At 38.2% G+C, this 65,084-nt stretch overlaps 2 protein-coding genes across 7 annotated transcripts; one reads left to right on the top strand and one right to left on the bottom strand.

Annotated features, from left to right (window-relative positions):
- Positions 1-7,602: 7,602 nt before the first annotated feature.
- LOC146304461 (uncharacterized) lies at positions 7,603-18,277 on the bottom strand. Of its 5 annotated transcripts, none has more exons than XR_014769269.1 (6): positions 17,663-18,275; positions 14,857-15,572; positions 14,627-14,743; positions 14,432-14,517; positions 14,226-14,319; positions 12,800-12,948 (listed from the first exon to the last, which is right to left on the bottom strand). XR_014769269.1 is itself a non-coding variant. In XM_084713553.1 (2 exons), exons 1-2 carry the CDS (start codon positions 17,718-17,720, stop codon positions 8,055-8,057), a joined length of 1,122 nt encoding a protein of 373 aa, XP_084569679.1. In that variant the 5' UTR covers positions 17,721-18,277; the 3' UTR covers positions 7,603-8,054. The 5 variants fall into 5 exon arrangements, 1 of the variants encoding a protein (XP_084569679.1); XR_014769268.1 differs by having other exon boundaries at positions 14,623-14,743; positions 14,857-15,774; positions 17,663-18,274; XR_014769267.1 differs by having other exon boundaries at positions 14,857-15,774; positions 17,663-18,273.
- Positions 18,278-31,535: 13,258 nt separating this feature from the next.
- LOC146304462 (uncharacterized) lies at positions 31,536-59,277 on the top strand. Of its 2 annotated transcripts, none has more exons than XM_084713550.1 (2): positions 31,536-32,131; positions 37,347-38,976. In XM_084713550.1, exons 1-2 carry the CDS (start codon positions 32,071-32,073, stop codon positions 38,702-38,704), a joined length of 1,419 nt encoding a protein of 472 aa, XP_084569676.1. In that variant the 5' UTR covers positions 31,536-32,070; the 3' UTR covers positions 38,705-38,976. The 2 variants fall into 2 exon arrangements, with proteins under 2 accessions (XP_084569676.1, XP_084569677.1); XM_084713551.1 differs by lacking the exons at positions 31,536-32,131; positions 37,347-38,976 and adding exons at positions 53,310-53,876; positions 58,093-59,277.
- Positions 59,278-65,084: the final 5,807 nt, after the last annotated feature.

The raw sequence follows: 65,084 nt of genomic DNA on the forward strand, positions 1-65,084 counted from the left end.
CGCAAACATACATGCAGAACAAGCATATTTAGCTCTCAAACTATCAAAGTAATGACAGAAGGAATACTAACAGTGAGACAAGCAGTCTTCCCAGTGCAAAAGACTTTGATTTTGTGCAAGGAATTAAGAAGAAAATGCTTAATATGCTGTGCTTTTATTCTACAGGTGTTTCTTCTCGATAAACCCAGAAAAAGGAACCAAAGAAGAGAATAAAAACTCCAAGCGTCGTCTAAACGTGAACCCACGAGTCCTCACCCTAATGCAGGAACTCTCCAATCGCGAGTGGCGTTAAGCCTAAGTATGGACTCTTTCTGTGGACTCTGGCTGTTTGTTTGAGAAGAGGTAGTGTTTTCACTTTGTTAAATCCACAATGTGTTTTATGGTAAACCCTACTTTTTCTGGTAGAGGGTCCACCACCTGCTTGTTTCATGATGTTCTTTCTTTGCAGGAATGTTATTATTGCAAAAAAAAAAAAAAAAACTTAACAAACGTGCATTCTTGATGTGAGGGGGCTCACCTCTCCACAGATCTGACCTGTAACTTGGCCTGTTGGCATCACCTGATTGTCTCCATGGAGATAGATAAGTTTTATGCCATACTGTGGAACAATCCAGACGGGGACAGTGTGGGTTGTAGTGCACCTGGCACTTAAACTTTGTGACAAAAATTTCTAAATCTAATCTAATCTTCTGGAGTATTTCAACTTGGATTCAGTCATAGTTAAAATAACCATTACATGTAGCTTCTTTGCATGTTGTATACATACAATGTGGGTGACAACGAGATTTATGTGATGTAAAAGTAGAGAAAATGTCTGATTTGAAAAGACAGTGATTAAAAGGACAGGTGACAGTCTCCGTATTCCTCAGGTGCTTCCCAAGATGAGCAGTATATTGTTTTAGGCTGACAGCATCTTCAAAGTCACACAGCAAGCATTTTACTTTAAAGCCAACAAGTCCAATACTCTGTTCTATGAGCCCATGATCTCTCAAGTGGACCTGCAAGGATTTTTTTGATCTGAAATACTGTGCACAGTCTTTGTATACACAGGGTAGTGGACAGTTTCTTCCGTAATGTCTGTGGCTACTTTGGTAATGTTCAATGATTCTCTTACGATTTCCACAAAAAAAGTACAAAGTTTACAAGTCCACTTCATTCAACATAAAAAACAAAGGGTAGAAGAAAAAGGCACAGTTGTCATCATTGTAGACCAGAGTCTTATACAAAAAGGCACAGGCTTAAAATACTGTTTAAGAAACCACAAAAAATAAAATTAAAATAAATCATATCAAGTGTTTGCACTAAAAACAACTGCCATAACGTTACATACATGACGTACACTATCACTTGTCTTTTTCCTTTTAGTTATTATTTTTCTATTTTTATTTTGTCATTTCAAAACAAAAAACGGATGGCCGCGACGTACACGGACCCTGTCCGACATTTTAATTTTTTTCCACACCTGTTTACATTAGTCTTTATTCTCCACAGGAGTGTCGATTAGTGAAGTGTCCTTTGAACATATCCACCAGCAATAAAGTGTAAATATTGAAGTTAATAGTGCAGGTATGTGTGTGTGTTGCCCTTGGCTGAGGTGCGCACACTCATTTCCACAATCACCAAACACCTTTCATTTATGTTTAAAAGTCGTGCACGCCCGTGTTTGTCTTTGAAGTTAATCTCACTAATAAGTACAACAGTACTATTATTATAATTATAAAGCCCAATAAATCTCAGCAGACCTGCAAACAGGATCACAGCTGTCTGATCGTCTTTATCAGATGAGTCAGCATGACAGCTGGAGCAGCTGTAGTGTTTATGTCTGCGTGTTTGTTATGATCCAGAACAATTATGATCTATAACATATAAAATATACAAGACACTATATTTGACCGCACAAGTCCGGCCCAACCTGAGAGAAAAAGGTCTGTGTGCTTCTATCAGAGCTGGTTGGATATATCTGTGCGTAATTTTGCGCACTTCATACTTAAGAAACTCTCTCTGATTATTTCGTAGCAGGTCAGACGAGCGAAGATGGGAGGAGAAGAAGAAGGAGCACAGACAGATGTGTATCTGCTCCTCCACCTGGCTCAGGTGGGCCAGAGGAACCGGGAAGCTTCACAGCTGGACTGGATCCGTTCGCCTCCCCTCTCTACTGCACCATCTCTCTCCTCGCTCCTCAGCCAGCAGAGTTAATAATGATGATGATGATAATAATTAATTATGAAATATAACATACTGTAAACTATTTCAGTGTGAAGCTGTTTTGGAGACGTCCTGCTGTCTCCATATATCGAGTTTTCACTTCTCGTACCAGGAGATCTGTCTCCTCACTTTAAAAATCTTTTCTCTTTGTTTCCTCCTGGTAAATCTGTCGTCATGCTGCCTCCACTTGTGCTGCTGGCGCACCTGCCTCTCAAAGGTGATGAGAGCTGACTTTCTGATTGGTTTATTGCATGTTCGGCCTAAACTCGCCTGTGAATTAATGAGGGCACATGGGCACATCTGATAGGTGTATCCCGCTTTGTGCTGGTGGCGCAAAGGGCGGGGCAGGGCAAAATATCACTCCCGCCCCTGGCACAAGACAGCAAAGTTGGATTTGGACACACCTTGAATAAATTAAATCCATTGCGCCTTGCGCTTGCCACTTGCGCTTTAGATCAGCGTAAGATAGGGCCCTCAGTGTTCAAACAGACAAATGTCTCAACAGCTTCTTCTGTCTTTATCCAAGTCAACTCTGATGAGGACAGAATAAGTTGTCAAAATGTTTGTTTGTCCACTAAAAGCTGCAAGTTATGATTGTACACCAACATTTCTCTTTCTATTCTCAACACAAAGCAAAGTGTTCTTTTTTATATTCAACTTTTCATTCCAAACTGTGAGGTACAGCTGTCCTCTGTAAGGATTATACACATCAGTGTAACCTGAAGTAGAAATGAACATTTACAGACATTGCAGGGAAGTATTGTCATGATTACTGTATAATTGTAAGTATATTTATATGTAGATCACTGCAAAAAATAAATCATGTACATCTGATGATCAACTTTTTAAAAATATTTATATGATGCATCTTTTTGAGTAACATTTTACTTTTACCTCTTACAGACACTTGAATCACACCACACGAGCAGTATGGAGCCATCTTCTGAGTTTTCTGTGTTCTTTTTTTAAAATTTAAAAACTGCTCACCTTTCACTTCAAATGTACTGGATTTGGCTGCGCAGCTGTTTTCCGCTGAAGCTCCGGTAGTGTATAGTGCACTGAAGTCTACGCCCGTCCTCGCATCAGCACAGAGGTGAGTGGGTATAGAGCGACATTTTGTTTCAGGGTGTACTGTGGCTTTGGGGCACCGTCTGACGGTCGCGACGACGCGGAGCCTCTCCGCCCGGGACGGGTCCAGTGGCCAGCCCCCCGAGTGGCACGGGGGTGCGAGGGCCTGTTCAACGCTGCTTGCAGCTTTAATTCAAATTGTACTCAGTACTTAACTATGATTTTAAAAGTAACTAAGTAGATTACATGCCATAATGAATACTTAAGTACAAGTAAAAGTACAGACTTGAAAATCTACTCATCAAAGTACAAGTACCCCAAAAAGCTACTTAATTACAGTAATTTGAGTATTTATAATTAATTACTTCCAACCCTGGTTTTGGTGATACCCTGCCCTTCTTTGTATATTTTCTGTTTGTATTTGTAATTTATTGCTGTGTCATACCATGTGTTCCCTTAATTGATTCTGAGTTCAAGTCAAAACGTCTGCATGGATGACTGTTTGAGCAGATTTGTTGTGAGCTTTGAGTTGTAGAATTGTGAATCCATATAGTTTGGTGAAGTGAGCTGTGAGATATTTTTCCTTTGTTTTATTTCAGAACCACACTCAATCTCTGTTGTAATCTCCTGCACTGGAAATTAAAGTATCCTCTCAGACCTGATTCTCTGGCCGGAATAATTTTGTCCATAGTTGTCCTACCCAAACCAGTGTGTTCCTGAGGTCCCCAACCTCACACCAGTGTCATTATTGTCAGCGTTGTTTTTTTTTAGATTCATCTTTGTACAAAACTGTATGTATATAATTGCAATAAAGAAAACAGGTTTATCTAATTATCATCTTTTGTTAACTGCAAATTCAATTTAACATTGAATAATAAACAATGGACTGAATAAATAACTCTATATATAATCTATATAATAAAACTATATATGTTATATTAGCAGAAAAATATAAAAAAATGGAACATACTTTGCAATACAGAAATAAAGAATCCATATAATCTAGAACAAATAAAACTTTTGGTTGATTCCTTGATGATATATATACAGGTTAGTGAGTACTTGTGGTCAAGTATTGACACTCCAGAGGGCCTGGAAGGAAACTCAGATTCTGGGTATGAAACTTGTCTGATGTCCACTGGGATCAGAGAACTTGTCCCTGATGCTCCAAACGCAGCAGCTGGGGATGATAAGTCGGTTTCCCTGCACTAAAGAGCCATGTAGCCAAAAAATAAAATGCCTATAAGCTGCGTAACAGTACTCCCTGTTGTCAACCCCAGGCCCCCTCAGCATTTTCCTACAGTTACCACAAGTACACCATGATACCCTGGTACTCCAGTAAAAAGTGGGGCACCATGTCTGAGCTGATGCATCATCAGGGCATCAAACAGTCCTGCTGCCTCCTCAGGAGCTGAGTGGTGAGCTGCCTGTGCTCCTCCAGGGTCTTCAACAAGTCTCTGAAGAAATAATACACAGGAAAAATACATTCAAGGTTAATGAGATGTTTGATATTATCTTGGTAATATGCTAACATCACTGCACTTTATGATGTACAGGCTGCTCAGAGTTGCTAAGAGTAACATGTACTGCATGATGCAGTTCTTCTGCAGTATTTATTATCATGCAGTAATGTCCCAGGTAATGATGACTCATGTTACTCTGAGATTACATGTTATTCTCAGACTACTCATCAAATGACAAACCAAATGACCTTTTAAATCAGAGAAGGGGATCAACATCAAATTATGCCTCCCATTTGTCGAAATACTGTCATCATCCAGCGACTCAACATCCAACTTAAAGAAACAGGTATAAGGACAAACCACTGTTTGCTGAAATACACAGAAATACACTAAGCTAAAGTTAAGGTTTGTTAGCTTGCCAACACGTCAATAACCTGTCAATAACCTGTCAATACTACTACTTGTGCTACTACTGTACTGTAAACTACTAGTGGAAAACATTTTGCTGATGCTGACTTGTGTCATGCCAAAAAGTGATAATGTTAGTCTACCAAAAATTGTATCACCCAGTTTATATACATCTAATATAACAGCTGCATTTCTCTGGATCAAACAGTAACAACGTGCAATAAACATAATGTCATATCTTGTTGTATATGTGTTATAATTTAATCTGTAGTGTTTAAACCACAGAACTGTACAGTAACATCTGGAGTCATCATCAATAAAGTTTTTATATCAGTCAGCACTTCACACACTCACTCCCCCTACCTCCTCTCTGCAGGTCGTCTCTCCTCCCTTGCTGTTGTGATCAATAGGCACTCTTTATTTAAAAGTACACAAATTGGACTTGGAGTAAAAAAAAAAGTGTGGCTGGACACATAGGACTTGGATCATGGGCAGGAATAGCTGGACCAGGGAGAAAAGTGGATGGAAGAGTAGCTGACAAGAAGGTTGTGGGTTCAAATCCCATGTTTGTAACAGTACAGTATCACAATAGAGTTCTTCAAATGCAGCTTAAGACCTTGCTACCACCAAAGTGAAAGCCATATATCAAAAACAGCCAAAAACACTGCATCCCCTCTGGGCCTGAGCTCATCTGAGAAGGACTGCGGGAAAGTGTGCTGTTGTCTGAGAACACATTTCAGATTGGAAATCATGGATGTTGTTTTGTACGGAATAAATTTACATTTGTGTGGCCCAACTTTTTTGGAATTGGGGTAGTAAAATCAATGCTATACATTAATGTATACGAGACTTAATGTTCCTTTATTGTTTGTTTCTTTCAAAAGATAAATAATAGTAATTAAAGTATTACAGATTCTGATTAGTAAGTTCTTAGAAAGAGTTTACAATGGATTAACATTTTTATTAATCATTTTAATAGATTCTGTATTAAAATTATTAATATAGAAAATTAATCATTTAAAATATATATATTTACACATTTATGTCTGTGTGAGCTTTTAAAAACATTTCATTAAAACAAATAAAAATGTTTAACCAGTTTCCAGTAAAAACATTCAAAAATGGTATAAATATGAAACATATTCTAAAACAAGATAGAAGAAGGCATATGAAATCAGTAAAATGCTGAAATCAGTAAAAATTACACTTGATTTTAGAAAATACCTGAAATAAGTCGAAATGTTCATTATTCACTAGTAGAGTTTTGAAAAAATAAAACTTAAAAGACTGTTTCATAAACAAAAATGGCCTGGATGGGGGCTGTTAGTCCTCTCCAACAGCCGCTGATTCAACTCCTTGCTGCATATCATCCCCTCTCTCTTCACACCCCTTTCCTGTCATGTCTTTAGCTGTCACTGTGATTAAAGGCAAAATATATATATATATAAAAAAATGGCCTGGTTGCAAAGAGATGTTTTGCAGAGAAGCCTATTTGCTAAATATAAGCCTCAACTTATGACTTACAAATGACTAAACAGCTGATCATTTAAGTAAAATATTTACTAGAGCTGAAATTAGGCTTTGAGACAAGTACACAACTAAAGAGACACGAAGACTCAGACTGTGATGGACATGAAAGCCTCCTGGTCAATCATAAAGACAGACATATGAGCAAGTGATCCATGGGGTTACAAGATAAAGCTGCAGCCACAAGTTTGAATCAATTATATATTTGTGAGTGGTAGAGAGCAACACAATTTTACATTTATCTTTGTGATATTTTACAGATGAGCACACATTAACTGTTGCTGCTGGCTGAAGAGAGTCTGGAGAAGTCTCCATATGTCTTAATGTTTGGACCCCCAAAACAGACCTCAGGTAAACCTCCTCAAACTGGACATGCATAAATAAATTTCATTACCTGATGCAAATAGACCTGATAGTAACATGTTAAAAATGCATTCTGAAGTTCAGGGGAAGTTCAGCAGTCAAGTCTTTTTTGTTTCCACAGGTCTTTTCTTGCTGAGCTGGCCCAGAAGGATACATCTTTGCAGTCACAACCAAATATAAAACATACACAAAATTCCTAGGATGAAGATACCCAGTTGAAGAATGATTACAGCAACCAACAACTCTGTCAACATACATATGGCATCTGAGTATTATAATGAAAACAGGCTTGGAAAATCTATGCTTTAAAGGCTGTCAGGTGTCAAATTTTGTGATGTCAAAATTTGTCTTAAGACTTCTGATTTGACCGAAATAACACAAATACCGTAAAATCAGTTTAAGATTTAGCTGTTCATGTGTTCACACATATTGAGAGATCAATTCAAGATCAGGAGACTCTATTAAATTAAAAACCAATTGTGTTATTTGGGGGCAAGTCAAGAAATTTCATTTATAAATCACATTTTAAAACAACAAACCATAGACTAGACCATAGTGCTGTACGGTAGGGTTGGGCGATTGGACATATGTATCCATCACTGATTGCTTTTTTTGGCTGATTTTGTCATTTTGTTTTGCTAATGTAATAGTCTGCAGAGCGACAGCCTCTGCTCTGCAGACAGGGACACACACACGATGATTTTGCCAATCACTGATGGATGGGCTGACAATGATCATTTGGAAAATTTTAACATATCACCCAACTGTACTGTATAGGTGACATGAATAAATACATGAAATACCAACTAATACAGAAAATGTCAGGAAACAACAAGATAATGTAGACAGAAACAGAAACAGCATAAAAATAACCCTGATGTTTCATCTTCAACGGAAAAAATTGAGCACTATTTATGTCTGAATCACAGTTTTGAATTGATCAGTGTGTACCAAAGTCTTACCCTCAGTACTTGTATCCTGTTGGAAGACACTGACTCCACAAACACAAACACCGCAGCTTTATTTATTTCTGCTGCTCTCACCAGTACACTTGTGTTTTTTGACATTAGCGAGCCGAGTAAATTTTTTATCACAAACACCGCAACCAAATGGTTTTTCCCCCGTGTGGACACTCAGGTGCCTTCTCAGATGTCCATGTTGTGCAAATCTTTTACCACAAACTGAACAACTGAATGGTTTCTCCCCAGTATGTATTCTCATGTGTTTTGCCAAAGTGCTACTGTCACTGAAACTTGATTTACAAACTGTGCATGTGAAAGGTTTTTCTCCTGTGTGAACTCTTAAGTGTGAGGTCAAAGTTGAGCTCTGTGCAAATCCTCTACCACAGAAGGAGCAACTGAAGGGTTTCTCTCCTGTGTGGATTCTCATGTGCTCCACAACATGTCCTCTCTGTTGAAAAGTTTTTTTACAAACTGAGCAGCTGAAACATTTTCCTTCTGAATGAAGTCTCATATGAGTCATCAAGGAGTTCTTTCGGGAACATCTTTTACCACAAACTGAGCAACTAAATGGTTTCACTCCCATTTGTATGCCATTGTGTTTCTGCAGAAGCCCCTTGTGGCCAAAGCTTGTAGCACATTCAGATGAGCTAACTGATGAATGTGTGTTACATTCTATATTATTTTCAGGTACTTCATTGTTTTGCAGAGAAGTTAAATCTGATTTAGGTTCCTTGGTCTCTTCCCAATCAAAACTGTCATCAGTCTCCGCTTCAGAGGATTGTGATGTCTTGTCTTGAAGAACTGGATTAAAACCTGGATTAAAGTTCCTGGTTGGTTCTGATCCTCCACAGTCCTCTCCATCAGCTTCTGTCTTCAAATGATCTGTCTCTCTGTTCTCTTCTGTTTGGTTTTGATGAAGCCATGTATACTGAGGTGTCTCTTCATCATCTTCTTCTTCTCTCTTAATAGAAACAGGTGTGATTTTGAACTTGGTGATATTAGCCTTCTCCAGCCCTTGAAGCTGCTCTCCCTCCTGACTGGCCCAGAACTCCTCCTGTTCCTCTTTAATGTGTGGCAGCTTTGGTGGGTCCTCCTCTTTACATGCCAACAATAACTGAATATCTGTGGAGATTAATGAAATACATTAACACAATTAAAAAAGCAAAGTAAAAAAAAAATCTTCAAATGGTTCAAAATACTGCAGCTAGAATCTTAGCTAAAACTAGAACATGGAAACATATTACACCAGTCTTAGTTTCACTTGATTGGGTCACTATTCATGTCACTTCTTTTAACTCCCCAGTTAAAAATGAGTCAGCTGGCTGCAGGGCATTTTCCTATCATCCTCCAGTACACAGGTAGAGTTGATCAGTAATATACTACTCAGTAATATTTTACTGTACTATTATTACTTTTTTCCAGTAACAAGTAATGTAAGGGATTGCAATTTCCAAAACATTTAAAATATTACAGTTACTAATCCAAGAAACTCATAGTTACGCTCTTGAGGTTGCCATAACAGAGAGGCTGACGTTGTTTCTACCACAGCCAACAACTTTACAGCTAACAACAAAAGTTCTTTGGGCGTTAACATTCACTGGATCAGCAGTCCAACTTTAGAGTGTATGTAAGTAAAAAGTAAGCAACACACTTCCTGAGTAACTTGCCCAACACTGTCCTGTCTAATTGCCACCCTGTTGATATCAAACAAACTCCACTGAGGTTTTTTAATCAAAATTTAAAACTCGTTTGTTCATCTTAACTTTAAATTACTGCTTATCCTCTACTTAAGTCTATATTTGTCCTGTCAACAAGAATAAAACTGAAAACTTTCCAACAACTCCTCCATTTCTTTTTTTCAAAACAAGATACCCTCTCTTTTTGTTTCTAGTCCAGCATCTCTCGAAGCTGTCTCTCTTCCCTTCTCTGTCTAGCTCTCTCCTTTCTTTCTTTCTGTGTACCCTGTTCTAATTCAGGTCTCCATGGCGGAGAGAAAGCTCTATGGCTCAGGTCACACTGGCGGTACCTAAAATTGTTCAATGTCCTTCTGGATCCACATCCATCACTTAAAATTTATAGTCTACATGTATCATACATTTTATCATCAAAGATTGGATAGACTGTAGTGATGTGCATAGTCAGGGCTGATAGTCGCCTAGTTAATTAAATCTGTCACCTTTGTTAGTCAGTACCAGGCATACTAGGAAGTTTTAATTATTCTTATTATATTTATGTAGAATACCATTTAATGGTTCCCTCTAAGCTGTTATGCGGCTGTGTGCCACTAGTCAGGGACGGCTGACTCTCTCTCCCCTCACACATGACCAGATGGCCTGGATGTTGATATCAGCGTGGGAAAAAAGTGGGACAGGAAAAATCTAATAAAAAAAACGCACAATTTGACAGTGTTTTGTTCTAGAAAATGAAAATAAATTTGTATTTAGGCTCTGTCAGAAACAAATTGGCACATAACAACCTGATCGGAGCAACATGTAAATACATTCAATACAGGCATGTGGACATTAACCTGCACAGGGAGCGGCCAGCTGGTGCTCACTTGCTAATGCTTTGCTAATATTAGCCACACTGTGTGGCAGGCTGGGAGCTTAAGTCAGCTCTGGGTAAATAGTGTTGTTTTTCCACAGACACTGTGATTCTGCTCAGTCTTAAAAAAGCTAATGTATTTAATGAGTTGTTGTCATGTATTGTAGGATAATGTACACTATTCATAATACTCAAGGTGCCACACATTTCAGCTGCCCTCACAATATGATTTGGTTAGTGAAGAATGTGTTTAATGTTTTCAAATGCCCCTTAAAGCTGCAGTAGGTAGAAAGCCTGAAAACGGTTGATTTTTGAGTCTCATCTGAGTAAGGTTTTGTTGTTCTCCACCCCGGGCCCCTCCTACCAGATGAGCACGCACACACAGCATTTTCCTGACACAATTGCTAGTGAGCCGCTACTGGAATTCACCAGTCCGTTTTGCACAATTTTCATTTATGTCTGAGTCACAGGTAAGAAAAACGTATTTCACAATCCACAAAAACCTACTGTGAATAACTTTGAGCATATGAACAAACAGCAAATACTTTTTAACCTAGTGTTAAATACTGATAGACTGTGGAATACAAAAGCTAAAGTAGTGCTGGCGAAAGCAATCGCTCAATGTATATGAGAAATGGCCTTCTATAAGGCCACGCAGATGTTTGTCATAATCTGAAAACATGTTACCTCACACTTGTTACATATATTACTAACAGAGCAGCGCAGATTCCGGGGATGTTTATGTCCCAGAGCAGCAGCAAGAACCCAGTGGACGGAGTAGAGGGAGGAGGTGAGCCCGGGGCCATGGACGGGGACATGGCTGTGGCAGAGGGACTGGCAGGGGCAGGGGAGAGCCTCAAACTGATGCCCCTCTGGGCAATAATGATGTGAAGAGAATCCAGGACATTAGAGCACGCCGGCTGGGGACTGAACATATAACATGACTGTATATCACAAAGATATCATTACATAGGTTTAATAATAAATAATCATATTTCATTGTTCTACTGTCCTTCCAGGCCAGAATTCAATCGTTGGCCCTTCAGGAATGTCAATTTATTCCAAGCTGTTGTGTCTGACGGATCCCTCTACATAATCAGAAACAAAATTGTAAATCGTCTACGTGTGTAAATGTTTACGTTTTAGTTGTGTGGTTCTTGGATACTAATTTATTATTATTATTTATTACATTTTATTTTGTTGTTCACAGGTTGATGGCATTTTTTTTTTATAAATCCACTGAAGGACGAACAATTGCTTCTTTTGTTCACATATCAGTCACAGTGTCATATACTATAAAGAAATCCACAGCTGACTTGGGTTACACTTTTATTGCTTTCAAAAGTAATACCATTATACACAAACATATTTACAAGCATGAGAACAATTTTTACAATAAAAACAAAAACACCATCTCTGTGAGGGTCAGAGCCTGCTGAATATGTCCAACCTCTGGTCAGTATTTTTCCGGTATTGCTGGGTGTCCTCAGCCTGGCAAATGAAAAAAGACCAGCATGTTAGAGTTTTGCATTTAATTACATTTAAAACTTTTAACTACTGTATAATTCCTAACACAAATCCCCTAAGCTACAATGTTTTGCACTTTTTCATTATTATTTTTTAAAAAGCTGCCATTATGTAATATATGATTTAGTAAGAATAAGTCTTACTTCAGATGAAGCCCGATCATTCTAAGTATTGACTGTCATGGGCTGACAACAATTTCTTTAGATACAACTCTGCTGGTGTTTCTTTAGTTGAAAGAAATGATGGAACCTCTCCTCTTATGTAGTGCCATGATCAGTCCATGCAGTTTCTACACGCAAGTGTCCATATGGCTGTGTTACTATTTCATTATACCAATCATAATACATCTCTATGGGTGTCAAAAAATGTTTGTAATCAATAAAATCTATAGGCAACCTCTCTCTATTTTATGAAGGCTACAACCTTTATCCCACAACTCCTTGACCCACTCAAACATTGTTCAAAGTCTGCATCATAACAAAAGGTAAATACGAATTTTAAACTTAGTTTGGTAAAAATTTTATATAATCTTAATGGTCAAGAAGTGTAATTTCAAAAAAAAAGTGCTCTGCATTTTGTCCCAAGATGAAAATGACTGACAGGTGGTGTATGTCAGCTTTGGGATGAAAATGTTTGGACTGAGTTTCAGAAAAAGTATGGAAAGAGGTCAATTGAAAGACCTTTTTTTTTTTATTTTATTTTATTTTGTGCCCACCATACTGTCGTGGGTAATCAGGCCTCTGTCTGCTGTGGTCTGGCTTTGGAGGATGGCCCTCTGTAGGTCAGGAATGTAGCTGTAGTACTTCTGGACCTTCATGGCATACAGGCTCCACTTCTTCTTCTCCACTTCAACTTCTGGTTGAACAGCTTCCTGTATTTGACTTGATGAAAAGTAAGAATTTGACCAAAATGGGGAAAAGATGGCTACCGCAACAATCAATTCAGAAAACTGCTAAAATGTAACAAATGTGCTTCATACAGTCAACACAGCCTGCAACATCTATCATTTTCAGCTTGTACAAAACTCATACACCTACATCTTAGTAGGTTTATGTTTTTTTTAAGTGACTGTTCACTTCAAAATGTTTGAAAATATATCTGGGCTGTGGTGTTATTTGTCCATCCTGACTGTTTTAATGTGAGCTAGCAAGTTTTGGAGATATTGACCATCAAGATTTCTGCCTCCTCTCAAATATATTTAGTCCCAATATATTTGATATTGGGACTAAATGGCACAAGTCCTGTTTTGCACTAAACACCAAAACAATACGTGTGAAAAAGTCTAAATCAGTGTCTCTTTTCAGAAATCATGACCTTGCTCCTCAAAATAATCCACAGACCTTGTTGTGAGCAATGTCATGTAGGAAGTACTTTATTTCTGCAGTAGAGTCTACCAGAATTACTTTGTTTTTACTAGAAATAGTAACATAGAATGAATAGAATATTTCTTACATCAAACTGCTAACAAGGTCTGAGGATTTTCTTGAGTAACCAGGTTGTGATTTTTGTTAAGAGACATTGGTTTTGAATTTTTCATTTTTTTCGGTGCTTTGAGGACCACAGGACTCGTGACATTAACCCTAATCCATTGTACTTGAGAGAAAACTGACATCTCTATATATTGTAATATTTATTTTTCATTTTTGGCTGAACTGTCTTTTAAGCACTTACTCAACGGAGCCATCTGCTTTTCTCTGCACTGGTCGACTGACATGATGATTGTAATCCACACCGGCAAGTAGGGTGCGAGCTGAATACACAGGTGGGGTGAAGCTGAATCTCTTGCTGGCATACATCAGTAGACCAAAACCGGGGAAAGCTCACTATTAGCTCTTTCATATTGTCATGAATCTAAAAGGGGGAAAAACATCTTGATTGAATATATCAGTTCTGTACAGCAAAAAAATAAAAATGGTATGTGATCAAGTATTGTATTATGTACAATTATCTGTATTTTAGAGACTTGTCAGGAGGGGGCGCCGCTCTCTAAATGACTGATCTGTTTAACACTTTTGAACATTAAAATAAACATGTACAATCCACGCTCATTTACCTAAAGCTCGGGTACTTCTCAACTTCCATTAGCCAGCATTCATTTAGCACTATCTTGGAGAGTGTATCATGTAGCATCATAAATGATTTTTCATGTAGTACGTACAAAGAAATCATCATAGTTGTCATTTTGGCACAAAACCAAACGTGGTTACACGTATCCTTCATCCAACAAAGTAGCATCCCTTCTCCTGGCCGGCCTGAACACATAATGAAATTCCAAACCAAATCAGATAAAATTATTTGTGTCAGCAGGCTATTATTGTGGAGCAATGATAACAACTTCAAATAAAGTGCATTCAATAATATTACCTAGTGCATCTTCCTCCCAAGGTTTTTCGATCCATGCCACATGTCAAGGGTATGACGAACTCCCCGTGATTTATATATGCCCTTGGCTGTATGAAAAATGAACAAAATAAATATATGAGTATAGACATCTGTAGCACTTCTGCATGAGTTAACACATGATTAAAAAATGAACAGAATGAAAAACAACGTACTTACTAAAAAGTGCAGCTATCTGGCTATGAGTGTCAGTACATATTTCACTCAGATTTGCCAGGTCCTGACGAAGTATGTCAAAAGTCCGGATTGTTGGCATTTAAATCCAGCGATGTCATACTAGGCACAATAAAATAATGAGTATAACGTCACACAATTATACATTACTAACACTGATACCAGAATATAAGAACTAGGCACAAAGGGTGTACTTGAATAAATGGAAAATATACCTTGCATTAAGTTTCTGCAGTGATGCATCCTCATTGTTGCTGGAGTCCAACTCTGCTACTCAAACAACAGAAAGGTCATTATCTCTGAAATTAAAATGAAACAGAGATGACATCTGTCATGATAAGTTCAGCTGATGATTCACCCATTCACTCAATTTAAGGTGAAAACAACGATGGAAATGACTATTTGGGCCAATTCTGCTTTCACAGTAGCAACCAAAAACAAGTTATACTCACCAGTCAGATAGAGATCCAGGTAAAATACTTGACAAATAGCTTCAACCGTAAGGTTTAGCTACGTAAACACGGACTTCTAACAGTTTCAACCATAAGCTTTAGCTACGGTTAGCAGAAGGCTACATAAACACAGACTTCTAACAGTTTCAACCATAGGCTTTAGGTTGGCTACGATTAGTTTAGGTTAGCTGCAGTTAGCAGAGGACTACAGGAGCTAAACACAAACTTCAGATCGCTTCAACCATAAGCTTTAGTTACGGTTAGCAGAAAGCTAAACTGTTAGCCGCATTCAACATAGCGGTAGGCGGTCATCTGCCTTCATGAAAATTAACTACACAATAAGGTGTACCGCAACACACTGCATTAAATATTACAGGGTTATTCATTTAGCAGCTTACCTGTCCAAGAAAAGAGTGGCCAGCTCTGAATCCAGCTTCAGGCCTAGGCCATCCCGCAGTTCTCTCCACTTCTGGAATTCTCTGCCAATATTAAGATTTGTTTTGTTCCTTTTGTTGTCAGAGTCTCTTTTAGAGTCTTTCTTTTCAAATTCTGTCTTCTTTTCTGGGGGCTGTCTAGCAGTATAGACAGTTGTAGCCAATGCTGGAATAGCTACTCTCCCTGCTGCACTGTCCGCCATTGCCTCTTGCTCTCCACTGCTGCCGATGGTATGGGAAAGCGCATCTGCGTAGTAGAACAGCCAATAGGAACACAGTAATCTGAGCTGAGCTGTGATTGGTTAAAGTCTACCATCACGGGCAAGATTATTTAGAGGCTGAAAACAGAGCCAGGATGAGGTGCAGAAATCTAGTTTTTTTTTCTCAGAAGACCTGATTTACAATATGCTGAAAGACTTAAATAAAATTATTTCTCAATTATACCAAAATAATGTTGCCTACTGGAGCTTTAATACAGTCATTTTTTTTAATTACCAATCAATAAATTGGGGTCTATTTTATCTGTTTGAGTTACCTTTAGACTAGTCCATTAATCCAAAATAAATGTATTGTAATGTATTTCTTTTAATTGACAGGGAAATTAATCACCAGAAAGATCCATAATAGAAGGTCTACTCTGTCTGCTCTGGTGTCCCTACTCTGTGGAACATTCCCACACATTCCCATGTTCTGAATAGAGACAATAGAGGCAGAATCTTATTTTGAGTATCCCTTTTATTTTTTTTTGTCATACTGTGATATAATGCCACTGCGGTGATAAACAAACAAAATATTGTGTTATAAATTGTAGGCAGTATATCCCATCTGCATTACAGTTTAGCCTGAGGTTGACAGCTTATCGGACACAATGTTCATTATTTTTACAATTATTGGAGCCTTTATTTTTCGCTTATCTAACTGTTGATGAAATTCATTTTAAAATGTGCTACTTTTACTTTATCGTAACTGCTTTGCTCTGTCTGAAGTCAGTTGGTAATCTTGGTCAATGTTTCACTGTATTACAGTGACAAGCATACCCAGTTTCCCAGCCACTGAGAATGCACAAAGGCACAGCCTACCAGATTTTAATCAATAGAGGTGAAAATGACAACTTTTAAATTAGTCGCTCTTCCGCCACAGTCACTGAATAAAGCACATTATTGTAGTGATATACAGTTAACGCTAATGACCCTCGTCCACTCTGAGTGAACACATCTCAGTGAATCTGCAGTTCAATTTACAAACAAGTCATCTCCCTGGAGCAGTTGAGCACTTTCTGCACCTGCTGCTGCTGAGCTAGAATGAATAAAATCCCTTTTACTGACGACAGGAACTTTGAGAAATTCAAATTTCCAAACAAAAAAATAAGTTTTACTCATTTCACTTATTTATAAAATCATTAGTATTGGTTATTTCTTCATCAGCTCTTTGTGATAGCCAAGGTCACAAACATCAGAAGCATTACAGCGAAGCATTCACTTCTGTCAGTCACAGGAATTTTCTTTTGACTACATGATACAGGATGACAATCACCAAAACTGTCCATTTAAACAAGCTACCTGACAATCTGTATAACTTCATATTTACGATTCCTAGTTTCTTTATAGAAACTAGAAACTGGTTTAGAACTGAGATGCAGCAATGTACCCCTGGTCCAAACCAAATGAACCTAATTACAGGTGTTAAAACACCCTGTGTCCGTTCTGAACTGATGAAATTCTCTCACTTCTTGAGCTATATAAAGTATATGAAACCCCTCTTGGATTATCTGGAAATTGCAATCACAAAGCTGAGAACAGCTGTTTTTTTTTAGAGCTTATGAAAAGTTCACTTTTTAAATATGTGGTTCTCACAGGACAGTAACATAAAAAAGATGACAATCTTATAGAATATGATGCATTGCTGTAGATTAAACTACCTAACAGTATAAAGTAGTAAAATTAGCCCAACTTTATAAATCAGTAGCAAAATGCAACATTCGTATTAACGCAGCAGTACTATTAATCAAAAAACTTTTACTTACAGTGGAGGCTTTTCACAGTGTGGTAATAATAAGTAAAGTATATAAATACTCCTTCCATCAGTAAGGGCTTTTCAGTAGTTTAAAGTGAGAATAACAATTAAAGTGTACAAACCTGGTCTGTGCAACTGGACTTCAGACTTGCAATCAACGTCCAGTAGCTTGTGCGACATTTTTACAAGTTCCCAGCTACTCCTCCAGACACACTCCGTTAAAACAATTTGGTCATTCTGATGTGCTATGTTGCAGAATTAGACTACGTCCGCATCAGTCTATTTCCAGCTAGCAAGCTAAAATGACTTCACTAGCTTAGAGGGACACCAGGAGATAATTCTGATGTTAATCTTTTGTGAATGAACGGGTAGCGCCGAGGCTATTAAGACGTCTCTATCTGGACATTGTGGGTCTGTGAAAAATACAATTTGGTCCCTCTCGAGCGATACCCCGACTGGCACTGTGAGGCCGACTTCCGTCTCCGTCTATTTTCTGATAGCAAGTTACGCTAACTTCCTTTAGCATTCTTGGCAAACGGAAGATCACTCTGGGCTGAAACATCACGAAAGTTTACACTAAGTCCATCTCAACAACTTTCCCTACAACATGATATTGTAATTCACTCCAGTTGTATCTTATAGCAACGCAAATGTCTTTAATCATGGCAAAAGTTAACATTGTTCGCCACAGTAAGTGCACTTGCTTCCGGTACCACTTCCTTGCTGATTTTCAAAATAAGAGATGCAGAGGAAAGGAAAACTAGATTGCGAATGTTTGTTTACTTAAAGGGAAGCTGACACGACACATCAGTTACATTAACGCGTGAATAAATGATTAGTTCCTGAATACGTGACTCACAGTTTGAACATGTATCTCATCGTGTCCTCGTCTCTTCTGAAAGATTTATTCTCCTTCTTAGGGAAATTATTTATTTTCAACAGAATATATGACTGTAATTTTCATAGACTGTGTGAACTTAAGTCATGGTAGGATACATTATTGTATCCTTAGATTTGAAACCAAAATCAGTATTAGCAATGCATCCTGTATTGTGATTTAGTTTGATTATTATAACTTTTGATTATAACTGTAGATTTCTCACAATTCTATACCTTTTTGTAATTAAGAATCACGGCAGTTTCATCTAATTAAAGAAATCAAAATTCAAAATTTTATGATAACATAATTTCCTCATTCTAGTTAAAGGGGACCTATTATAGTCATTTTCGGGCCTTTGTATTTGATTTTTGGACTCCTATAGACACACGATCGCTCGCACAGAAAGTTTTGTAGATCTTCAGGACGCTGTGCCTCTCGCTGCATCTCTTCCTTGTATTTTCTGCATCCCGTGAAAATGGTCTGTGTAATTTACTCCACCCCATGCCATTATAAGCTACCCCTTTCTCTGCTGTTTTAAGTGCTTTTGGAGTGTCTTTGATGTCCAACAGCAAATAAACAAATGAACACATTTAGATAAACCAATGAGCATTTTCTAGTCTTAAGTATATTCTTTCATGAGATAGAGGTATTTCTTCATTAAAGGTCATACAGTGTAATATCTTTCATTTCAGTGAACTTCTCCATGCATCTCCCATACGCTGCAATAGAACTGGTACCAAGAGAGTCTGGCACTATTTGACATTAATATTATAATATTAATATTATATAATGATCCTTCCTTCTTTTATTGGTCCTTTTCAGACTATCAGTTTCACTAAGTTCTTATTTTTGTGTGTGTTGGTGCAACTCTTGAGAGGTGGCCTGGAACCCAGCTCTCCAGCATCGGAAGTACAATCACAAGATCACAGAGCTTCGGACCAAAAGTAAAAATGTTGCTGTGTCCACAGCATCTTCTTAAATTCTTCTTAAGTGGCTTGTTTTGTGTAAATGCAGTACAAAAATAAAAATAATCTGCATCTACAGAACTGGTGACAAGTTGAAGCACAATAAACGCAGGGTTTTGGGATATGGCTTTACTATCCTGCTTTACAAATAGGATGTACTTTATTGAGTCTGAAAGTAAATAGCAAACAGTAGAACACTAAAGAATGACTGTTTTGAGATTGCTTTGTTAGATTAGCACTTAAATTTGAACTTCTGCTTGCCGAATCACCCTAATGTAGTGTTCTTTGTGTCACTGGCTGTCACTGTTTGGCTATATACAGATGTAAACAGGATCAGGAACATCTCATTTTTGATGGACAGTCAGAATCACATAATAAGCACAAGAGCTTAAAAACATAAAAACTCCTAAACCTTGAGTAAATAACACAAAAAATACAGTTGTGCTGACGCAACTCTATCAACATTATCCATCTGGAAGTAAGTTCTTTATTGTTATGATGTCACACTGACTGAATATTTTTTCATGTCATTCATCATTTTTTTTTACTACAGTAGAGGTACCAGTAAAAACCAGTTTAGTTAACCCTGTAAAGAAAAAGGGTTGAAAAACCGAGAAATTTACATACAGAGCTCTGACTGAATACTAGCAGTACTGTAATAACTCTTCACTGCAAATAAAGTCTATTAAATTAAAAGTCAGTCAAGTTTGTCTAAAATCCATGTTTTCAGTATTACAGATATTGAAAGACTGCATTTATGTAAATGAAATGGAATTGTAATGGTACAAATTAGTTGGTCAGCTGGATGCTGACCAGGCAGTCTGTGCCATGTTAGTTTTTAACTTGGTTTGATCCAATTGCAGTGTCGGTATAAATGATGTCATGTCACTTCAATATGTGATTCATATGTTTTTGACTATAGACACTTTGTAAATTACAAACTGTATAAATTCATACATAAAAAGTATGTATTTTATATACTGCTATTGTAAAATTCATAGACTAACATATAAGCATTGTTATAGAAAACACATAGTATGATGACATTATATCCTGTAACATACAAAAAACTTGTATGTAATGGTACATATTCATAGTTTTTTATACTGATTGAGTAATTTTAATTAGATGACATATAATAAACTTATATAAAGCATATAAAGAAAACTTTACATGCAGAAAGCTGATATATAATGGTATTTTTTCACATATGAAAAGCCTGTCTTTAAAAGATACATATAGTTAAAAACTACAAAGATTATATGAAACGTATGGAAAATATAATTTGCCTTTCAATTTCCTTGTAGATCACATACATAATTTGTACTTAATTCTTTATATTATCTTGTATGAAAAGAAGTGGCCACTTTCAAGAGTTTATCATAGTATGAGACTTATAAGCCTTATAAGACACACAATGCATAAAAAACAAAGATTTTAATTCTGTTTCAGTAAAGCCTGGATCATTAATGTAAGACATATTTCCAAAGAAATATTTTACATGTTTACATGTTATGGTAGCAAAACCAGCCCTGTTTTCTCTGGTGGGACAGTTAATGTACACCACCTGCACTGAGCAAGATTTTTGACCATGCTTAGCACAGCGCTTTCATCCTATACATCCATACATGTCACATATTGTAACCACACCACAATTATTTTGTAATCAAAGGAATAAGGTTATTTATAGTATAACTGTGGGTTGAAAAGTTCAAATTTTTTTGTAATTATTTTAGGACCTGGAAATGTTTTTAATCAGTGGAATGATGGACATCTGATCCATGAGTATACGGTAAGTTTAATGTTCTGAATGTAACTCGTATTTAAGATTCTGAAGTTGTTTGTCCTGTAGTTTTGGCTCCCCACTGGGTCTCTTCAGTGTACAGCAGAGGTGTCTGTTGTGTTTAAAAGAATAATTTGCTGTTACAGTGCACCATTATAGAATCTTTGACATGTAGTGATGTTTCTTGTCGAAGCACAGAAGCACACCTTGGAACACACAGTGCCCATAAAACACTTGATACACAAATGGACAGTGCCCTGATTGAAATCTGAAAATGTCTGTCATGCAGATGTACAATGTATGGTAAAAAATAATGTTTATTTGTGGCAAAGCATTCTAATGTTTCCCTTTTCTCCTATTTACTTAAAATATGCAGGACATCGAAGGAAATGCCATCCCGACAGACATGCAGAAGTGGGCCATGGGCATTTACGTCATCGGCAAGGAGAATGGAGATCCTGGACATCATGATGACATCGGAATTTCTGTTGATGGAGCGATCATCCTGGACAACATTGGATCTGCAGCCCAGGCTTGTGCAGTGATGCTTGCAGTGATCTATGCAGTGAACCTCCTGGCCTACCCCAAGGAACTGAGACACTATTATGAATTCATTCAAAAAGTACTCATGGGAATGGACGGGGAAAAGCTTTCCCCCAAAGTCCTTGGACTAAAGAACAAAATTGGTGTTGGACTGTAGAAATTCTTCAGCCACAGTTGTTTTCTTTGGTGTTTTTGTGAATTGTAGAATGAATGGTTAATGTGATCTCAAAAGCAGCATCACTAAGAGTTCCACACAGATGAGAAATGCTTTTGTAGAGGATAGAAGTATTCACGCAGCCAGTGGTGAGGACACTACAACAAACAAACTAACTTACTGGTAGTTATATGTGTTAGGGCAGTAATGAAGGATCGCCTCTTGTCTGTTTCAGGCCAACATCCAAGAGAGTGACAGGATATGCACTTAAATGAATCTTATGATACTCAACAAAGCCACTTGTTTTATTATCAGTTCAATTGCCTCAGTGAAACATTGCCTTTCGATAATATTGTCAGGCAACCTGTGTTTTGTTTTCCAGATGTGGCCCACTGTGGATGGTTTGGGTTTTGAATGTTGCTGAAAGTTTTTTTTTTTCTCTGGGTAATGTTCTCGATTGAAGGCATAGGTATATTTTTGCAAAAAAGGTGTAAAGTAAGCTCTATAAAGGGTAACTACCACTTTACATGTAACAGGGGTAGAACTATTCTGCTGCCTAGTCTCTGATCAGGACACTACACAAAAGTGTCAGAGTTTATATTCTTCATTCCATCCTTATGGTTATGGTTATGGTTATGGCTGACAGTATCTGATTAGCGGGTTTTTGCTTTCTTGTGTTTGATCTCATTAGTAGAGGCTTTTAAAATGTAAGGGTTAAAAGCTAAAACAAATATTGTTGTTTATGCACTTTGCATTTCACAGGTTCTTGTCTTATAAGAAGTATTGTACATGTTGAGAGCAAGCGTTGCCTTCTGTCCTGTCACACATCTGGAGACTTCACTCATCAGAGCAACATATTTTTTTTTTCTTTTGCAAACAGATTAATGTATCTGTTAAAGTTAACAGTGTTCCTATCTGTACACTGAGTATTTTACAGTTTCTCATGTTAGAAAAATATTCTTGGGTCACTAGACTGCTCTGATGTGAGATGTACCATATTTGTACCATGTTAAAGTTGGTTGTCTAAACACATTTTGTGGTTCTGTGTGATGTATGATAGCTAAAAATATTTCATTAGAATCAATGTAATGAAAATAGATGGTATTTAAACAATTTAATTGATTTGAAAGTGCATAAAATTTTTTAAAAAGCATATTTAATTTATTTAAGTATATTTAAAATGGGTGTAGAGTGCAGTTTCACTTATGTGTGAATGTGGATGTTAAAGATTGCAGGACAGCGCAGAGCGACCAGCTGGTTTGGGAGATTTGCAGAGGAAGAGACATCTTTAAGACATCTTTAAGTTTGTTTCAACTTTCCTGACCTATAATCTTGTGTTGAGATTATTTATTTTTCTTCTTCAGATAAACTTGAATGTTTGAGTTTTAGAAACTTAAAAAAAAAAAGAAAAATGTTTTAAAAATTGTTCACAGTAATCTCTGAACCCGATTTGTCATTATTTGGGCATTTGAAAATTAAATGATTTTAACTGAAAATATTAAAATATTATCCATCATTCAGGTTCACTTTGAGTTTACTCAATAATTTTTGAAATACATTTTTCTTTACAGTTTATAAAACTCTAAGGTGCAAGTTTGACTAAAGAAGAAAAGTAAATTATCTCAATAAAACTAGTTGGCCAAACTTTTTTAAAACTTTTGAGTTGGGCTCAAACCTCAGAAATCTACTGAAGTAAGTTGCCTTGAAATTTGGAGTTTTCTCAGCTCATTCATTTTTACAAATTAGGACATTTTAATTATTCCTGTTTTATTTTAGTAGTTTCTGGTCCTCCCTCGTGTGTCCTGTTTTTACTTTCTGTCTTTGTCTGTTTCCCGCTAGTGATGGGAAGTTCGGCTCTTTTCAGAGAGCCGTCTCTTTTGGCTCAGCTCCCAAAGAAGAGCCAGCTCTTTTGACTCCTGAACGGCTCTTAATTTAGGATTTTTTGTAGGCCTTTATTTTACCATAACTTTGCAAAAATTAATGGTTTGTGTGCTGAAAACCCTTTCATGTTCAGTGTTTTTATGAGAAGCCTTATAATTGCCTAATTTTGTGCATTTATTCTGTTACAAAACCATTCTTTTGTTTAATATTATAATCAAACATTTTATTGCACAAATTAACAATAAAACTACAAATAAATCCACAGAACAGAACCAAACTGAAACAAACAGTATTATAACAGCCTTATAATCGCCTAATTTTGTGCATCTATTCTGTTACAAAACAGTTCTTCCTTTTGTTTAATATTTTAATCAAACATTTTTATTGCACAAATGAACAAAAAACTGCAAAAAAATCCACAAGTCCTCAGTGAAGGTTGGCATTCAAAAAAGTCAGATGCCTCAGCTTGGATGGACTGATCCGATTTCTTCTCTCGGTGAGTATCTGCCCTGTTTTTGAGAAGATTCTCTTGGAAGGAACAGATGTTGCCACAATACACAGTCTGTTGGTGTTGGACTGTCACCCGCTGCAGACCTTTGCAAAGCAGGAGCATTTTTGAGGCTGTGATGTAGCTGAGGGAGAGAAAACAGCAACTTTTAAAATTAAGCTTTTTTAAAGTATGTGGCATATTTTACGTGGCACATTATACTGTGTTGTTTCTGCAATGTATAATAGTGACTGAATGGTAGTAGAGAAAAAAAACAATGGTACCTGTCTGCACTTATCTCCACAGTCACCTCCTCAAATGGTTGCAGGATGGTGCAGACCTCTTTCACCAGCTCCCATTCCTCTTGACATAGAGCATCAACGGGTGCGTTGATGAGGGCCAGGGTGGAGATGACGGCATCTTTTGTTTCAAGAATTCGTTTCAATATATAAAATGTTGAGTTCCACCTGGTGGCACACTCTTGTTTGGGCCTCAGTTCAGGCATTCCCATCTGGCACTGTGTGGACTTTAGCCTCTGTGCTGCAACTGTGCTTTTGTGGAAAAACTCCACAACAGCCTTCACCTTATCCACGGTTGGTTTGACCACCTTCAGGGCATCTCTAATCATGAGGTTTAGTGTATGTGCCAGACATGGGTGGTGGGTCCACTTCAGAATTTTTATGGCTTTGGTGATGTTTGCAGCATTGTCACTCACACAGCACACCGCTTTGTCCTCTACTTGCCATTCTTTTGCCACTCTTACTAGCTCCTCTGCCAGGTTTTCTGCAGTGTGTCTGTCGGTGAACTCAAAGCAGTCCAGAAGGCAAGATGTCATCTTGTAGTTTTCAATGAAATGGCAAGTGACAGACATGAAAGAGCAGGTTGTTCTAGAGGTCCAGCAGTCAGTTGTCAGGCAAACTGATGGAGCTTTTTTCACCCTTTCTTGCCATAATGCACGTTCTGTGTCATATAGTTTAGCTATTGTTGTTTGGGACAATGTTTATCTACTGGGTAGAGTGTATGTGGGATTTAAAGCTTTGACAAAACTTTTAAAACATCTGTCCTCCACAATGGAAAAGGGTTGGAAATCAGTAGCTATCATTTTAGCCAACTCATCATCAATACTGTGCTGTTTGACTGGGGTCATCTGTTTTGGTATAAACTGACTCATTTTGCTTTGAGTTGCAGTAGGAGAGATTATACTTGCATGTGTGGGGAAGCCAGTAGATGCTGCTGCAGTTGCTGTTGTTTTGGGATGAGACACACCAGGATCAGTAGAAGGTGTGCTAGCTTGCCCTCTCTCCTCTAACTGCACTGTAGGATGGACAGTCCTGATATGTCTATGCAGGTTTGTGGTGGAACCTGCTCTTAAAGTTATTTTCATTTTGCAGTGAAAGCACTCTGCTTTGTTGTTTCCAGTATCTTTAAACTGCAGTCAGATGCTGCTTCGCTTTCGGGTGTCACTCATAGTTTCAATACGCAACTACACGCGGCACTCAGACACTCTCCTCACCGCTGTCAGAGGGGGGCGCTCCCCTCTCTCTGTTTTCACATAATGGTATGATCCTATATTCTCACATTTGATTGGCTGCAATGCTGACCAATCAAAACAAAGTTCTGCCTTGAGCACAGCTCAGGCTGAGCACTGAGGTAAGCAGTGAAAGGAAAAAAAACTGGGAGCCGGCTCTCACTCGATGCGAGCTGGCTCTTCTGATTCACTACAAAGCATTGGCTCTCAGAGCCGCATCTTTTGCGCATGACACATCACTATTTCCCGCCCTTTGTGATTGTCATGTGTGTCACCTGTTGCCCATCTGTGTCTGTTAGTTCTCCCTATTTAGTCCCTGTGTTTCTGTCTTTGTCAGTTCATGTCGGTCAGCCTGCTTCCTGTTTGTGTCCCTCCTGTGTTTCTGCTGTGTTTTTTCCCTGGACTGTGTTTTGAGTTTGCCTTTTGTGGATTCTGTTTTTCCTTGGACTCTGGATTTTTACCTCCCCTGCATTCCATGTAAGCTTTTGTTTTGTTGTTTTATTTTATTACACCCTTTTTGAACTGGTACTCTTCCTTGTGTCTGCATTTGGGTCCTCCTTTAGTTGAATTGTTACAGCACGAACTGACAAAGACACAGAGAAACACAGGGACTAAATAGCAGACAATTGCACAAGTCCCTCCAATCCAAGTCCCAAGCAAGTATCAAGTAATTTGGTCCAAGTCTCAAGCAAGTCCAAGTTTTTTTGTCATGGGCAAGTCAAGTCAAGTCACAAGGTTATGTCGAGTCAAGTCGAGTCAAGTCACAAGGTTGTCGAGTCAAGTCGAGTCAAGTCACAAGGTTGTCGAGTCAAGTTAAGTCAAGTCGCAGATTATGTCAAGTCTCTCACTATTGTTTCTCATCTAAAAAAGAGCATGCAGTCTAGTCTGCATGGATTAAAGCATAAAGCTGGTAATTTGATCTATTCTTACATTACGTTTGATCATTTAGATTTAGAAGGTAGATGGGGAAAGGCTACTTTCCAATAAAGATGTGACATGTTTCAAACAAACTTATAGTTTTTGTATCCAAAGTTGACCACTTTTGGGACACTCGCCATTGCCATGATTCCCGCTGAAGGGGGTAGACTAACAGTAGTCAGGTCTGTTGTCCTGGGCCCAGGTTGGAGGGTGCAGGGGGTGCCAGGACCATAGATAAAGAAACTATAAACATTAAATTATGGAGTAATTATTTAAAATATTTCAAAACAGGCCTATTTGTGGAAAAAAATCTAATATTTGAGTTATTATAATAGCTCCCCCCCCCCCCCAGTTGTCCTTAATATAGTGAAGAACCCCCCCAAAAAAACACACACAAATGGTTTGGCCATCAAACTTTTTTTTTTTGTTCAGTATGCTCTATGTGCGGTCGGTAGAAGTCCGATGCACAGAGAAGAAAATAAAAGAGAAGAGAAGAAGAAAATAGAGGCTTTAGAGATTTATTAAATATTTTTTAAAAAGGTGATGACCATAAAGCTGAGACCTTTACAGTCTATGGCTGAGACGAGCAAAGTCAACGTAGCGCAGGGTAAAAAAAAACTAACAAAACAAAAACAAACAGCGAAGCTATATGTTTACCAGCCTTGTAACGTAATACTGTCCAGCTCTAATGTTAACATTTTAACAGGTATAAAAGCCACGACACGTCATGTTTTTGACAGGAACAGCTGACTGACTGTCAGAGAGGAGGCAGAGAGAGGAGGAGAGCAGAGCGCTGCGGTCAGGTGAAGGAGGGGCTCGTTGCACCGTGGTGAAGCGGGCGCGCGCGGGGGGAGGAGAGAGAGGAGAGAGCAGCAGTCAGGTGAAAGAGTGATGCGGGAGGGGCTCGTTTGTCGTGTCTCAAGTCGAGGAGAGTCATCAATCTTGTCTCAAGTTGAGGGGAGTCATCTTGTCTGAAGTCGAGTCGAGTCTCGAGTCTCTGACCCTCCAAGTCCGAGTCGAGTTGCAAGTTGTCAAATTTGCGACTCGAGTCGACTCGAGTCCGAGTCCCTATGACTCGAGTCCAATTGTCTGCTAAATAGGGAGAACTATCTCGACACAGGTGGGCAACAGGTGACACACATGACAATAACAAAGGGTGGGAAAGAGACAAAGACAGGAAGTGAAAACAGGACACACGAGGGAGGACCAGAAACTACCAAAAAAAAAAACAGGAAATAATGAACAAAATCCCAAACCATGACAATTTTCAGTCAAGCATTTGTTTGACTCAAAGTTTTGATTAGCAGGTGTTTTAAATGATGTACTATTGAGAACTCGCTCATTCTTGAGAATAAAAAATGCTTTGATCTGACGGAGTCGACGTCTTACTGGGTTGATAAAATGTTACATTTCTTCATTTCACAGCATAGTTGTAGTGAGCAACCATTTTATTTTTTAAAGTGTCTCAGAGTTCTCTTAATGTTAATCAAAATACACATTTTTAAACCATGATTCTTATTTATCTTTGATCTAGAAGGGCTACAGAGTTGACATGTTATGGTTGAGACACATCTGATAGGAGTATTACTTAATAGTTTCCCAGTGCTTGAGCAGCATTCCCACCTTTTTTAATGCAGGAAGTGAGACAGGGGCCACAAGGGGTTTTCTGACACATTGCAAGTTTAGAAATTTTAAAAAAGCAAGCAAACCAAAACATTTCATAAATTACATATAATTGTTTTGTTTTATGTTTTTGTTTTTTATTGGACATGATTTAACCTAATTCTCGGGAATGGCTGTGCTAATTTATAGGTTTATTTTAGGTGAAACACTTGTATTTGTCACTAAAGTCAAGTTTCTGTGTTGTTAGATCCGTCTAGTCAACTCGTAAAAATCTCCCACAACAGAGATTATGCCATGTAAAACAAGACTAAGAGCCTATGATCCTGCCACTGGCTCATTAACAGCTAAACATGCTGATGTTCTCTGTTGACTATCTTAAATTATCATGTTAGCATGCTAATATTTGCCAATTAGCATTAAACACAATACAGCTGGGATTGATGGGAATGTCATTCAGTATATAGTCATAAAGTAATTTGTGGGTTTGAATTGACCAAAATGCCCTTCACACAACTGGATAGACCAACAACCAATCAGGGCCCGCGCTACGAAGCCTCTGGGAAACGGGGCCCAGAGCAACAAAATGTGACATAGTGTTCTTGGCCTGTTTTCAGTAAGGACACAAAGCCATTTTGAGTTTCATGGTCAAATTTGGCGTTTTTCATGTGTTGTATTTTAACAAACTCTTCCTACACAATTCATCATAACAACTTAAAAATTGCTGTGTACCGTCTAGATTACTTTGTGATCAAAAGTTATTAAAAGATTTCACTATTGTTGAAGGGGGTGGCTGTGGTGTGGTTGCGAATTTTGATGTCTCACCATGAAACACGTAATTGCTATAACTTTAGTACAAATAGTCCGATCTTCACCAAACTTCACGATTGATAATAGTCCTGCCCTGAACACATCCACATGACAATATTCTGTGATAGTCATAGCGCCACCTACTGGCAACAGGAAGTGACATGTTTTACACTTTGAGGTGCTGCTCCCAGCACACTGACCACATCCAAATCAAATGTTGTCAGAAAGAACTTAAGATCTTGGTTATGCTATATTATGAAGATTGTGACTTATTGTCAAAGGGCAGCGCAGCAATGGTTGATGTTTCACCATAACACAAGGAAGCTGCATTAACTTCAGTGTACTTGGTTGCATCGGCATGAAACTTCACATGTTCTTTACCAGTCCTGACTTGAACACATGATATGAATTTTGTTGATGGGTGTGGCCACATGGTTTGATCACAGCTTTTAAAAAGCAGCCCCCGAAACACGTTTCACTGACATGTGAAAAGTGGGATACACATATAACATGTCCTGCCACACAAAAAAGTCTTTGGGCCCATAGGCTAAACCCAACAGGAAGTCAGTCATTTAGCATTTTGTGGTCAATTTTGGCATTTTTCACACGTCGCATTTTAACAAACTCTTACAGAAATAATCCCATTGACTTACAAACAGGTGTGTGCCAGCTAGACAGCTTTGTGATCAAAACTTATTAGAAGATTTGGTCTGGGTTGCATGGTGTGGCTGTGACATGGCATTGAATTTTGATGTCTCGCCATGAAACATGAAATTGCTACAATTTTGGATTAAATGCTGCAACCTGCACCAAATTTAATATGTTTGATAAAAGTCCCAGGCCAGTCGGTGTCTGGCGATATGGTTGTGGTCGCAGCAAGCCCTGATGGGCGCAGGGTTGTAAGGGCCTGTAAAACACTGCTTGCAGCTTTAATTCAATATAGATTTTAACTTTGAGTGCCACAATGATGCCCAAGAAACCTAGCAATTTGAGATGACTTATCGCACATGTAAACAGGGGAATGCAGATATCCATATTTATTTATTAGAGTTAACACAGATAGAAGAAAAACAAAATCTTGACTTGGGAAATTTTGATTATTCATTGAACCGTATATTTAAAGAAATTCCTCCTCATCTGTCTGTCATTGTCATTCCATTGTAAGAACACTGCCAATCCATTATACTTGGTTAAGTGGAAATATGTTGACTATTTGAGAGAGTAAAGAATATCAATAGCTTTAAAAATACATACTGTATTTATGTCTAAAAGGTTTGATCAACAAAATTACTGAGCAACACAGAGTTTCAGAATCTTTCAGTCTTACATCAAAATGGTCATTTTTTACATGTTTTCTGTCCTGTGACTTGTTGCACAACACTTTTCTATTTTGATATTAATAATGTTTCTACTAACATGTTACTATTCCTCAGGAGAAATTTGTTCGATCAAATGTTTTGTAGTCTCGCCTGTATTATAGAGGAACTTGATGTTGACCCATTCTGCCATAGGTCAACTAGTGGTCACTCTTTAAGGACACACAGCTGGGTTCAGTCCAGGTCCAGGTCCAGGTCCAGGTCCAGGTCCAGGTCAAGCAGAGTCTGCTTGGTGCTGCTGCTCTGGGCTTCAGCACACACAGAGCTTTGATCATGAATAATGATAGTGGAGTAAATTTTAGTGCTGAGCTCTGACGTGGAGAAGTCAGGAGACGTGGACAATTAGAGGTCCTATCCTCTGAGCTTTGGTAGCAGTGGATACAAGTTCAGCCACCAATCACGGAGCAGAGCCCCCTCACTTTTAGCATAAAGTATAGCATTAATTAAATGGACTTAGTAATTTCTTAAGAAAAAGAGTCAAAATTCTCTGATTAAAATTATTAAATGTGAATATTTTCTGGTTTCTTTACACTTTTATCAGAGTAAACTGAATATCTATGGTTTTTTGAGCCAAACAAGATATTTGAAGTTGTCACCTTTGGCTTTGGCTGTGACTGACATTTTTCACCATTTTCTGACATTTTATAGACCAAACAACTATTAATTACAAAATGATTAATAATAATAATAATAATAATAATAATAATAATAATAATAATAATAATAACAATAATAATAATAATAACAATAATAATAATAATAATAATAATAATAATAATAATAATCGTCATCATCATAATAATATTATCATCAGTACCTGTAGAAGTAGTAATAGTTGTTGCTGTAGTAGTAGTATTAATTATAATGTTTTAATTATTTTGGCTTTTAAAATTCTCCAAGATCTTGTACTGTCTTCTCTTAGTTTACTTTGTCATTTCTATATTTACTTCAGTATGGGTGTTTCAATGTAAGTGCCTACGAATAAAAGCTCCATCACTTTTATTTTGAAAATCAGCAAGGAAGCTGTACCTAAAACAACTGTATTTACCGTGGCTAACATGCTAACTTTTTCTTACGCGTCACGTGCGTTACCATGAGCTATAGCTTAGTCAGAGTGAACCAGCAGACTCAGTATGTAATAAACCTGCTTAAGTTGATTATTTGTAAATTTCGGGATGCTTCAGCCGACACGTATCTTCTGTAGCCAGGAATACTAACTAAAGGAAGTTGCAAACGTAGCTCACTTGCAGGAAGTAGACGAAGTCGGAAGTCGGCCTTACAATGCTAGTCGGAGTAGCTTTGATAGAAAGCAAACTGTATTTTGCTCGGAGCCAAAATGTTAAAAACGTCCTGATATACCTGTCTGAATAGACTGTGCTGCTCCCTGTATTTATTTACGTTATTCTTAACACCTGAATTATCTCCTGGTGTCCCACGAAGCTAACGCTAATGAAGTTAAATCATCTTGTCAGCTGGAAGTAGACGGACACAAACATAATCTCGTTAGTTTAGCAACACAACGAACAGAGTGACCAAATAGTTTTAACGGTGTGTCTGGAGGATAAGTTGCAGTGAATTTGGGAAAATGTCTGAAGTTGAGTACAAGGATGATCTACTGGACACTGAAGTCCGGTTACACAGAGCAGGTTTGTACATTTGAATTTGTATTCTCTCTTTGTGTAAATATTCAAATCTCTCAGTGTACTTACCACATGGTAAAAACTGCTGTATGTAACTCCTGCATTCAAAACCAAATATATGTAAGTATTATCAATAAAATGTACACACACATACATACACGTGTGTGTATAAGTATGGCTGGCGTTGGGCTCAATAGAGACTCTAATTGACTCCAGTTTATCAGTAAAATAAGATAAAAGACATTTAAAATTGGCATCACGCTGGGGCACCAAAGGGTGGCTGGATTTACCAGCTGATCAACAGTGCTAACTACAAAACAAGTGTTTTGTTGATGGGCGGAAAGATGTTTTGATTAGTAGTGTGCTCTTGCATCAATAAAAATTTTTGTTAATAACTTTCCCATAATATTGTAATGTGCTGAATGATTTTTTTTTCTTCATTTAGTGCTCTGCTATCCTACATTGCCTTGTACAGCTGCAAATATTGTCATTTATCCAGGCAGCTTATTTCTGAGGTATCAAACCTAATTTTAGAGGTAATATTTTGAGAATACAAGCAAATTGAAACTGTCAGCTATTTGGGCTTTGACTATCAAAACAATGTGCAGAATCTTGAGATTTACTGTGAGCGGAATTAGACAACATTAATAAACACAGTTAAAACCTATACATTTGCAAAGGGATACAGTTATATCCAGTTATTCCACAGTGGATATTTTCATACTGAGGGTAAATACGAGGTCCAATTTTTGACCACAGTTATGTCTTTGTCTGCATGCTGCTTAAAGATAAGTAGATGAAGAACAAATACCAATAGCATTAACGTTAATGGAGTCATCATGTTTAAGTTGCCACAAAGAATAAATCTGTCATTGTTCAAAAGAAGGGTGGATAAAAATTCATAAATAATACCAGATATGATCAAATGGATACCACCAAGTTTAAAAGTGAGAGTCAAAGTTGAGTCTGCTTTTAAAGTGTTTGTGTGCTGGAACCACAAGTTCGTGCCTTCATTTGAATCTTTAATAGATGTTAATGTTACTGTGTCAAACGTGCACATTTAGTTTGACCAGTCATTGCTTTATGATTACAGGAAATATCAAAACTGTTCAACAGGGCTGGGAGGAGAAGAATTTATATGCCGGTTGGCGGTGCTAGTGAGGGAGATGGAGAATGTCAGTGGCAGAGAGGAAGAGCTCTATTCAGGGTCTAGTGCTGTGTCCAGGTATTTTGCAGGGCTTATCACAGTGGAGACAGAATAATGTAATGACGAATGTTTGCAGCTAGGACATAGGTGCCTAGTGGAATGAATACCATCTCTGCTAAAAAATTATGCATGCTTTGAGAGAAGATTAAAACTAAGTTGTATAAGGCTCAGTCAGACCATAGCCAAGTGCTAAGACTGAGCAGCCTGCTCAAACGTCCTATACCTCAACAGAGAGAGGGGATTGATTTAGAGATAAAAACTGATTTGTTGTGGTCCTTGAGTACTTCAGACTGTTGATAGGTGGTATTAATTGTGCTGACATGCAACATTGCTGGCATGTGTTTACTCAGAAGAGACAGGATGTGTTGAACCATGTCCAAAACTGTGGTGCCAGAGAAGCAATACGTCTGATTTTTGTCTCATAACTCTATTCCCCAAATGCCATGTATCGTGGCTCAGCTATGCTGCCTTGACCACCAGTAGACAGAATGACCTCTTTGCAGTGTGTGCTTACTACATCACCTCAATACAGTTATTCTATATCAGTGTCCTTCTCCCTTTAGGGGTGGGGAGAAATACTTGATTCTTAGATGCATCGTGATTTGGACATGGAAGATTCTGAATCGAGTTATAAAATTTGCTAAATGTTAATTAACATGAAGTTAACAGAGCAAAAAGGGTGGAACTCAGCTGTGAGGGCAGCGCAGCACCTGGACAGTCTGCAGCGTGCACATGCTAGAATTATCAGCAGTTAACAGAGATGTACTTCATCCTCTCTAAAGACAGCAGTTGCAATTATGTTTTGATTTGGTGTTAAGTAATTGTGTTTGCAAGGTGAATCCAAAGGGTAATTGTGAATACAGTAAGACATGAACAAAGCAGTGCAGTGACCAGCTATAACAGACAGCAGAGAGAATCGCTGAGCAACACACACAGCAGCACGCAATTGCGGCCAACTCTATAGTGGAGAAAATAACTATCCGCATGCGACCCCTGTCCTCGTTTACTGCGGCCCTTGAGTCAATTTCCAAATATCAATACATTGTTGGTTCCACAGATGTCAACAGCAAGCAGGCTGTTTGACTACATCTGAACCAGCTGCCACTTGTGACGACACTCTATTAGAGTCTATTGTACGGCAGCAGGTCACAAGTCACAGGTACCACCAGATGTGGCTTTGTTTCGTCATGTGTGCACCATGGTTTTGTTCCGTCCTCTGCAGGGCTGCAAACCCGACCAGCAGCGGTGTGTTTTGCCCGTCTGATCATGTTTACTTGCTCAGATTTTGTTGATCAGGTCCTCTTTTATTGCCCTTTGTGCTTCTAGCATGGATAAGCAGACCACGTGGTTAAATAGTGTCTTTTCTGTCTGTCTTTATAATCGTGACTCTGCACGGGGTCTTTTATTTTGAAAATTAACCGGATTCCCCTTCCTTTTTCTGTCTGACTTACTGCCTGTTCAATCTGCTGCGTGATAATTGATGCAACATCCATCAAAAATTGACTTGCCACATATCTGAAGTGCAGCGGACCGTCGAGTCGATCACTGCCTGTCTCCTGTGAATTTTTCTTTTTTTTAAGTAAATATATATGTATATATATGTATTTGGGGCCTCTCTGTCATCAAAGTTGCCCATCACTGGATTAATTAATTGATGCATTTAATTGCCACTATGTTCAATATTGCATTTCAGGGAAACTGGAATAATAAAGTGAATATTGTATCTCCTTTTCTATTCATTCAGTCAAAAATAGATTCTGAATCAAATCAAACAGGATTCCACCCTAAACGTATCATACATCATGTTTACTTTTAAACTAGACTACTTCCTGAGCTTTTGGTGAGGATGGCTGAATGTGAGCAGCTGCAGATAAATACAATCCAACTGGTACCCCCCTGGCTTAAAAGCTTAAGATTTTGATGCATCAAGATTAGGGATGTTCCTGGCCACTAATTTTAATATTAATTTATAATGTTAAACACTGTCTGAAAAAATACAATCGCCAACTGCTGAAATGCGCACTACTTTATGCTGTGCAATACAAGCCTTACACATTAATGTACAAAACATGGCAACAACTCAATAAACCTTCACCTTTTCAGACCGTAAAGGGTCACAGTGTAAAGGACCCAGAGCTAACGTTAGTTGCCAGCCTGACACACAGTGTGGCTAACGTTAGCAGTGCTAGTAGCAGCAGCAGCAGCTCCACTTGCAGGTTTATGTCCATGTATGCGCTTAAAGTGGGCACATTTCTCCAGTTGAGTGAATATATATATCAGCTTATTCTGTCACAGTCTACATTCATCTGTCCGACTTTGCTGATATAAACGTCCAGGGTTGCCAGGGCGATCGGTTTATATGCGCTGGGCGAGACAGTGGCGGGCAGCTGCATAAAATCTTAGAGGCAACAGATAACTGGCATCATGCATGAATGAAATATTGATAAATATTTTAAACGACTAGTATTTCTGGTGCCGACTAGCATGGGTGGGGACATTTAATCGTATAGTCAACTAATCGCACGCATCCCTAATCGAGATGCATCAAGATACATTGAGAATCATTTTCTCATTGAATCATAGCCCCCTGAATTGTATTGAATCGTGAGGTACCCAGAGAGTCCGACCTCTGTCTCCCTGTCACCTCTTGTAGTCGACAATCAGTTCTTTTATGTATTCTGAGCTTTGCTGAAAAGACAGAAACTGATAAAATTGTCTATTCGAAGGAACTGAGTAAAGTCAAATTTTCCTGTGTATGGAAAAAAAGTGCCACAGTTCTTCACTTTTGATGGACTTCTATCTTCTTATTGCATGCAGAATCAGTGAATAAATTCACACCTGATTACCTTCATTCTTTCAATTTGACTTAAAAAGCCCTATCCCCCGAACACACAGACATGAATATAAATCATATTAAAAAGTATGTAGAGACAAATGCTAAACCCTCCCCAGAGACACGCTCACATGATTGGCAGCATGGCATAAAACCTTGTGCATCAAATCAAAATGATTTGTTTGCTTTCTTAAGCAATAAGACATTTTTATATCTTTAGCTGAGAGATTTATTTGAACTCAGCACTGGTGGGTTTACATGTGCACATGAGCATGAAATTGCAGCTGCCTTGATTGCTGTCATGTTATGGCATTTTTGCTTTTACAAAATGCAAAGCAATGACTTTGAATAACTTCAAAGCGCCAAATGTGAAACATTTCTCCACTCATGTAAGGAAATATAGTCAGTGCTTTAAATTAGGCTTGTGTGGTATAAAGGTAGAAACCCCAACAGTGTGATTTTCAAAACTGTCATAAATACAGAGCCTCCTCTTCTTGTTAAGCTGATACTGTATGCTGTATTGTAGTGTTCAGCTTTTGCCACCAGAGGTCAGTCTCTGCACAGCAGCACAGCTGAGCAGACAAACATAGCGGTCATAAGAAGACAAAACATGGTGTCTTGGGGATAAAGTTCCAGGACTAATTAGGTAAAAAGAGGAAAAATGCCACTGTCCCTGTTTGTGAATATTTTGGATTCAGTTCACATGATGAAGATAAACACTGCAGACAACTGGCACATCAGAGTAGCATTTCATTGTGAGTTTGTAACTTTAGTGAGCAATACAGAGTGTGAGGGACAGACTAATTACTGGCTATGGTTACAATTACTGTGAAATAGGCGCTGAACGGAGGGAAAGATGAGCAGTGAAGTTGTCATTCTGGCAGAATATGTACAGAGACCGCGTTGTAAATGTAAACTTTAGGTTTGAGTTTGTCAGAGAATAAAGGCTGCATTCTCTCAGGAACCAAGTGGAGCTCCTGCATGCCTGTGTGTTGTGTCCCAGCTGTGGGAATAATGCCACTATGATGATCAGCTCTGCATTGTAGGAGTATAAAATATAGTTCAGATTAGCTGTTTTACACAAGTTTTACATAAAATACTTATATTACTAATGCTCTGTCAAATGTGAGGAGGGTATGAAGGTATGGAAAAATTATACTGTATTTCATTATTCCCCACAGATGTCCAGCTGCTATTGGTGTGTAAAGAAGAGGATTCCCTTGAGCGGCAGGAGTTGAGCCCCAGTCTGGCTCAGGAGGACCCACCAGAGCTGCCACACATTAAAGAGGAACAGGAGGAACTCTGGACCATTCAGGAGGGAGAACGGCTTCGAGGGCTTGAGGAGGATGATGCCATCAAGTTCACATTCACTCCTGTCCCTGTGAAGAGTGAGGAAGATGATGAGGAGGAGAAACCTCAGTTGTCACAGCTTCATCAAAGCCAACCTGAAGAGAACAATGATGTAAAGGGTTTGAAAACAGAATCTGATGGAGAGGACTGTGGAGGATCAGAATCAGCCAAGAATTTCAATCCAGATAGTCATTTACAACCAGTTACCCATGATGAGACGCCACACTCCTCTGAACCTGAGACTGATGACAGTTGTGATTGGGATGAGACCAGGGAATCTCAGTTAGGTTTAAATCCTCTGCAACACAATGAAATACCTGTAAGTGATCTGGAATGTAATACTGGAAGAACTTCAGTTAGCTCATCTGAGTGTGCTACAAGTTTTGGGCACAAGGGACATAATGGGATCCAAACAGCAGTGAAATCATTTAGTTGTTCAGTTTGTGGTAAAATGTACCACAGGAAGAACTCTTTAACAGCTCATATGAGACTTCATTCAGAGGGAAAACGTTTCAGCTGCTCAGTTTGTAAAAAAACTTTTCAACAGAGAGGAAACGTTTTGAACCACATGAGAATACACACAGGGGAGAAACCGTTCAGTTGCTCTGTCTGTGGTACAAGATTTGCACGTAGCTCAACTTTGACCTCCCATTTAAGAGTTCATACAGGAGAAAAACCTTTCACATGCTCAGTTTGTAAGGCAAGTTTCAGTCTTAAAAAGACTCTATCTAAACACATGAGAATCCACACAGGGGAGAAACCGTTCAGTTGCTCTGTCTGTGGTACACGATTTGCACAAAGCTCAGCTTTGACTACCCATTTAAGAGTTCATACAGGAGAAAAACCTTTCTCCTGCTCAGTTTGTAGTAAAAGTTTCAGTGACCGAGGCACTTTGTCCAAACACATGAGAATCCATACCGGGGATAAACCATTTAATTGTTCAGTTTGTGGTAAAAGATTTGCACGGAAAGGAACTCTAAAACAACATTTGACAGTCCACACAGGGGAGAAGCCATTTAGTTGTCCATTTTGTGATAAAAGATTTGGAGAAAGGGGAACTCTGAGAAGACACTTGACCGTCCACACAGGAGAAAAACGATTTAGTTGCAGTGTTTGTGATAAAAGATTCAGTCGGCTTCATATTTTCAAAAAACACAAGTGTGTTGGTCAGAGCAGCGGAAGTAAATGAATTTGCAGAGATGATTGTTTAGCCAGTTTCTTTAATATCAAAGTATTGAGGGCAAGACTTCACTCAGAATTGATCCTTTCAAAACTGTGATACAGATTCCGAAATAAGTCTTTTCAGCTTTACTTCTGTTTCTATTTGTAACCACTAAGGATGCATGATAATATAGGATCAGCATCACGTGACAAAGGCTTTAAAATGAACCCTTCGGTACCATTAGAATTCACATCCTTTCATTCTGTTGGTGGCTGAAAACAGCCACTAACAAAAACTTTTTTACATAAATATGTTAATTAACCCCAGTTCTGATCAAAACTGTCACTGTCACCTTTTAAAAGTTTTTAAATTAAATTTTCTAAAATCACATAAAATTCCTGACAAAAATTCATTCCATATAATGCAATATAGTGAAAGTTATGGCCAAATTTGGAGTGGAGATGGATGAAAATTTCCACGGTACCAAAGGGTTAACTATATCAGTGCAAAGTTATCATTTCTGATGAAATGACAGACTGATCAGATGGTTGTTTAATAACGTGCATGCAGCTTGAAGTGTAACTTGCAGGTTAAATTTCCTAATGAAATTTATATGTAGCCTTGTGTAAAATGATGATCTTAAAATTTTATTTAAGATTTTTTACACATTAGGACAAAAAATTAGAGGATTAGTTTGTTTTAACAAGGCTCTTAAAAATGCTTGTTACTGTCATATTATAGGAAGAGGAAGTTTCTGTGCCTGAGTCTGCCACTGACCAACAGAAGTACAGAAGTAGGTGGTATTGAGTCTGAGCGATCATCTTTCAGCGAGTTGGCATTGTTCAGCCTTTTTTTTTCACAGTGCATTATACTTCCATTAACCATGCCAAATCATTGTTTATGCTATGGCCGCATAAACTCCTGCCTGTCAGGACATTGAGTCCATGGTTTTCCTGACAGGAGTAGAGTGGGCGCTAGCTCTGGCTCCTGGGTACTTTTCATGCAGGTTAAGAGGTAGGACGTCACTGCTGCCTCCATAACTAAAATGGTGGTGTGACTGCTGGCCGATGCTGACCACACAAGCACTTTACAAACAAAAAGTTTATCAGGAAACTGTCGTTCATTTTTCTCTCTCTCCTCCCCTCTCTCTCTCTCAGTCTCTGGTTTTATTTGGCCCTTCTGTTTCAAACTACGGCACTTCTGGTTTGTTGGTTTTTAGATGTAAAAGTAAAATTCTCTCACAAATAAAATTCTACATTCTCTCTGTATATGTGTAATTTTTGAAAATCAGATTTCTACATCATTTCATTAAACATTGATTCACTGGGGGGCTCCAGCATGCAAGTTACACTTAAAGTATGTCTTCAATGTGGAGGTTTCAAAGAGGACAGCTGAGTTACCATTTGCAATGATTGATCAGCACTAGATACACAAGGGCAGCCAAATCGAATTCTTTTAATACTACAAATTTAATTGCCCATCATCCCGGTCATTTCAATAATTTGTGACAAACAAAGAGAAAAAGGCGCCAGCAAAAAAAAAAGAAAAAAGAAAAAAACTGTCACCAATTTCTTATTTTTAGTATTGTATGTCTCCGTCTGTGTTATTGTTCGTTTAGCACAAAGCAACCTGCCTTTTTCTATCTTGTTTCAGGATAAAAAATCATTTAGAGAAGATTTCGAAACAAGTTATTTTTTTTTTTTTAACTTGAACCGTTATAATAATCTCATGGCTTTAATATTTTTTCATCTGTTCTTAGTAAAATGTTTTAAAAGCTCAATAACAGGCATAAATGAGTAAATGCAATTTTTAATGATAATTTTTTGTTGAGGTATGATATTGTAATCAAAGACCATAATGCTATATAAATGTGTTGATTCATCATTTGGAAAATACTTGTGGAACAACTAGTCATATCTGTAGCATTATTTGTAAATGATTCAGCTGTAAATAATCATCATGCATGAAGTAAAGTACTTTAAATGTGTACTCAACACTGAACCTACAACAAGCAGTTTCTGGCTTGTTTCGTCTGTTTCTCATGATGAGGGAAAAAAGGTTGTAGTCCACCATGATGATGGTGTGCAGAATCTAATTGTATCTATAGTGTCATAATAAATGGATGAATGAAAAAAAAAGAAAAAGTTGTGAGTGTGCTAACATTCCAATGTTCAGTAACCCAGGGTGTTTGTGGACTGCTTGGAGGTTTTGTGGCTCTTTTGATGAAAGGGAAAAATAAAAAGACCTTACTTGTGGGACAGGCAATGTTATACTAGTACAGTTTTTAAGAAACAGTGACTAAATAGCATGTGTTAGATGACAGGTGCATTACGCTGCCAAAGGACACAGTGAAATGCTCTTAGAAACAGAGTTTAAATGTGTCCAACCCAACAGTTTGTTAAAGGACTGTTGAGAACTTTTGAGGTCTTGGTTAAATCATTGAGCTATTCTGTGAAAAGGCTGGTGTCCAAAGAAAAAGGTGAAAACCTCTGAGAAACAGAGTTCTGTTGTCCAATCTAGTAGCTCACAGTTGAGGAGATTGTATATCTGTTTGTTATAGAGACTGTTTGTAATTTTGTCATCTTACTTTTACCCTGGCCTTTCACAGATAGAAACGGGGGGTTATGGGGGAAACTAAGAGCAGCATAAATGTTATGAAATGGGAAGATGTTTTTTTTTTTTTTAACTGTTCAATTTCATCAGTGAAATAAAACTATATTACTGTATTACATACTGTAATGTGCGAAGGGTTTAGGTAGGTGTGAAGAAATGCTTAAAGTAAGAACACTTTCAAAAATATAAAATATAATTGTTTATTTTATGAATTTATGAATGCAGAGAACAAACAAGAAAAATCTAAATCAGATCAATATTTGGTGTGACCACCCTTTGCCTTCAAAACAGCATCAAAAAATCTAGGTACACTTGCACAAAATCAGGGATTTTGTAGGATCATATTCAGGTGTGTGATTAACCAGTTCTACCAAACAGATGCTAATGATCATCAGTTTCAATATGTAGGTTGAAACAGTCATTAAATGAAACAGAAACAGCTGTGTAGGAGGCTTAAAACTGGGTGAGGAGCAGCCAAACTCTGCTACCAAGGTGAGGTTGTGGAAGACAGTTTGATGTCACAGGTCAGACACCATGACAAGACTGAGCACAGCAACAAGACACAAGGCAGTTCTACTGCTTCAGCAGGGTCTCTTCCAGGCAAAGATTTCACAGCAGACTGGAGTTTCAAGATGTACTGATTAACCCATGAGACCCCTGAAAGCCTCAAAAGCAAAATTTGAAGGGGGTCTCAAATTTTGTCAAAAGAAATATTTCATTGTCACTAATGGTCACTAAAATGTTTTTAAGCTCACCATGTCCAGTATTCAGAATTAAAAAAAAAAAAATACTCACAAATATTTTTTGCCAAACGGAGCCAGCTAGTCCTGTGTGTGTATGCAAATTAGCCATGTGCGCACCAAACAGAAGAAAGACGTAATGTTGAGAAGTCATACTGGTCATACTAAAAATGGCAAGCAAGCGAAAGCTAAACCAGAGTGTATCACGCGCACACTTTGGGTTCACATTCAAAAAGGTGGCACTCAGAGATGAAGATGCTGGTGCAGGTAGCACAGTGGGCCCACTCGCTACCAGAACAGAGGATCCTCTCCCACCCAGTGACTCCACAGAAGAACAAGGTGAAGTTGAGGCCGAGTGCTCTGAAGACGCAGCAGGTGCTGGGGTAACGTTAGCTGCTAGCACTGTCATATTTGCTGTAGATGGATGGTTAGATTATGTCACGTGATCGGTCATACTGCAGGCTCTCATTTGCAAGTGCACTGATTGCGTGCCGATAGGCTATACCTGACATTTATTCAGTAAATTGCTCTTGTAAGTGCGCCAGATTGGTGTCAATTGTTGTGTCTGCATTGTAATGCACAACTTTGCCTCTCCTTGTTATAAAACAACGTGCATCCATACAACTTTAGCCAGTGCAACCTCCTATGTCAGTGTTGCTTTGCGAATATTATGGGATTATCAAACATTGTTAAGTGTGTGCCTGTGTGCTGTCACGTAGGCTATAGACTGATTGTCTTGGCTTGCATCCATGAAATATTGTAATGTTATAGACCAGGGGTCCCCAAATGGCGGACCGCGGTCCGAGTCCGGACCCACACGCCGTCCTATACGGACCCGGACCTATAACCAATAAATTATTAATAGATTTTAATTTTTGACGGGACGCTTCTATTTTAACTGGCGCAAGTTTTCTAGTCTTTCCGGCGCTTCTTTAGCCGATCAGGAAACACACAGACCAACTGCAGAGAAGATGTGTGTGGAGGAGACTGTTGTTAATGACGAGTTTATTACAACAGAAACTAACGTGATGGTTAATGACATCGACACCAACCAGATGCACTTATAAAATTAAACAACTGTATAAGGAGGCCTAAACGTAAAACAGGAGAGTCTGTGTTTCTCTGAGAGAAACTTTCAGATCTTCTCACAGCAGAGTGAACAGGTGAGGGAGGAGAGGAGGGCAGACTGATCACTAATCAATCACTGATACCGTCGTCCTCTCAGACTGATTAAAAAATAAAAATGACAAAATTGGTGACAAACCAAACCTGTGTGTCCACACAAATAAAGTCTTTGTGTGAAACACTGCAGAGTGAAACATCGTGCTGTTTACAGACAGTCTGCTGTCTGTAGTTTGACAGAGAGACAGAGAGAGAGAGAGAGAGAGAGACAGAGGGTCATGTCTAGAAGGGAACCCTAGACCCGCGAAAGATCGCGAGAGTTTGATTATTTTAGTAGAAATAACGAACACAAATCTCGCGAGAGTGCAAATAAAGAGTTACCTTCTAGACACGACCGAAAAAGATGCGCAGCTCCAAAAATAGAAAATCATGTGGTGGTGCAGATGTTTTTAATGTGGCGGGCGCCATAAATAAAACACTATTCACTGAACCACAGAGAGTCACTGAAACACTGATCACTGACCTGCTGTGATGGAAAAAATACTCACATTCTTTATTTAGGTATTTTTACATTGTTGTATTAGTGTTTTTACTTCATTACAATTTAAAAAGTGTGCATGTTATTGTTTCCTTTTTTGAAAAATCAACATTTTTATTGCTGTTGTTGTACTTTTAATGGTATTCTTATCGCTATTTTTTTTATTTTTTTTATTTTTTTATTACTAAATACAGACCTGCAAACTCATAAGAGGAGAAAAAGGTGGCATGTTAGTAAACCAGTCCCCTGCCCTCTGTCCTCTGGGGGTCTGGGAGCGTCTGTCCTGCTCCAGAAGAAAAATGTTGTGATTTTAACATGTTAACAAAACATCCTGGTGACTGTTTCAGTTAAAAGAGTGAGTTCACTCTTCTGTTTGTGGTTCTGCAGACATCACTACCTTTACTTTTACCTTTGTACTTGGAAAAAAAAAGTAAAAAGTAAAGTGAAAACAGTAAAAGTAAATCTACATTAAAAGTAAAGTTACTTTGCTGAGTATTTTTACTTTAGCAATTTATAGTTGTTCATTTAATAGACCTGTCTTATCTTCTCTTTTGTATATTTCCATTGTTCTTAAATAAAGCAAAAGTAATGTAATAGAAAAAAAATGCAGAACACGCAATATTTCTTATCTGATTACTCGAGTAATCGGCAGAATAATCAATAGATTATACTTAAATTTTACTGGTTCGGCCCACTCGAGAAAGTTAGACATTATGATATTCCGGACCTTTGCTTTAGGAAATTTTCTCTAACTGGACCTCTTTGAATTTTAATTGAATACCCCTGTTATAGACCTACTGCATATTGAGAAAATTTAGATCGGTATTGCGCAACAATCGGGAGATGGGGACCCCCCCGAATATTGACGGGTATTTCGCACACTGGACTCAACTATGCATGAAAAGGAACTGGGGTGCAGAAAAATGGCAGCAGGTGCTCTGGACTGATGAGTCAAAATTTAAAATATATGACTGGTGCAGAAGGCTGTTGATTCGCTGAAGGGCTGGAGAGTGGGACAATAATGAGTGTCTGCAGGCAACAGTGAAGCGTGGTGGAGGTTCCTTGCAAGTTTGGGGCTGCAATTCTGCAAATGGAGTTGGGGATTTGGTCAGGATTAATGGTGTCCTCAATGCTGAGAAATACAGGCAAATACTTCACTATACCATCATGCAGTACCATCAGGGAAGCATCTGATTGGCCCCACATTTATTCTGCAGTAGGTCAATGACCCCAAACATACAGCCAATATTATTATGAACTATCTTCAGTATAAATAAGAACAAGGAGTCCTGTGTGCAAGTGTACCTAGAGGAATTGATGCTGATGTTTTTTGAAGGCAAAGGGTGGTCACACCGAATATTGATTTGATTTAGATTTTTCTTCTGTTCACTCACTTTGCATTTTGTAAATTGATAAAAATAAACAATTACATTTTCTATTTTTGAAAGCATTTTTACTTTACAACATAAGTTCACACCTGCCTAAAACTTTTGCACAGTACTGTATATAACATACTGTTTTGTTTTTATAGTTTTTCATTTATACTTCTTGACTTGCAGTACTTTCTTAAAAAAAAACCTATGTAGCAATAAAGCAGATTCTGATTTTATTTTGAAAATCAGCAAAAAGGTAGTACTTGAATCTACTGTACTTACTGTGGTTAAGACGCTAACACTTTCCGTTACCGATCAAGTCCATTGTAAGTTTGATTTGGAGTGAACCAGCAGAGCCTGTATGTCTGAATAAACTTGTTCAAGTGGACTTTGTCTACTTCCTGCTAGCAAGCTACACTAACATTCTGTGCTAAAATGAGATGCCTTACAATGATAGGAGGAGCAACTTCGATAGAGACCAAACTATTTTTTTATGGACCCAAAATGCCCAAATAAAGCTGTCTGAATAGACCCTGTGCTGTTTCCTTTAATAGAAAATGGTTAAAATCTAACTTAACTCCTGATATCACATAAAGGTAATGAAATTAATTTAGCTTGCTAGCTGGAAATAGATGGACAAATGTCATCTAGCAACACAGTGCACATCTGAGTGACCAAAAGCATTTGTGTGGCGTGTGTCTGAAGGAAAATGTGCAAAAATGTCAAGCCAACTCCTGGACGCTGATTTCAACCATGAAGTTGGTTGTCACAGAGCAGGTTTGTTTTAATTGCTGTACTTAATTGCCAGCAAAGTATCATATCATATTAATAAACAATGAAAACAGGTAGAAGTCGACGCTAAAGCGTCGATTCTGATGCCTCCGCCTGCAACAGTTTCATACAACTGTGACTTTTTGTGCTCCCTACACCTGATTGAAACCATTGATTCATTATAAATCCTATTTGCAAGTGTCCCAGGAGTTTGAGAACCAGCTGCAAAATGTATGTTATCTGCTTATCGGTGGAAAAGATGGCCGATACCGATAACCATAAAAATGCAGAATATCGGCCAGGGTGATTATCGGTTGACCCCTAGTTGAGATGACTTGTTTTTCTTGGTTTTCATGATGCAAGATCAGGTCAGCATCTGAGGAAACAAAAAAATCATAGGCCCATGGGGTCTATCTTGCCCGATTAAGCTAAAGGCCACTAACCTTTATGTTTTGTTTTGGATTAAGGTCAAAGTCAATGTCACATATGGATTCCCCCAGTCTTGCAGGATTGCGTGATATCATAATGCACATGATACATAATGTGGGCAAGGCGTAAACTTTGTACTGACCGAATCTCAGATGAAAAGCTTTAAAATTGACCGAGCTATTGGCATAAGTGTGTTTTCAGAGACAGGTCTGTCAGGCGGCCATTTTGCGGCCATCTCGAAAGCGTTGGTCTCCAAAATTTAATCAGTTCATGTACCTGTTATAGAGTGTTAGCACACAAGATTTGGTCACTTTCACTCATTCACTCATTTTCACTGGACAAGAATGGTGTGAAAAACTATAATCTGAGGAGTAACAAGGAGTGAAAGCTGTCAGAAAAGTACCCCAAGATGTGGTGGAGTATAAGTATAATGTTTCATAAAATGCTGATACTCAAGTATAAATACCTCAAATTTGTCAGCGTAAGTGGTGATTTACTACACGTATGGGTGAAAACAGAAACAGCTTTTATTGACAGACACACTGTAACCTGCACATATTATTTACTGCTAGATTGGCAGCTCACAAGTTTAAGTTTCTGTTCCATAGCAGTATCATCACTTTCCTATTCCTTAAAGGAGCTACGCTACACTTACAGCAGAATGCTTCAAGAAAGTCCAATAAAACATAATTATTTAGGCAGTCTCAGTAAACTATCACCCATCCCACAGGAATCTTTGAATTTTTTTTACATTTTTACTGTGGCCAGAAAAAAAAACCATATATATATATATTTTTTTAATTCTGTTTTTATTAGGGAGGTCATTCACAGTCCAGGTTTGCAAGACATTCAGTACATTAAGACAGTACATACATCACATTTACATAAGTACAAAATAATACAGACATAACCCAAATAATGGCATTAAAAATAAGTTTGTCTTCTTCTATTTTTCTCCCTTACATTTTAGTGTTAGCAACTGTAAACATTTGAACAAACAATGTCACACACATTCATTTATCTATGAAAGTCCGCTCCTCATAGTTCACTGAAAATGGCCATTTCCTTTAAAGTAGGTCAGGTCTCTGTGAAGTGATGTACCCACCATTTTGACCAGATTCCTCTAAATTTTTCTATTGCATTTGCATTTTTACAGAAAAGGTTAGTCCAGGGGTGTCAAACTCATTTTGGTTCAGGGGCCACATACAGCCCAATTTGATCTCAAGTGGGCCGGACCAGTAAAATTAAAGCATAATCTATCGATTATTCTGCCAATTAATCAAGTTATCAGATAAGAAATATTGCATGTTCTGCATTTTTTTCTATTACATTACTTTTGCTTTATTTAAGAACAATGGTAATATACAAAAGAGAAGATAAGACAAGTCTATTAAATGATGAACTATAAATTGCTAAAGTAAAAATACTCAGTAAAGTAACTTTACCTTTACTGTAGATTTACTTTTACTGTTTTTACTTTACTTCTTACTTTTTTTTTTCAAGTACAAAGGTAAAAGTAAAGGTAGTAATGTCTGCAGAAACCACAAACAGAAGAGTGAACTCACTTTTTTAACTGAAACAGTCACCAGAATGTTTTGTTCACATGTTAAAATCACAACATTTTTCTTCTGGAGCAGGACAGACGCTCCCAGACCCCCAGAGGACAGAGGACAGAGGACAGATGACTGGTTTACCAACATGACACCTTTTTCTCCTCTTATGAGTTTGCAGGTCTGTATTTAGTCATCAAAAAATACCAATAAGAATACCATTAAAGAACAACAACAACAATAAAAATGTTGATTTTTCAAAAATGGAAACAATAACATACAAGATTTTTAAATTGTAATTAGGCATTTTTACATTGTGGCATTAGTGCTTTTACTTAAATAAAGAATGTGAGTATTTTTTCCATCACAGCAGGTCAATGATCAGTGTTTCAGTGACTCTCTGTGGATCAGTGAATAGTGTTTTATTTATGGCGGCCCGCCACATTAAAAACATCGACACCACGACATGATTTTCTGTTTTTTGAGCTGCGCACCTTTTTCAGTCGTGTTTGCACAATTCTCGCAAGATTTGTTTCTGTTATTTCTACTAAAATAATCAAACTCGCGCGATCTTTCGCGGGTCTAGGGTTCCCTTCTAGACACAACCCTCTCTGTCTCTCTGTCAAACTACAGACAGCAGACTGTCTGTAAACAGCACGACGTTAAACTCTGCAGTGTTTCACACAAAGACTTTATTTGTGTGGACACACAGGTTTGGTTTGTGACCAATTTGGGCATTTTTATTTTTAAATCAGTCCGAGAGGACGACGGTATCAGTGATTGATTAGTGATCAGTCTGCCCTCCTCTCCTCCCTCACCTGTTCACTCTGCTGTGAGAAGATCTGAAAGTTTCTCACAGAGAAACACAGACTCTCCTGTTTTACGTTTAGGCCTCCTTATACAGTTGTTTAATTTTATAAGTGCATCTGGTTGGTGTCGATGTCATTAACCATCACGTTAGTTTCTGTTGTAATAAACTCCGTCATTAACAACAGTCTCCTCCACACGCAGCTTCTCTGCTGCTGTGAAAACTGAATCATGGGTGGATTAATATGTAGAGAAAAACCCAGAATATGAGTTAGGTTTAATCTTTTTGTCTTTATAAAACATCCTGCTGATGAAGAAAGTCAACAGATCAGATACAGACAGAGTCAGAGAATCACACTGACCTCCTCAGTGTGTCTGTACTGTATGTGTGTGTATGGAGGAGCTGCACTGACGCAGAGAGGAGAGATGCTGCAGCCCTGTGATAATAAATTATATCAAAATTTAAATGTCGGCTCTCATCAATACTCTGGTCTTTAATAACCTGGTGCTAAACCTAGCTAGCCTTGACAAGGAACAAACATTTCAACTGGACAGACCTGTAACTCTCTCTAAGCATTTGTTGTTTTCAAAATAAGGGAGAGTCCTAAAGGTCTAATGTTAAAACTGGCATTCTCACAAGTGTCAACACATCTTTCCTTGTATGGTGCCATCGGTAATATTGTTCATCGTATCATTGTTCAACAGCCTTATGGCTTGTGGGATGAAGCTGTCCCTAAGCTTAATGGTGTGGGATCAGTTGCTGCAGTACTGTCAGCAGGCAGAACATTTTGTGGATGGAGTGATTTGGGTCTTCGAGGTCCTCCATGGATGGTAGCTTCATCCTGGTGATGTGCTAAGCAGTTTTCACTGTCACCTTGCAAAGCTTACTGTTGAGGCAGTGCATACTGGGCAGGGATACAGCCACTCAGGATACTCTAAATCGTGTACTTGTGGAAGTTGCAGAGTGTCCTGCAGTCCATGTGGAGCCTCCCCAAGTGGAAGAAGCAGAGCCATTGTCTCGCTGTCTTTCTCATGGTGTTGCCCAGGAAAGACAGCAAGAGAACATACCTGAAGCTGCTGACTCTCAACCAAAGTCCCATTGATGGTGATGGTGTCCTTCTCTCTTTCACTTCCTGTTGTCCATAATCCGCTCCTTTGTTTTCTATTGTGTGGTTTCACAATAAAGATATTGAAACAGTTAAAATGGGGTTTTCAAAATGCCTAAGTATCACCTTACTGTCTTGTTTAGAAAAGAAAAATGGCACGACTATAAATATGTAGTTAAATATGTCATGAGATGGTCTTATTTGCATGGAGGATCAGATTGTGAATGCACACCTAATATGATTTTTTTTCCCGATGTAAATACAGACCAGAAAATAAAACATAAAAAAAATGAAAAGAAAAATGATAAGTGCTCCACACACACACACACACACAAGCTCACACAAAACAGTGTGCACTGTTGTGTCTAATTGGCCTGATCCCCATAGGCACAGTGGTGAATGAAACATTAATATGTTCTTGATGTGCATACCCTTAATTAAGCCTTTATTGCTTGCTTCTCCAGTCTTGTTGCCATTGTATCAACAATGTCCCCACAGGATTATATGCATGTAGTTTAAATGACTTCCAACACAAAATGTGCAACATTTCTCCACACATACATGTGAACAGGAAATTACCGTTTTCTAAAACTTGTGCATTTTGCTGTTCTCCACAGATGTCCAGCTGCTGTTGGTGAGTAATGAAGAGGACTCTCCTGGGACCAGGAGTGGAGCCCTAGTCTGGAACAGGAGGACACATCAGACCTACACACTGAAGAGGAACATGAGGAAATCTGGATCAGTCAAGACAGACAGACAGAGCATTTTAAAACAGAAGCAGATGCAGAGGACTGTTGACCAGAACTAGACAGGAATTTTAATCCAGATAGTCATTTACAGCCAGTCACTCATGACAAAAAGTCACATGAGACTGATGACAGTTGGGACTGGGAGGAGATCACAGAACCTCTGTCAGGTTTAAGTTCTCTGCAAAACAATGGAAAACCTGTGAGTGATATGGAACGTAATCTTGGAAGAACATCATTTAACTCATCAGAATGGTCTACAAGCTTTGGTGACAAAGGATATCTGCAGAAACAAAACAGGAGTGGTTTGTGGTAAACCACCAGATAGCACCAGAAGAACTCCTTAATGACTCATGAGACATTAAGACATTGTGACACACATGAGAATCCACACAGGAGAGAAACCCTTCAGTTCCTCTGTGGTATAAGATTAAGATATATATAAGATATTAAGATACAGCTATAAGATAAAAATTTGACCACACACTTAAGAGTTCACAAGACAGGAGAAAATAAAAATTGTCTATGCTTCAGATCTCTGAGATCAACATTATTCTTTATATCCATTGTTGATCATCATTATTATTATTATTATTAGCAATATTAGTGTTATTTGTTATTATTATTATAATTTATATCCATCGCTATGGCTACAACTCACAGAGGTCAAACTAAACATAAACTCTTTTTATGCCTGTAGCCTATATTTCTGTATTGGAATGATGAGAATAAAAATGTCATGATACCAGAAATGCAGTAGTCGATAACAAAACTAGTGAATTTTCATGATTCTCAATACCTAATTCCATACCACTGTAAAAGACAAAAAGGAGAATAAAATTCAGTTGTTGCTTTTCTTTGTCACCTGGAATAAAAACTCTCCAGAGCTTCGAAGACAAAAGACTGAGGGTGAAATGTACTGAGCCTGCCACAAATCACTGGTGATGCAGAAGGGATTAATGCTCATCTTACACCGATCTAAAGCACAAGTGGAAAGTGTGAGGCACCATGGATTTAATTTATTCAAGGTGTGTCCAAATACACCTTCTCGTCGTACAGCAGGGGTGCCGGGGTATCCTGCCCTGTCCTGCCCCTTGTGCCAACAGCGCACATTTGGATACACCTATCAGGTGTGTCCAAGTGTCGTCATTAATCACCGGTGAGTTTAGGCCGAGCATGCAATAAACCAATCACAAAGTCTGCTTTCATCACCTTTAAGAAGCCGGTGTGCCAGGAGTGAAGGCTGTGTCAGCATGACGGCGGATTTACCAGGAGGAAACAAAAAGAAAAAAAAAAAAAAGATTCTCAAGCAAGGAGACGGATCTCCATTATAACCATTTATAACTAATTTTGTAATAAGTATGTTGATTTATCATTTGGAAAACTAAATAGTGACTGACCAATAAATCATTTATAGATCATCTGTAGCATTAATTGTAAATGATTCGGCCGCTTTACAAATTCTGCAAGAAGCAGAAAGTTGTTGAGCACTATAAGAGTGTATACCTTAAGGGTCTGCTGGAACAGAGATGGATGGGACATCTCACCACTAGGGTTGGGTAAAAATATCGAAAAATCGATGCATCGAAATTATCCGCCTCCTAATTCAATATCGATTAAGCAAACCCTCTGAATCGATTCACCTCCTGGCCACTGGGGGCGTTGTGCACAACATCTTCGTGTGATTCGCGTTTTAAGGACGGAGGCTGCACGCGACCAGACAACAACAATATGTCTGCAAACTACCGCCAAGCTCTGTCCGCGCACAGAAGATAACAGAGTCTGTTGCCGTCTTCATTTGCAAGGACCTTCGACCGTACAGTGTCGTGGAAAATGAAGGTTTTAAGAAGATGGTAAACACACTTGAACCACGATACGCAATACCAACACGAAAACACATGACAGAGGTCGCCATCCCGAAGCTGTACACAGAGGTGAAGACAGAGGTTTATATGCACAAGTGAGCTATTATGGTGCTGCTAATGTTTTATTTTCAGATGTTTTATTGCCCAAAGATGTGAAGTAACGTACCACACGTGTTATGGGCATGAAAATAAATATTTAAAAATTGCCAACAGGTACTCTTAATTATTTGTGTATTTCTACTTCTTACTGAATCGATATTGAAGAATTTAAATCAATATCGAATCGAAATCGAATCGAAACCTAAAGAATCGAAATCGAATCGAATCGTGAGGTTCTTAACAATACCCAGCCCTACTCACCACTGTGTCAGTCATCCTAAAATCCTTCAACAACCTGACATCTCTGTTGACTGAGACTCATACTGTACCAGCCTTTGGCGCAGAGGTACGGATGGAGGCCGTGGGCCTGCTGCACAAAATGACCGAGCCCAGCTTCCTATTCATTGCTGACTTGGTGCACACATGGATGTTGGCTTTTTTTTTTCTGCAGTTTGGGTGCACAGTACACTGTGTGTGTATTACAGAGACTTTGCGGAATGGTTTACTGTGTTGGTTGTTGATGGCAAACTCATATTAAGAAGCATCTACATTTAAAACTAACCCCTGTGTTAATATGTTGGTAGGATGAGGGTTAAACATATTAACGTGAACTTCTGCACATTTCCCTGGACAGTACTTTGCTCATTGATGCACAAACTGAAGTTCTTTAATTAATTTAAATAACAATCATATTGTACATATTGTTTTCTTGCAGTAAAATTTCCTTTCATCTTTATTTAAGTTTTGTTATGGTTATTGTAACGCACCGCTTAAAGCGAATCCCTTTTGTGTTAAAATCTACTTGCCAATAAACCCGATCCTGATTTTATTTTGAAAATCTGCAAGGAAGTGGTACCGGAATCTATTGTACTGACCGTGGCTAAAATGCTAACTGATTCTGTTACGTACCACGTGCGTTACCGCAAGCTGCGATCGTAGTGAACCAGCAGACCCTGTGTGTCTGCGTAAACCTGTTGAAGTGGACTCTGTTTTCTAGATGTCTCAACCCAGACTCATTTCCTGTTAACCTAGAATTATTAAGCGTAGCATGCTAACAGGACGGACACGGAACTCGGCCTCCGTGTTATTTGGAGTAGCTTCGTCAGAGACCAAACTGTAATTTCAACGGACCCAAAATGTCCAAATGTCCCGATAAAATTGTCTGAACAACCTCTGTCCTGTTCCATTACTCTGAAAATGTTTACTTCCTGAATTATCTCCTGGTGTCTAATGAAGCTTAGCTATAAGTTAGCTTATCTTGCCAGCTGGAAACAGACGGACACGAACGTTAAACCAACACAGCGCACGTCAGAGTGACCGGACTGTTTTAACGGGGTGCGTTTAGAGGAAAAGTTGCCTCGAGTTTCTAAAAAATGTCTAAATTCAAAAACGACGAGGAACTGCTGGATGGTGATTTCAAGCCAGAAGTCCAAACAAAAGGTACTTTTTCATCTTTATTCTCTCTTTCAGCTGCTGTGAAACCATCAGTGGTGGTAAAAGTATTCAGATCTTCTACAGTTAAGTGAAAAAAATAGTACCACGCTGTGAAAATACTTAACTACAAGTTAAAGTCCGTATTTTAAAAACGTTATACAAGTAAAATAATCACAGAATTATCAGCTAAATTTACAACAGCATGACAGTTAGCTAGTACATTTGAAAACCAGAAAACAGCTCTGTATTTAGTTCAGTAACATTGAATTAAAAGATCATCTGAGAGGGTTTTGAAAGAGTTCATTTATCATAAGAAGTAGGAAAATTTGGTCAAACCACAAAGAGCACTTAAAATCACTAGGCTTATCACAAATATTCAAAGTGAACCCATTTGGGGATACATGGGTTTTACTGGACAGGAAGGGTGAGTATGTAATATTTTAATCTGAAAAGTAACTAATATCTAAAGCCAGGCAAATGTGGTGGCGGCTAAATATTTACCTCTGAGATGTAGTGGAGTAGAAGACAATAGAAACACTCAAGTAAAGTAAAAGTACTTCATATTTGTACTTAATTATCAGCTTGTTTACTTGTCCTTGTAGAAATTGTTTTATTAGTAGTTATCAAATAATTACAAAGACTCAAGTCCAAGGCAATGGCTTGTTTTGTCAGACAAAAACTCAGATATTCAGTTTTATATGACAGTAAATAGAAAAAACTTGATTAATTGATTAATAAAATAGAGTTTATTTATTTTTTACCACTGGCCCAGTTATGCAAGTGTGTTGTTAGATTTTTTTTAGCCCTGCAAGGCATTTTACTTCACCCTGTCAAGTGGGCAATCATTCATTGGCAAAAAACAACATTGTTGCTGCAAATAAAGCAGGAGAAGAAGAATGCTGTCAGAAAATTACTGATGGACTAAATGTGGTCTTAATGCTGCTGTTTATTCTAACATGAAAACTGCACATTAAACAATAAAACTCCATACAGCAGATTTAAACATGATGAAGTCTGTCTGACACTGTCCTATGATGACAGAGACGTGGACATCACTGAAGTTTTTGGCTAAACGAACGTAAAATGAGTGTAACTGATTTAAAACTGATGTGATAAATGATGATGAATTTTCTAATCAGTGATCTGAGCTGCAAAATCACCAACACAAAACAGATAACAGTAAAAAGTATTTAAAGTGTCTGTAGTTGTTTCATCATTATTTTACTGTGTGGATTATATACCATGTCAATTTAAAGTGTTAATTTGATCTGGAGCAAACGGGAAAAATTACTCAAATGGAGGTTTACCGTGACAACGTGATGCATACAGTTTGTGTTCCTGTTACATTACATTGTTACATTTTTACATTATATACAGGGTGTCCACAAAGTCTCTTTACAATTAAAAAAAAATATTACAAAAGCAATTGATGAGATATGTTAATCAGATTTGTTCTATGTACTCAGTGGTTATCAAAGTTTTTAATCACATTCATGCTTCACACATGAAGCAAAAGATCACTGATGCCATTGCCACCATTGATGAGGCTGTGCTACAGCGAACATGGCAAGAAATCGAGTTCCGTCTTGATGTGCTTCGTGCAACTAATGGTGTATTAAATGAGGCAAAAAACTTCAATATCTACTTTTCATTTTGTAATAATTTCCACAGATTTGTCTATTCATTTGCTTTTGTAATACATTTGTTAACATGTGAAGAGACTTTATGGACACCCTGTATATTTGTTTGGTGATATTATGAACATGCAGCTCAGCAACTTTTCATTTTTAATGTCTTTCCTCAGTTTAAAAGCTATATTGCTCATAAACAACCTTGTTAGGACAATAATTAGTTAAAGAACTGCCTGCTCCCGACCAGGTTATGAGTTTAGCATAAGTTACCATGGTGATCTAGCCAGGTTAAAAGAGCCACCTTCGTGACACTGAAAATCCTGGTTTTAGACTCAACTTAGCTTGCTAACCCATTAATCTCGCTTCATAGTACACCCCTCTGGCCTGCCTGACACAATGAGCATTGAAAAGTGTGACTTCATATTGTTTTTGGCCTTTCGTTTATTTTAATAGGCTTTATATTGACTTCTTTATATTTATCTTAATAACACATAGGCTACATGGGCATCGTGTAATTGTTTATGTTGAATTAAAGGGTGCCAAGTAAGTTGAGATTTTTTAAAAATATTTTTTATCTTTTGTTGGTTGACATTACGGTATCTCACTGCACTTTAACAATTTAAATCAATGCCCTAATATATGTTTATGTGTTAAATAAATTGTTATTTTTTAAAGTTAGTGTTAACAATAAAACTGCATTTGACTTTCATCTTGACAGATTATTGTCTATTTAATTCAATGGCTCCATTTTAAAAGTCTTTTGATTCTTAGGTTAGGTAGGTATTAGGTAGGAATTAGGTTGTTGTTTTTTTTCCCCAGCAAAATATACATTTTGTATCCTGGGAAAAGAAGCACATTTTCCCGGCAATTAACTTGTTTTTAAGGTATAATTTCAACTCCCATCAAATCACATTGGTCATATTTTAGGCAACACCATGCGTCATGAAAAGAAATGTGAGTTTCAAAACTGACTGATGAAGTGTATTGTCGAGGTATTAATTATTCAGGCAGAAAATGCCATTTCAAGACTATCAACATTAAAATGAACACAATATTAACTGCACAAGCTGCATGTAGCTTGACCTTCACTACACTGCCAGGATGATATAAGTTAATTGCTTGTGATCTGTCTGAACAGCCTCATAGAAATAATATTTTACAATTCTTCATATTTTATTCTAACGAAATTTGTCAAAGCAAGTAATTTGGTGCTTTTAAAATCATGATATTAAGCTGACACGGATCCCGTGTTTTGTTTGTGTTCAGACGCTGGTGCTGCATCCCCAGCAGAGTCAAAGTCAGTGATCATAAGTTAAAACTATATATTTATTAAAAAAAAACAAAAACGTATTCACTGAGGTTTGGATTGGATTCTTCGAGAGATTTTGGTGTCTTTCTTCTGTGATAGACGCATTTCACCACTGCCAACTGTTGGAGGTCTATAAGCTGTTATCTCTGACAGTATTTCAGAGATGACAGAAGTGTTGAAAAAGTATGAATCCAGTGTTCTTGAAGATTTGGGCTTTCACTTGGAGTTTTGTCTGAGATTTAAATGTGGCAGCAAAGTGCTCCTTGAATCTCAGTTCGGTGCGTTTGATCCCTCTAGACAGCACAGCGCACAAGTATTCCCACGCAAAACTGGTGGCAGACATTGTGCTTTGTTTCTTAGATGGTAGAACCACAAGTTACTCTCCTAACTGCATTAAGGTTCAGAAGTGTTTGAATTCATGGTGCTTTGTTCTTTTTAATCAATTAATTAAAGCCGCAGTGAGCTCCACCATCATATGCACACACGTGCGCCCTGTCCCTCTGTCTCTCTTTCTCTCTCTGTCTCTCTGCCTGTCTCTCTGTCTCTCGCTCTCTCTCTTTCTTAACTGCGCCCAAACCTTTGGTAGCATTGCCAAAGGAAAAAAGACAATCGTTGTTCATCCCTTCCATCACCAATGTACGATCAGATTGCCAATCGGCACAGCGCCTATATCTTACCCTCACCAGCTTTGCATGTTAATTACAAATATTACAGCTAGCGTTGTCTGCGACTTGTTTTTAAAAGTTTAACCACACTTGCATTTGGCTTTGGCTTTTGCCTTGGCTTTGACTTAAACAAGCTCTCGGGGTAACTTTGCTCTCTCTGCGTCCACACTCTTTATTACAGTGTCACTCAGGTTGGTCGATATGATAAATATTGCCCAGCAACTGGCAACTGGTGATATATTCATATCCCCACTCCCACCACCTCCCATACTCCCAGGTTTCAGCTGGGGCATTAATGGAGTCCAATAAACAAAATAAACTCAATGTGTCAGGAAAACACACTTCATTCAAACTATTTCAGGCACCAGGGAGGTGCACAAGGGAGACAAACTTTTAAAAAGATTTTAAAAGACAAAACAATAGTCATATGACCTATTTGATTTTTTTTTTTACAATTTAATGACTATTCAGATATTTGGAAATCATGACTCATCCCTTATCTGAATTTGCATTTCTCCACAAATTTAAGAAAGATGCTATGTCAGTGGTATAAACTTTTTAACATTACATTTTTCTAAAACTTGTAAGTATTTCATTGTTATCATTATTTTCTACAGACGGTCAGCTGCTGTTGGTGAGTACAGAAGATGATCCCCCTGAACAGCATGAGTGGCGCACCAGTCAGGACCCGGAGAACACACCAGAGCTACCTCATATTAAACAGGAACAGGAGGAACTTTGGACCAGTCAGGAGGCTGATGTCACTAATTTCACATTCACTCCTTTCCCTGTGAAGAGTGAAGAAGATGATGAAGAGAAACCTCAGTCCTCACAGCTTCATCAAAAACAAACTGAGCATATAAAAACAGAGGCTGAAAGAGAGGACTGTGAAGGGTCAGAACCAGCCAGGGACTTTAATACAGCTGCTCATGACAAGACTTCACATTCCTCTGAACCTGAGACAGATGACAGTTGTGACTGGGAAGAGACCAGGGAACCTCAGTCAGATTCAAACACTCTTCAAAGCAATAAAGTACCTGTAGGTGATAAGGAATGTAACGCTGGAAAACCCTCAGTTAGCTCCTCTGAATGTGCTACAGACTCTGGCCACAAGGGACAACTGCAGAAACACAATGGAAATCAAACAGAAGCCAAACCATTTAGTTGCTCAGTTTGTGGTAAAAAATACCACTTGAAGAATTCCCTAACAACTCACATGAGACTTCATTCAGAAGGAAAACGTTTCAGCTGCTCAGTTTGTAAAAAGACTTTTCAACGGAAAGAAGATCTTGAGACACACATGAGAATCCACACAGGAGAGAAACCCTTTAGTTGTCCTTTCTGTGGCAAAGGATTTATACGAAGCTTAGCTTTGACCTCACACATAAGAGTTCATACAGGCGAAAAACCATTCACATGCTCAGTTTGTAAAGCAAGCTTTGGTGACAGAAGCAATTTGACTACACACATGAGAATGCATACTGGGGAGAAACCATTTAGTTGTTCAGATTGTGGTAAAACGTTTGCACGCAAAATATATCTGAAACAACACCTGACTGTCCACACAGGGGAGAAACCATTTGGTTGCAGCATTTGTGATAAAAGATTCACTCGGTTTGCTCTTCTCAGAAAACATAAGTGTGTTGGTGAGAGTAGCGATTGTAAATGAAGCTAAAGAGATTCTTGTTGAGTCTGTTTCTTCCAACAGGATTGAAGTACTGAGTGCAAGGCTTGGCTTAACACTCATCAGTTCAAACTGACATACAGCTATGATGAAGCCACAGGATTTTAATTTTGTTTTTGTGTCTACATTATTTTTTGGTTTTAAATTTCTGTATTGCTCAAAACATATATAGAACATAGAACACTTTTTGTCTAAATTTATGATTAACATTTTGAATGATTTGGCTTACCTCTCAGGAACACAATTTATTACTAATTCAATGGACTCTTCTGGTTTTGAATTATAATGTGTAAAACATGAACAACTGATTTCTGCTATGTCTGTGTTATTTTTCTTAAATCATAACTCTTTAGACAAACTTTGATTTTACACAGTTTGATAGCTGATTTGATGGATTTACCCAGTTTCAAACCTGTTTCCAAGCAGTACTCAGTTGTCGTGTATGTTCAGATAGATGTTGTTTGCTCTAACCACTCTTCAACTAGGTATCTATCTATCTGGGGATTTGTGTTTATGTTTTTTTCTTTTGAAGACGACGTTTGGAAGATCCCCACTTGAGATTTGTTGTTGATCTTGTTGATGTTCTTTATCAGCCAAGATGTTAAGTTGCTGAGCTGTATGTTACTGTCACCTAATTAAACCATGTAATGTAATGTAATGCAGAAGAAACTGTATGTGTCACATGTCCATGGGAACCTGTTGGTGATACAGAAAATCCTTTTTTTTATAATTTTACCACTTTAAATTTTACACTTCCGCGCACTAAAGGCATAATGAAGTAAATATAGAACGCTTTGAATGCCGTTTTTTAAACCTCCTGATCCTGAACTGCTGACAAGTCCATTTTGCACTACTGGTATTGCATTTCACAACACTGATTAGAAAATTGATTAGTGTCCTTTATAATGGGACAGTGTCAAACCAGCAGTATCATGTTTAAATCTGCTGTATCAAGTTTAACTGTTTAATGTGCAATTTTCACATTGGAAATAAACAGCAGCATAAAGAGCACAGAAGTCACTTAGTAATTTTCTGACAGCAATCCTCTCTTTCCGAATTTGCAGCAACAGTACTTACTTTTTGCACTAATATGTTTTTAGTGTTATATTATGATACAAAGCTCTCCATTATAACTGCTTGTTCATCTTGTCTGAAGTATGTGGCCCACCGTTGGTCCATTTTGTGCAGAAGAAGAGTTATGACACACTTAAAATATCCCTTTTCATGTGAGCGTGACCAGAGTTTGAAGAAGAAAGCCTTAGTTAACAAAGCAAGTTGAACCATTGTCATAATACCCATTATCTCTCACTGGGATTTTAGGTTTTGGCACTGACAGCTCATGCAAAGAAAGACTGGCTATGTTGAGTTCTCTTTGTAGTACAGCTCTCTGGTTATCAGCTGTTACAATTTCTTTTGTGCGGATTTCACCATTTTAATGCCAGGGTTTGCCTCCCTATGTGCACTTTTTCCACCAAAACAATTTCTCAGCCACCACTATTTTGCAGGAACATCGTTGCTGCCTCCTGGGCTTAGTGCTGCCCAAGACGATTGTGATTGGTTTAAAGAATTTTTTTCCCCCTATGGCAGAATGATCATGTAGTCAGATCCTCCTCCCAGCACTGAGCACAGTGGAGACAGGTGTGGCTATGTGACGGTAAATGACTCCACCAATTGCCAATTCAGCTTTATTTTGTAGCTCACAACTTGGTGGGTCTTCATTTCACTTCACTTTCATTTCACACTACATTTCACTCACATGATTCAATGAGGAGGGTTTACATTCTTCATTCTTCATTCCCAAGTTTTCCTGCCAGGAAGTTTATACTTAAGAGTGAAGGTTTAAAAATTCATCAAAATCATTAATTCAGTTCAAGTTGTTTTTGTCTGTAAAACAATAAAGGAAAAATATGGAATATATTCACTATACTAAATCATAAAATGACCACAAAATTTGTCATCACAGATTAGGTACACACGTTCTAAGTTGACAGCAATACTACAGTCAGTAAGTTCTTCATTGAAATTTCCATTCCTTTCTGGAACGTCTGCTTTTGTCTGCCGGTTTCTTGTTAATCAGAGTTCAAATGCTGAAAGTTCACTTAAAGAGTGTCTGTTTGTCATAAGATGTCATTAATAATCTTTCAGAAGGAGTAGATATTTATAACTTTTCAGCAAAAAGTTAAAGGAGTCTCTCAGGCAGTAAGGCAGGCTGTCTCTGAACTCCAGCTCCTGAATGTGTGTGAGCAGTGGGCTTTTGTTTTCAGCATATTGGGCTTTACATTGAGAGATAATTGACATAAACAGCTGATCAATTTATAATGTAGGACTCTGTCATTTGTCATTGTGAATGTATAATGTTGCACTCATCTCTATGTAGGCTAAGTGTCCCTCCAACCTGCAGGCAATCTGCCTGACCTTCGAGTCTGGGTAGGAGACTATAGATTGTATATTAATAGGGATTCGACCTATGTAATATACTGTCTATGGTTTCAAGTCACTATGTGGATTGCAGTACTCAATTTTGAATGCTGGGGTCTTATATATTTCTCCATTAAAGTTTTATTGTCATCAAAAATGATCTACTGATTAAAGAACATTTTGACTTTTTCATATTTCTTTTACTAATTAATTGTTATTTTTGTCTTGATGTAAGCTCAGTGATCTGCATCCTTTTGTCTTGTTTCAGGATAAAGATTCATTTTGAAAAGATATATGGGAAAAGTAGAATTTTCACTAAAAACTGGTCAAAATATTCTCAAGGCTTAACCATATGTTTTTTCTTTTAGAAAAGGTTTTTAAAACTTAAATAACAGGCATAAATGAGTAAATACAAGGTTTTTTAATGAATATTTTTTTGTTGATTTATGATATTAATCTATTTTAAATTTTATAAACCCTTGGATTTTTTTTAATTCTTTAGTAAGTGTGTTTATTTATTGTTTAGAAAACCAAATAGTTGTGGAACAATAAGACCTTTATAGATCTTCTGTAGCATTCATTGTAAATCATTCAATCGTAATTAATCATTTTGCATGGAGACAAAAGTGAAACACTTACAGATGTACTCAACATGGAACCTAAAACAAACAGTTTTATGTTTCATGTGTTTGTAATGATGAGAAAAGTTTTAAAAATGGTTGAAATTCACTATGACGATTGTGTTGATAAACTTGTAATTGTATCTGTTGTAACATAATAAATGGATGAATAAAACTCATAGGAAATGATTGTGTGATTATGCCAACATGCTGATCTTCAGACTGCTTGGAGCTTTTGTAGATCTTTTGTCGAAGAAGAAATACAGTGGCAATTACCATTGTCTCCTCTTCTATGAGGGCATTCAATAGCCTCAATACCAATTAATCTGGGATCTTGATAGATCATGATGACGGATGACACTCCTGAGTTCAGTGATCCTAGTTATAGGCAATTATTGGCAGGGGATTATTTTTATGAGTCAATGCATTGTCAATTAAGACATGGACTAAAAGTAATAGTAGTATACCACTGGTACTATATAAAGGGAAAGACATATTGGGCCCTATCTTACGCTGATCGAAAGCGCAAGTGGAAAGCGCAAGGCGCAAGGGTTTTAATTTATTCAAGGCGTGTCCAAATCCACCTTTGCTGGGGCGGGAGTGATATTTCACCCTGCCCCGCCCTTTGCGCCACCAGCGCAAAGCGGAATAGACCTATCAGATGTGCCCAAGTGCCCTCATTAATTCACAGGCGAGTTTAGGCCGAACATGTAATAAACCAATCAGAAAGTCAGCTCTCATCACCTTTGAGAGAGAGGTGCGCCAGCAGCGCAAGCGGAGCCAGCGTGACGGCGGATTTACCAGGAAGAAACAAAGAGAAAAGATTTTCAGATCTCCTGGTTCGAGGAGTGAAAACGCGATATATGGAGTCAGCAGGACGTCTCCAAAACAGCTTCATGTGTAAATAATTTATTTTATATTAACGCCTGCAAAAACCAATACAATAAATGAACCGCAAATGTCATGCAGATATGTAACTGCTTATATTTTAAACTTGAAGCACGTTGAAAGTATGTTGTATTTTATCATTAATTATTTTCATCATCATCATCATTAACTCTGCTGGCTGAGGATCGGGGGAGAGAGATGGTGCAGTAGAGAGTAGAGGCGAACAGATCCAGTCCAGCCGCGAAGCTTCCCGGTTTTCGCTGGCCCACCTGAGCCAGGTGGAGCAGATATGTGGCGGTCCGTGCTCCTCCTTCTTCTCCTCTCCCACCTAATCCTCATCTCTCTCCTCCCGTCCTCGCTCCTCTGACCCGCTGCGAAATAATCAGAGAGAGTTTCTTAAGTTTGAAGTGCGCAAAATTACGCACAGATATATCCAACCAGCTCTGATAGAAGCACACAGACCTTTTTCTCTCAGGTTGGGCCGGACTTGTGCGGTCAAATATAGTGTCTTGTATATTTTATATGTTATAGATCATAATTGTTTAAACATTGTTTTTCCGGATCATAACAAACACGCAGACATAAACACTACAGCTGCTCCAGCTGTCATGCTGACTCATCTGATAAAGACAATCAGCTGTGATCCTGTTTGCTGGTCTGCTGAGATTTATTGGGCTTTATAATTATAATAATAGTACTGTTGTACTTATTAGTGAGATTAACTTCAAAGACACGCGTGTGCACGACTTTTAAACATAAATGAAAGGTGTTTGGTGATTGTAGAGATGAGTGTGCGCACCTCAGCCAAGGGCAAGACACACACATACCTGCACTATTAACTTCAATATTCATACTTTATTGCTGGTGGATGTGTTCAAAGGACACTTCACTAATCGACACTCCTGTGTAGAATAAAGACTAATGTAAATTAAGGTGTTTGGTGACTGTGGAGCCATTGCGCCGCCAGCGCAAGTGCCATTTTTGCCATGTGGGTAAGATAGCAAACGCGTTTGCGCTGGGTCTGTGCCGCTGTGGGCGGGAGGTCTAAACATGAAGGCAAAACCAAGGCGTGGCCGGGCGCGTTTGCTATCTTGTGCTCACCGCATTGGAGTAAAACGTGCTTGCGCTTTAGACCAGCCAAAACCTGGTCGAAGCGCAAAGTCTGTGGTATTTCAGCACAAGATAGCACCCAGGGGGCTTGGCCGAAACACACGTCTTTACAATCACAAAACACAGTCATTTATGGTCATTCTCTTCCTCCCACGTGAGTGTGGATTAGTTAAGTGTTATTCGAACATATTTTTTTTTATCAGCAATAAAATGTAAATATTGAAATTAAAAGCGTTCGCGTGTCTCGCGCTTGGCTGAGGCGCACACGTCTCTACAATCACAGAACACTTTTCATCAGTGTTAAACAGCCGTGTGCGCCTGTGTCTTTAAAGATAAACTCACTAAAGAGGAAAATAATTATAATTTTAAAGCCTAATAAATCTAAATAGACCTGCGAAGGGAGCACGGCCGGCGATCACACCTGTCTGATCGTCTTTATTGGATGAGTCAGCATGACAACTGGAACAGCTGTAGTGTTTGTGTCTGCCTGTTTGTTATGATCCAGAAAACAAGGATTGAACAGTTATGATCTATAATATACAAAATATACAGACACTATATTTGACCACAGGACTCCAGCCCAACAGAGAAAAAAGTTATGTGTGCTTCTAACAGAGCTGGTTGGATAGATCTGTGCCTAATTTTGCGCACTCCAAACTTCAGAACAGAACAACTTGCTTCGCAGCGGGACAGAGGAGGGAGGATGAGAGGAGAAGAAGGAGGACCACAGACCTCTGCTTAACTGCTCCTCCACCTGGCTCAGGTGGGCCAGCGGAACCGGGAAGCTTCGCGGCTGGATCTGTTCGCCTCCCCTCTCTACTGCACCATCTCTCTCTCCCCCACTCCTCAGCCAGCAGAGTTAATAATGATGATGATGCTAATAATTAAT

This window comes from Lutjanus erythropterus, chromosome 24 (assembly GCF_056507025.1).
Source record: "Lutjanus erythropterus isolate fLutEry1 chromosome 24, fLutEry1.hap2, whole genome shotgun sequence".
Classification (NCBI taxonomy): Eukaryota; Metazoa; Chordata; class Actinopteri; order Lutjaniformes; family Lutjanidae; genus Lutjanus; species Lutjanus erythropterus.

Bases quoted from the DNA above. Each gene is read 5' to 3' on its own strand.
- LOC146304461 (XM_084713553.1), bottom strand. From the start codon at position 17,720: ATGTCGCACAAGCTACTGGACGTTGATTGCAAGTCTGAAGTCCAGTTG. The intron at 9,119-17,662 runs GTTTGTACACTT...TAATCTCCACAG, and splicing joins AGTCCAGTTGCACAGACCAG to ATATTCAGTTATTGTTGGCA.
- LOC146304462 (XM_084713550.1), top strand. From the start codon at position 32,071: ATGTCTGAAGTTGAGTACAAGGATGATCTACTGGACACTGAAGTCCGG. The intron at 32,132-37,346 runs GTTTGTACATTT...TATTCCCCACAG, and splicing joins AGTCCGGTTACACAGAGCAG to ATGTCCAGCTGCTATTGGTG.